Source organism: Xenopus laevis, chromosome 8L (assembly GCF_017654675.1).
Source record: "Xenopus laevis strain J_2021 chromosome 8L, Xenopus_laevis_v10.1, whole genome shotgun sequence".
NCBI lineage: Eukaryota > Metazoa > Chordata > Amphibia > Anura > Pipidae > Xenopus > Xenopus laevis.
In genome coordinates, this window is record NC_054385.1 from 56,960,677 (window position 1) to 57,032,765 (window position 72,089).

Below are 72,089 nucleotides of genomic sequence, written 5' to 3' on the forward strand. Positions count from 1 at the left end.
AAATGAATAGGGCAGAAAATGGCCTATTATCCAGCAGTGAACACCCCATAAAGCACATGTGCACAAAGCAAAAGCCAACAGAATTGGTTTGCTTAGATTTGGGTGGAAGAACCTGCCTGGCCTGCACAAAACCCTGACATTCAATTGAAAACCTGTGGAATTAACTGAAAAGGTTGCATGTGACCCAGGCCTGATGTTCAAACCACTGTACCCAACTAATGCCCCCAAGAATGTTTCAACATCTAGAAAAGCCTTCCTAGAAGAGCACAAGCTGTTACTATAAAAGGGAGGAATTACTTCATTTCAATACCAGTGTTTTTTGGCAGATATTGCACAAGCAGGTACCATATAGTGTATAACATCTTGAACAAGATTTCCAAGTAAAATCTATTACAAAATACTACTTTAAGCAATTTTATAAGCAAAATTGAGCCACATTCAATTTAGTGAGAAAAAGTTATCTAATGGTTTATCATGTGAAAAGTAGTAGTAGCTCACGCACACCTGTTCTGTGTAGATAATTCCAATTTCCTTGGTGCACAGTGATAGAGGTAACCGGCAACCTCAAATCTGATACTAAGAAAAGGCACACTGGCACACAAGCTGTGAATGCAGGTGAACACCTTGCAAAGATTTATTACCGGAAGTGCAACGTTTCGGGGCAAGCCCCTTTGTCAAGCAAAGGGGCTTGCCCCGAAACGTTGCACTTCCGGTAATAAATCTTTGCAAGGTGTTCACCTGCATTCACAGCTTGTGTGCCAGTGTGCCTTTTCTTATCATGTGAAAAGTCATGGACAAGATTTTCTCCAAATTTAGTTCCAGTTTTTTCCATAGACTTTAATAGAGTTTTCTTGGGATAAACTGTAAGATCATTTTCTCTAAATTGAATCTCGCCCCTGACTTTTCATGTGATAAACCCTTTACTCATTGAATTGAACCTGGCCCATTATATGATGGTTCATTGAACCCTTGGGTAATAGGAAAAATACTTTATTTTATGTAAGAGAGAAAAGGTTCTTGATGAAACAATGAGTAAATTATTCTAAATATAAACAGAAACCCATTTAGGCATGTCATGTGACATAGTATATCTCAAGCTTTTAGTTATATCTTGTTATTTTCACTATTTTGAGTCTTCAGTTTCTCATGATTAGATAAGTTATGTCCTAGTTAGTTATGCAGAGTCATCTTTCATATCTAATTCTGTTCACATCAAATTAATTCCTACCCATAGTTTGTTGTTTTGCTTCAGACTGTAAAGCTAGTGGCACACAAGACTGTTTCTCCATCTGCATAGAAAATGCAGACAGAGAAAAAGCCTATGCAAGCTGATTCTATGAATTTACAGGCAAGGCATCAGCCTATGGGGCAGTTTCACTAAGCGCCGAATTTGCGCTGGCATCTGCTTTGCTCACATCACAACACTTCCCCAGGCATAAATTCCAGAAACAACGCTAATTCACAAAAATCCAAAGTTGTGTCCAGGGTGCTGAACGCTGCCGAAGTAGCACTAACGTTACTGCGGCAAGCAAAGCGAAGTTGCGCTAGCGTTGCCTTGTTTGCATACACATGAGCCTAGTGTATTGTTTATGTGCCATATGTTAGGGGGGAAGCCAGGTACCCCAGAAAAAATGTATGATCTTTTGCAGCCTATCACCCTGAAAAATGAAAAGTCGCCAGCGTTTTTCAACTATTTTTTGAGGAAGTCCTATCTACTCTATTGCACTTCGTCTGGTCTGAGGTGGCGAAGGCAAGTCTGGAGCAAGAGGTAAAGTTCAGTAAAATCGGCATCTTAGTGAATTTGCGGAGTTACATCCATTCGCCAGAGCGCAACTTCGCCCAGCGTAAGGGAGCGAATTACCGCTAGAGTCTATCATCATAAGTAAAGTAAGTTACTTCCTACCCCAGTTATTACACCATTGCATATAAAAGCATGTGGAGTGCATAGATAATATAATAAATGCATTAGTCAATACTTGCTCCATCCTGGCCACTGTTATATATGGCATATATACAGTATGCCATCAGTGAAAAGCCAATGTGTCTGCTTTCTGCTTTCTGAATGGGATCAGCTGCACACATAGTGGATTTGGGAGCAAAACTGCTAAAGTATGCATTTTGCACCAACATCCTCTTTGTGTGTGCATTGATGGGCTGATTCATGCCTCTCAGAATACACATGTTCAGGGCAGAAGGCAGCAGATTGGCTTTTCTTTGCTGCTGTTTATTTGCCAGCAGAGATAATGACCCATATGACCTGAAGGTTATGATTATAGTTTGGGCATGGTGTCCATTGGAAATCTGCAGTGCACAGATCTTGCAGGCACAAGGCAGCCCTGCCTGACCACCTGCCATAAATCTGAATGTTGCACAAGTTAGCGGAGGGGGTACTGATGAGCCTTCCCTCGTCCCTCATGAATACATTGCTGCGGATCGCAGGCAACACTGTATTCATTGGTTCTCTGAGCTTCATTTTGCAGCAATTCAAATAGGGCCAGAAAGGGTGCAAGTAGGGTTGCCACTTGGCCGGTGTTTTATCGGCTTGGCCGGTAAAAATGATGTTTGATCCCAATGTTATTAATAGGGAAAAAAGATAAATTTATAGGAGGCCGGTATTTTTTTCCAGAAAAGGTGGCAACCCTAGGTGCAAGTATGAAAAAAACAGTGATTTGCACCCATTTCTGGACTTTGCAACCAGCCCAGCACTTTGTAAATGACCCTAAGCTATGGTATATAACCCTTTTCCATTTATTTATGGTTACTACTGAAATTGGTTGGTCTGTTCCCTATGTTCTGAAACTGCTGAAGTGGCTAAGGATGTCTAAAAACAGACATCAGCAACAGGATTTAATTTCATCATCCTCTTAACCTGCTCCTGCACTCTAATAGAAAAATGTAATATATTAATTATTCTTGTTGATACAGCTGCACATTTCAGTCCTCAGTGCCAAGAAAAGATTTGTAAGTTAAGGTTTTTTTATGACTGAGTAACATAGCTAACTGCACCCAAGATACTTCATTGTTATTAACACCGTGTGACAAGTAAAATGCATCTGTAGGTCCAGGACCATAATTGTATGCTGAACACACACAAAAAAGTGCTGGTATTTTTAGATTTCTCACGGTTTTGATTTAGGATCTTTCTCCATAATTCAGCATGGATTCTTTTAGAAGGAAGGAAGCCTAACTGGGATGTTTATATGTTCTGTTCTGTCTGATATGTCTTGGTTTTTCTCCCAGTGGCTAAATATCTGGCAGCAGAGTTCCAAAGAGATCATGAGAAAATCTCTTCTTTTCTGCATTTCCTTCTGTGTTTCACATAACTAAGAGTTCTCAGTGATAAGATCAGAGAGGGGACATGGTCTCCCATACACAAACTTTAGCTGTGATTCATTTTTGACATTTTGGAAATGATGTGATGAATACAAAGGTTATGTGTAGGCCATCAACTTTGCTGTGTCTGGGGACCTACCAATGTGGAGGCTTGAAGATTTTATGTTTTTGCTATGGGGACAGCTTTTAAATTCCTGGAGCCTAATTTGTTTTAACTTTTCAGCATATTGCTTGGCTTATGTTATTCAGCTGCAGTATTACTTTCTGTGACTGTTACTGAATTTAAAACGGAATCCATGACAAGCAATGAATAAAGAGGAATTATATTGATTTTGGTGTGTTCTAGTGTAGCATATGTACTCTATATGATATATGGTTAACATAGAGTAACACTATCACTAGTTGAAAGTTGCTGCTATTTCCTACACAATTTATAGAAAGAGACAGACAGATACTTAATAATTACTAAATTACTGATAAACCATTACGTGTTTTCAGCCTAAAGGACATGAATCATTAATTGAAATATAGAGGTATGGGACCAGTTGTATTGTGATATAAAAGGACCTATTATCTATACCTTAGGCCTACTAAAAATAATTTAAACATTATTAAACCCTGTAAAGTTGTTTTGCCTCAAATAAGGAATACTTATATCTTAGTTGGGAGCAAGTACAAGGTACCGTTTTATTATTACAGAGAAAAGGAAATCATTTTTGAAAATCTTATTAAAATGGAGTCCATGTGACTCCACATAAACCTATATTAAAATAAAGGAAAACAATCCCAATAACTAATATATACTTGAAATGAGTGTTCACATGATCAACATGTTGCTTTTTTCATCCAAAGTTTTTCTGGTTGGTTTATCTGCTTTTTCAAACACAATTGGCATTGTTCTTGATGACAAATAGAAAACTACTTTAGAAGAAACTAAAAGCTCTAGTCTTTTTTTTTCGATTTAGTAAATGAAAAATGTATACCCACTGAGCTAACAGCTGCAATTGCCACTAGATGTCACTGTACAGTTCTATAGTGTGGCCATGACTTGCAGAAAGAATGAGCTGTAGCTGTACAGTTCAGTAAAATCTCAGGGGGAAGGTGTGAGTGAGCAGTATTCTGGAAAGAAAGCAGAATTGATTGAAGGATGGGGGTTTCCTGAACTGCCAGTTAGCTAATATTCCCTCTGCATCTATCCTTTTAAATGCTGCTGTGTTGTGACAAACCATTCTCTGTGTCCTAATGCAGCGATCTTCAGGCCAGCTAACATGGGCTGATAAAACTGACAAAACAGGCCCTCCAGGATGAGTTTTTCAGCTTATTGGTTCAGGTTGAAAAAGGCCAGAAGCTACCCTGTCCTTTACTCTTTGACGGATTTTATGGGAAATGCCTAAAAGTGTCAGTAGTATTTCTTTTCAGCCAGGGAATATAAACATTCATTCACAGGGACTGAACCCCAGGGAACATAGCAAGCATTGCACCATTGTGCACATGACTACATTGTGGTCTCTGTTAGAGCCTGTTCATGTATCTGGGGGGCTTAGTTTTAATACGTTTATTCATTTTAAAAGAAACGTGATATTTAAATCAACAATAAAACTTTGCTCAGATCGCTGCTGAAAACGGTATTCACTCCACCAGGTGACTGAAGTGATAGTTGTATGTTACTATGGCATTGCTTCATTTAAAGGCCATAAGTATTCATAAACAACTGTAAATCTGTACAACACTTACTATTGAATTTCAACTGTGTCTGCCATGTTCACATGGAGTTTTCATTTTGGAAGAAGCAAGGTGTACTTGATGTGGCAAAAACTCGAATTTCGTCATACCCCAAAGCTGCTAAAAAATCCAAATCTGAGAATACGCCATCTCAAACCTGTCAAGGTCATGTAGAAGTCAATGGTAGATGTCCCTGAAGTTGTTTCTTGACATCATGATTTGCGCTGGATAATCTGAAAAAGTTAAGGTTTTCTTCCGATAATCCAAAAAAATATAATCGATATAATCAAGTCTTTGGAGCGCCAATCAAATGAATGCTTACGTTTTTCAATAAAAATGATTGATAGATTAATTCAATTCACGGAAGGGAGTTAGGTTGACTTTGTTTTTAGGAAAAAAATTGGTAAATTCGAGTTTTAGTAAATCAGTGTCTATCATGTGGATTTTCATCTTTAACTGTTATGCAACGGTTTTATAGCATGCACTTTAACACAAGATCGGCGTTTAATTACTATTTCCTTTGATAAATTGTCAGTTTATTGAATATTTTGATCAAAAGCTGAATACAGTGTGACTGCACTGCTGGGGTCTTGGCAAATGCAGCATAATATTGCAATGGTGGGCTTTTAGTGGTTTGTCACATCTTTTTTTTGATTGGTTAGCATTTTGATCTTGTAATACTCACTATATATACATAAAACTACAACCTACATTGGTCCTCCAGTGCAAAGATAAGAGGCACACATGGGTGTTCAAGTAGCAGCTCACTGGTATTTATGACTGTGACATAACACACTCTCTAGTGCAGTGCTTAGGATGCAGGAATCCAGTACTTAAATCAATATTCCACTAACATTGGATACAGCCTTTTCTGCGCCTCCATGATAACAAAACTGTTTTGGTGAACTAATAATTACTTCAATACTTTTCTGCACTACCATGACAAATCAGCTGAAATATATCCAATTCTATCGTTTTTTTTCAGTTACACTAATGTATGTGCCTTAATGTAATATCATAGTTTTATATCTACTCAGTCTACATTATATTCTTCCTTAGTAGACCATCTGCACTGTGTTACATAATTTCAAGAAGTCTTTCATTACATATGGAGATTCAAATGCAAGATTTTGGGAAATAAACATTTGACATTAGCTAACTGGTTAAAAACAAGTGTTTTTATTGGCAGACTCAAACTATAGCATGCTTCCGCATAAACTCATTTTAGGTTATATATAAATGAGGACTACTTTACAAGGGCTCTTGATCACCATTAGAATGCTGGGGCAATGATTACCAGACCACAGGAGATATTCAGTTCAATTAGTAAACATAAGAGTTCACCATTTGATAAAAATATTTCTAAAAAAAATCCCATAAGAATGAATAGAAAGCGTGTGAGTTTTTTTGCAATATGCTCTAATCTCTTTTTGATAAATCTGCCCCTTAGTGCCCCTCTTTAAAGGGGATTTTTAAATATTGGCTACTAAAATGTAAGTATTCTTTTTTTGTAAATGCACATGATCTGTGCTGTAAAATGTTCTAAATAAAAGTTGTCAATACCGCATTTAATGGGTCTTTAAAGGAACTGTATCAAAGTAATTAAAATATAATGCAGTGTTGCTCTGCACAGGTAAAACCAGTGTGTTTGCTTCAAATATATTATTATAGATTATATATATAAACAAGCTACTGTGTAGCCATGAGGGCAGCAATTCAAGCTGGAAAAAAAGGATAAAAGGCACAGGTTTTATAGCAGATAACAGATAAAACACCATTGTATTGGACTTATCTACTGTATTATCTGACATGTAACCTGTGCCTTTTCTCCTTTTTTCCAGTTTGAATGGCTGCCTCCATGGCTACACAGCAGCTTATATACATAAACTATAGTAGTCTTTATGAAGCAAACACATAGGTTGTACAGGTGCATTCTAGCAGTATGTTTTATTTGAATTTCTTTAAAACACTTTAATTTTTTGGTGTTACTGCTCCTTTAAAAGCAAAACTGATTTACTTCTTACATTACCTATATATATATATATATATATAAAATTTGCAAATGTTTGGCCTCTGCCCTAATCTATGCTATAGTTGCTGTATCCTTCTCATCATGCCCCTTATCTGCAATTGCTTCTTGCTGTTGCTCTTTGGTAGTTGGGCTTCCATTTTTATTATTTAGAAAACAAAATGGATAGCAGGGAGGCAAAAGTGTTCAACTAAGTTGTTCTGTAACAAAGACATTTGCTTTTTCATTAATCTGCTTTTAAAAAAAAGTTTATTTCCTGATATTATTATAACCATATCTTCATACATCCTGCTAAAAACAGCTGTCTTGTGTTTAATGACAAAGGCTTAGGATATGATTTAAAACAGAGCACACATACAGGCAGCCGTTAAAACAATATTAATAATATTAGACTGCTACATTCAGTTCTTCATATTTCTCTGTAACAAAGGCATCATTCTCAGATAGATTTCACTGAAAAGAATTTGCTAGAGGGATTAATTTGTTCCATCTGTACATAATCTTAGGATATATTTGAAAATAAAGACACAGCTCTGCTTAGGAGCAACAATTCTAAAGCAATTTGTACAGGTAAAAACATTGCCTGTTGGAGCTTATTTTAACTTGTGCTAATCTCCCTGTAGGCTACCAATCTTTGGATCTGCTACCATCTGCCACAGAACCACCTAGAAATTTCCTGAATTTCCTGTGATTGCCAGTTCTTCCTGCACTGTAGGCCCATGTATTAAGCCATGTGCTTGAGTACATGCCCTCAAGTTTTTAAGCGGAAGGTCTTAAATCAGCCCCAAAGTCTTTGTGATCAAGTAAAAAATAAAGCAGCATATTGCAAGTGGTGTGTATTTCAAATCAAACTGAACAGGTGTGCAAGAAATACCACAACTGAAAATATTTATTTCTCTTTCTCAAAGACGAGTACAAATTAAACCCTTGCAGAGGAAGATTGCAAAAAAACCCACACATTAGTTTTGAAAAAGAGGAAACAATAGTCCACAGACTGTGAAACGTGGTAGTCGGCCTATGAATGATTTTTCTTCAACTGATTCTTAAGGCGATAGCAAAGTTTAGAGATCTTGCCATTCATGCTAATATAAGACATAGCTACACCAAAACCAAGATATACCACAAACACAGGTGTATCACAGACGAGCCCAGCTAAGTTTATCAGTGGAACTACCTGTTATTTTATCATTACCTCTATAATAATGTATGTTTTAGATAAGATGTTGATAGCTAGTAATCCATTTGGCAATGCTGTTTTGGGTAAATGTCATTTGGTAACCTGCATTAAAAATCTAGTCATGACAGCAGAAATATGATGCTAGTCTGGAATGCAAGACTGTTTTTAGATGGGCACTACTGGGAATTATGATACAGAAGGATATTGCAAAGACTGAAGTTCAAGTAGAAGACATGTTTTCCTTTAAGTTTCCTACACAAAACTTTTTTTATATGTAACAGCTACTTCACCCTTTCAGTGTATGTTAGCAATGTATTTGGTAGACTAATGAAGACATGGCTGGTTAAACAAAAGATAAATTATGTGTAATATGACACGATTGGCATCAGTGATTGTTTTAATGAAGTAAGCGTGATATTGTTTGCTAAACTTTATAGAAAAAAAACAATGAAACCACAGTCTGAAAACTAGAATTCTTCAATCCATATAACTTAGTAAATCCATACCTACAGTATGTTTGTCTTCCCTGTGAATATGTATCATGTATCTCGTGCAACATGTTTGCTCTCTTTTGACTTCGCTATTGGGGGAGGTGGTAATACACTGTCTAACTCATACAATCGATAGTGTCTGCTGCCACAGGAATCCTAGTAAACCTACGTAACAAGGGTTGCACCCTTAGAACACTGCAGGTGTTGAATCTTTGTCTTGTCAATATGCGTTGGTGTTTTGATGTTTCATTTAACCAATTAGCACATACTTTAGCTGTTTCGCTCCTTTTATGGGCACATTTTTAAATGATGATAAGCAGGAAATTGGGGGAGGTGAGTTGTTCGGCCCAATAAAGGACCATTTACAGCCCTTCACATAACCATAGCCATAATGAAATTCCTGGTGGTTATCTCTCAGCTTCTTTTCTGCTGTACAGGTCAGTGATCTACCAAAATGAAAATTGATAATAATTAGGGAAAAGCTGGAAATGAAAGAATCTTAGAATTGCCAGATACTACTAGGATTTATAATATTATTAAATTATTATTAAATTAGGTGACCAGTTTTATTGGTACAGTATTATTTCCTGATATAAGTTTACTGTCTGGTTATAGTTCTTCTCAAACCCCTAATCAGTTGACCAGTGTCCATTAGCTACTATATATAACATGTTTAAAATGTCACATAAATTGTGCATCTTATTATCAAATATCTCCATTTTCCTTTGGTGCTTAGGTTATGGAACTGTTCAATGGAAGAATCGATCAGAAGATGGGCCATACTTGGAACAGGCATTACCCTCCATAACAACAGGAGGAAAGAACCCCACTTTGGTGTGCATATTGAGAGGTGGAGTTGTTACCCACCATGTCCTGTCTTGGTACCTTCAAATAAAAGCGAAAGAAATCCAGTTCCTTGTGAGTCACAGAGAGAATAGCAGCCCAACATATGGAGCTGGAGTGACAGAGAGGTTCATTCCTGAAGTTGAGCCATTGTCTAATGCCTTTACACTGACTATTGGCAATGTAGAGAATTCAGATGAAGGAACTTATTACTGTGCCATATGGTTCTCCTATAAGTACATCTTTGGAGAAGGCACTGTTGTTAGAGTACAAGGTATGGACTTACTATTGAATTGTCGCTGTGTATATGTTGCTTTTAGTTTTAATAGCAGTTAGAGTACAAGGTATGGACTTAAAATTGAATTGTCACTGTGCATATGTTGCTTTTAATTTTAATAGCAGGGAGAATGTGGACAGTAGGCGGTCTTCCAAATTATGCTGAACTGTTAGACAGTTTTTTTTTATTAATAAATCTACATGTGTTTTTTAATATATACAGATGTAATATATTATCTGGATACCTGTTACACATAATTCTCAGAAAACCAGAAATACCATTCCCATAGTTACAATTATTCATCATTTCTCTATAAAACTTTAAAAAAAAAACAGGACTTTACTTTAGCTAACACTAAATAAAACAAATTTTCATGTCAAATCAATTGTACACATCAATGTTTAAATGCATTTAGGTTTAGGCTCCATTTTAAATCATGCATATATTTTGTATAATAGATCTCATAACTGTGCTTACTTTTTTTTATGTAACCCTGCAGTCAGAATTAGCTGACAAAATTATCTAAGTCCCAGAAATGCCTCTGCCCTACGCTTAAATTTAGGCCAGTTGACAAACAACTCATTTTTGTTTTAAAATACCACATTCGGTTTGAGTTTCTTCTTAAATAAGTTAGTGCTTGGGGAAAAAAACTTCAATCGTGTAGAAGTTGCACAGGTCGGTGATTTTTTTTTAATGCGATCATGGTTTTTTCCCCTTTGAAAATTAGTAAAGTGCCTTCCCCGAGTTTACATAATGGCAATGTCCTTGATTGTATCTTTAATTTCCCAAAATGTGTCCTCACTCTTACTCCTACCAGTAGCATGCACCTAGATGAATACCCACAAAAAATATATATATAATCTGCAAATTGCTAGTACCGACTTCTAACCTCTTCTAACATCTAACCCATTTCTAATATATATTATCATAATGCAAAGAGAAAACACTTTTGGTTCTTGCTCTCCTTTTAATGATACATTTGAGTCTCTTTCAGTAAAGAAATAAAACAATAAATAGTGTAGTATGTCTACAGGTACTTAAATGTAAAAAATTGCACTGCTAAAAAACAAGAAAGAATGCTCTATGTCAGTGATCCGCAACCAGTAGCTTGTAAGCAACATGTTGCTCACCAACCCCTTGGATTTTGCTCTCAGTGACCTCAAAGCAGGTGCTTATTTTTGAATTCCAGGCTTGGAGTCAAGTTTTGGTTGCATAATAACCATGTGTACTGCCTTACAGACCCACCTGTAAGCTGCCAGTCCACATAGGGGCTACCAATAGCCAATCACAACAGTTATTTTGCACCACCCAGGAAAATTTTTCGTGCTTGTGTTGCTCCCCAACTCTTTTTATAAGTAATAAAAAAATAGCAATAACTACACAATTGTAGCCTTGCAAAGCATTTGTTTTTTAGCTGGGGCCAATGACCCCAATTTGAGAGCTGAGTCAGAAGAGGGCAGCAAATAATTCAAAAACTATATGATAAAGAAACAACGAAGAACAATTGAAAAGTTACTTAGAATAACATACTAACAATTAACAATTAATAATATTTATATTAAACAACAATCATAGACAGAAACAGTAACACTCAAATGTTTTTCACCACTGTTGCTTCCTTGCTCTCCTGTACTGTTCCCTTCTGACTTGTTCCATTTGGTCCAAGGGATGTTTACCCTTTATTCCATCTAACCTATACATCTAACCTATGTGATAATTCCAGCAGTGACTTTCTTATGTTATCTTTGCTATGTATCTTTTAAAATTTCTAATGACTATAATAGTTATAATGAATTCATGCCTTATATACTTACAGTCTTTAAGGATACACAGAGACCACAAATGACCATTCTTGGACCATCTCTGATGGAAATTCAGCTTCACCGCAGTGCAGCTTTCCTCTGCCATGCTGCAAAGTTCTCACCTAATGCTTTACGTATAAAGTGGCAACTAAATAATCAGTCCTCACAATACAGACCATACACCTACCCAGCTCTTCAGACTTCAATCGGTACTTTTGATCAAACGTCAGAAATGACAATACCAGCTGCATTATGGGACCAAGGAGCTGAGGTGACATGCATATTAGAACATGAGACAGGTGTGCAGCGTTTAAGCACAAGAGCTATTAAAAAACAAAGAGGTAAGTCTTTTCTTTATTTACAGAAAGTTAATCTGAAAAGGCAAGAAAATTTGAAGTTTGAAAAACTTCGAAATTCGAATTAAAATTGTTAGATCGATTGTAGAAATCATTTGAATTTTCAAAAAAATTCTTTGACTTTTAAAAACTTAGCCAAATTTTTGGCTCTAGGCTCTAGGAGGTCCCCATAGGCTAACATAGTGATTAGGCAGGTTTAAGGTAGTGAAGAGTCGATTTTTTTTAAAGAGACAGTACATTGATTTTCAAATAGTCGAATATTCAAAGTGTTTTCAATTCGAATTTGGGCTATTTGATGGTCGAAGTACCCAAAAAATACTTCGAAATTTGTAGTTTTTTAATTCGAAAATTCACTTCGACCCTTAGTAAATGTGCCCCTTAGTGATTCAAATATGCCCATTTGTGTAAAAATTAAGAATTCTTAAAATATAAAATTGCAAGGTAAGAGCTAAACTATGCAGACAATATGCTTGTTAAAAAAAGCAGCAACAAAAGAATAGAAGCCTATCAATTCTAATGACATTATAATGTTTTCCTCATTAGCATTTGTTATCACTTAGCTTGCCTGAATCCTTCTATTTCATAACTGAACCTTTTAAGGGATAAACTGACACATGAGAATTTGTAGGCTGGTGCTTGATTGACAGAACGCACCCTACGGGGCAGATTTATCAAGGGTCGAATTTCAAGGGTTAAAAAAAATTCCCAAACATTTTTTAGTGATTTTTGCATTCAGAGTTTAGTAAATAATCCCCTTTGTTGTAAAGTATATTCTTCATTCTAAAACTGGGGACCAAATTCTATTCTGTATCTGCATCACATAAAGTTTGAGTGCTGCAAATACAGAGATTCTATTCTTTTGGTTACTTACCAGCCTTTCTCATTCTGGTAATAGAACTGCTGATTAATGTTGGGCCTTTAAGCCTCATTTTTGACTGCAAGTGCAAGTATAGGCACACTAAAAAATGTGCAAGGTTGTGTACTAGTTATTAAAGGAACATGTGTCCAAATAGGCTCCTTCCATACATTGCCAAAATTTCCACTCTGCCTCTGAATTGTGCACGAGTGTACATATTGACACTGTGGAACTCTGGTGCTACTGCCAGCCTGGATGCTCCCAATTTCTCACAACAGGTTTCATCAGTAGGCACCACAGACTTGTGACTAGTGAATTGAACAATAATGCCATTAAAAGTGACCCTTACAATGTGGCACAAATTCAATCCAATTTGAATCATATTTACATATATATAAATGTGAGCTGTATTTAGAATTGTGCAGGATAGTTAAAGGGCAAGGAAAGGCAAAAAAATAAAATCCCATTTTTACTTTCTTTAATGGAAAAGGAACCTATCTTCAATATACTTTAATTAAAAAATGTGTACCCTTTTTATAAGAAACCTGACTGTATGCAGTGAAATTTTCCCTTCATTTACTGCTGTGGATAGGAATTGTCAGACGGTCCCTAACTGCTGAGCAGGGAAACAATCATACTTATGAACAGCAGGGGGAGCCCCCACCTTACTTACCAGCCATGCAGAATTCAAGCAGCTTTGTTTATGACGATCCCTAAGCAGCCCAGACCACACTGAGCATGTGCAGGGTCAGGGTCAGGCAAAGATGTTTAACAAAGTTACAAGATGACGGCCCCCTGTGGCCAACTTTGAAAGCATAAATCATTTGTTTGATTAGGCTTTGTGGTGCAGTAAGTTCATGTTTATGTTTAGTATACAAAATTCAGCATTTCTAGCCTTATTCTATTTTAGACTTTCCTTGTCCTTTAAGAAGGGGTTGGATGGCTTAGCAAGTGAGGGAATACAGGGTTATGGGAGATAGCTCATAGTACAAGTTGATCCAGGGACTAGTCCGATTGCCATTTTGGAGTCAGGATGGATTTTTTTCCCCCTTTGAGGCAAATTGGAGAGGCTTCAAATGGGTTTTTTTTTGCCTTCCTCTGGATCATCTAGCAGTTAGGCAGATTAAAAAAAAAAAACTAAAAGGTCTAACTTGATGGACGTGTGTCTTTTTCCAACCTTACTTACTATGTAAACTAGGGTCTGTCACCGGCTCAGACCCACTCCTGTACCCACCTCCCCGCATGGTGGGATCGAAAATTTGTCCAGAGAATATGTGTGCTCTCCCTTTCATACTTTTAAACACTGTCACCTACTGGGGAACAATAACCTACAGTAGATGAAATTACCAGGAAAGGAGACAATAGCTGCCTGGGTAGATCAAAGGACTACTTAGGTGTCCAACTATGCAGGGAGAAACTGCCTGAGCAAAACACCTAACCCTCAGAGTCTCTGCACCAAGAGCTCATGTTGAAAAGAGGTGTAAACTGTTCCTTTACGATTAGATAGTTACATAGTTACATAGTTAAATTGGGTTGAAAAAAGAGAAAGTCCATCAAGTTCAACCCCTCCAAATGAAAACCCAGCATCCATACACACACCCCTCCCTACTTCTAATTAAATTCTATATACCCATACCTATACTAACTATAGAGCTTAGTATCACAATAGCCTTTGATAAAATGTGAATGTGGGAAAAAGAGCTAAAATGACCTTATATTCTTTTCCTGCATTTCAGCATGTAAACCAGAGAGATTCTCAAATGATGGCATGAAGAATGCTACAACTGAAACAGAAGGAAATCTAGCAAGTTTTGGGGGTATGCCACCACTTTCCTAAATCTTCTTGTATAGATATAAGGTGCGTTTCTACTGGAAAGAAATTACTATATGAAAATACATTAAATAAATATTTGTTGGGGTGTATGATTTCCAATTAAAAAATATTTTTTTTGCTCTGGATATTTACATATGTGTATATTTATTTTTCCCCAGGTAATGCTGAGATGCTCTTTACTGCTTTCTATACATACAGTTTTCTTATTGGTGCCAGTGCTGTGTATGGATTGGTGATTTCCCTCTGCATTTTTAGAAGGAAACTTGACGGCTGTAAAAATCAGGGAGAAAACAGTGCTGTAAAGCCCGCCTCCAGCATGCAAATCATTTACCCTTAACTGAAAAAGGTCAATGCAAGCTGTGATTAAGAGGAAGAGGAAGACTGCTCAGCGGGCCTCAAGGGTTTAAATCCTCATATTTACCTTTTTAATCATACACAGTTATATATATAATTGATAAATTCTCATTATATCAGTATAAAGTTACTCTTTCTATTCACGTGAATATATACAGTATATATATAATATTGTATGTATTAAAAACTTTATTTCATATTTGCATTTTAAACTCTTTAAACTCTTTACCTATTATTTATCAATGTATGCCTATTATTTTTCATACCACAGATATAGTCTGTTTACAAATCAGTCATAGCTCAGAAAGATACCACAACCATGCTCAGAAGGTTTTTAGTTTGTATATCAAGTGTATCAGGTACGTACTCCATCATCCTCCAATGCAGCAACATAAACACTTTTAGCCCATGTAGATTACAGTAATTACAGGAGGAATTGATGCCTTTTTGTTATCATGTGCTACATGCCATGTTTTACTCAGGACTTTCTGGTTTACTTTACTTTCATTAAGGGCTTAGTCTCTTCTACATATCTTCTTTCTCTCGGACCCACATTTTTATATTTCATTAAAACTGCACATTTAGATGTATCTCCACATCTAACTAAACCAACATAGATGCTTGCGATGATTTGAATTTTGGACTGAATTCTAGTTTGCTATTACTTATGCTATAGCCATCTGGGTAATAATTACCTGGGTAATCAGGGTAATGCTTGGTATGAGTGGAAAGCTAAGGATAGCAAGCAGTGGGTTTTTAGGTTTATGCCATAGCGATTACACATTTGCAGAATGTACAATATAGAGCAATAAAATTGGATAATTAAATTATTTTGTTTAACTTTATTGTATGAAAATGTTGTAAGAAAATATATTTGCCTAGGGGGAGGTTCATCTTAAAATTAAATTTTGTTGGCCATATATGGGAAGCATTTTTGCCTCTTTTAAGTTGGCAGCCTACTGATCCTTTATAGGTTCTGCTCCTCCAGGTCTGGACTGGGATTTAAAATAGACGCTGGCATTTCAAGTACACAGAGGCCCAAACAGCCTCCCACCAGCCCACTAAATAGTGGCTGTCTATGGCATATTAAAGCAGCCTATCTGGCATTTGCCAGAAATCACCGAATTCACAGATTGCAAGTTCAGGTCTGCCCTTTCTGTCAAGGACTATCTCTTAAATTATGCATATTAAATGGCATTACTGAATTGAAATAGAGAGCAACCAGGCATTATTTATGAATAACTAAAGACATGATAAAAGGAGAGAATTTGGAAAGAATGTCATGAAATAGAAAAGTCAAAAATTTGCATCACGATCAATCTGTTAGTTCTTGGATGGGTGTTGGGGGGTCGGGTCACTGACCACAGAAACTGGAAAACATCGTTTTAAAGGACTAATAACACAAAAAAACGAAAGTGTTTTATACATATATACTTAAGTACTATTACCCTGCACTGATATATACTGTTTAACATGGGGGCAGTCATATAAGCCAAATAGGGCAAAAAGGCATACCTCTACATTTAATAGATAACAGATAAAATAAAATGGGTTTAGTTCTTTGACAGGAAGATAAAAAGGGAAGAAATGTTATTCATGGCCCTCTACAGAACTATAGAATGACAGCCTTTCCCAAGGATTGTTTTATTTGTAGGTGTTGGATGAACATAAAAAAATATTACAGGTCCTTTAAAGGTTTTTTAATCCTGCCACAATGATGACTAGATTTCCTGTCATGGGCACTACAGGAACTTTACTATGGAAGGGAAAGATAGTAAATTCCAATAATGCCTTAGAGTATAGTGGTACAGTATAAATCGGTAATCCAGAATGCTCAGGACCTGGGGTTTTCCATAAAAGGGATCTTATCCTTAATTTAGATTATAATATATAAATTCTACTGAAAATTAATTTAAACATTAAATAAACCCAAGTAGGATTGTTTTGTCACCAATATGGGTATATACACCTTAGTTGGGATTAAGTAAATGTATGGGGCTTGTTATCCAGAATGCTCAGTATCTGGGGTTTTCTGGATAACGGCCTTACTGTAATTTGGATCTTCATACCTTACGTCTACTAGAAAATCATTTAAACATTAAATAAACCTAATAGCTTGGTTTTGCTTCCAGTAAGCATTTTTAAAAATTTTAATTAATTGGATAAATGGAGTCTATGGGAGATGGCCCTCCCGTAAATTCATTAAGTTTCCAGATAATGGATCCCATACCTGTACAAGATACTCTTTTACTATTACAGAGAAAAAGGAAATCAATTTTAAAAATCTGAATTATTTAATTAAAATGGAGTCTAAGGGAGATGGCCTTCCTGTAATTTGGAGCTTTTTGGATAATGGTTTCCAGATAATTGATCCTATACCTGTACAATCAAAGTCCATCCATTGCAGGACATAAATAAAAAATTAAACATGTATACAAATCTACCTAATATTTATGTAGGTGGCTGTTTAAAAAAGTTTCTTCTACCAATGTCATCCATATTTTCATAATTGTTAAGCTTTTAAGGGCTGGAAGGGCTGGAAGTACTAAATCAGTCACCATGTTATTTACCAACAATGCAGCATTTTCCCCTACAATTCTACCATAATTGCATGCAACTGAAACAATTGTGGCTTATGCTTTAAAACAATTGCGTCTGTACTTCAATGTGCGGGAAAAACTTCATAAAACCAAGCGAAAATCCAAATCATATGATTTTTTGGGATTTTTTTTCTAATCACTCAAATCTTTTGGATTTGTGCCTGACTTTTTGCAGCCTCGGGGTATAATAAATCTCGAAAAATTTGTGTTTTTTTCCCCACTAAAAATTTGGATGTAATAGTAAAAACAACCACAAATTATTTGAGTTTTTGGCATTCGGACTTTAAGAAATAAACCCCTTATAGTACAAATCCCAATATGCACAAAAAGTTACTTACATTTTTGATAATATCTGTAGCAACTAGAATAGACAGAAATATCTGTTATACTATACATGTTTCTGCAATCATATCCCTCTAATTCTGCCCATAGTTGAAGTCTTATATCAAGGGCATGTGCAAAAAGACAACAAAGCTGTAATTCAGTATCAGAGGGGGCAAGGAGAAAGTTTTGCACAAAGTGGGCACAAAAATAAATAGGGCCATCGCTATACTTGATGACAGAAGGTAATTTATAAAATTGTAAAATCATAAATAAGCCAATATATATGGAATGATTGTACATTATTTAGAGAAATATATTTTGGGGTATTTAACAAAATACCTACACTGTGTTTACTTTTTATACTTACTAGGGCTACAGTATATTTATTTTTTGGAAGGGAATCAATTCTGTGGCATTTGGGGGCATATTTATCAAGGATCGAATTTCAAAGTAAAAAAACTTTGAAATTCGACCATCAAATTGAGTACCTCGAAAGTCTAAGTATTTTTTCCAGCGAAAACGGCCATATTCAATTGAAGTACGATCAAAGTAAAATTGTACGATCTAACAATTTAACCCTTCGAATGAAACGATTCGAAGGATTTTTTTTTTTTTAAAAAAACTTTGACTTTCCAAAACTTGCCCAAAAGCCTCAGGTTCTAGGAGGTCCCCCAGAGGCTAAACAGAAATTCGGCAGGTTTAAGGTGGCGAAGTGTCGAAGTCGAAGTTTTTAAAGTGGACCCGTCACCCAGACATAAAAAGCTGTATAATGAAAGTCCTTTTCAAATTAAACATGAAATCCAAATTCTTTTTTTTATTAAAGCATTCATAGCTGTTGTAAACTCATTTAAAAATCACAGCTGTCAATCAAATATTTTCTGCCCCTCCTCTATGCCTAGGCATAGAGGCGGGGCAAGCAATTACTTTCACTTTCCATTCAGCACTTCCTACATGTCACTGCTCTCCCCACATTCCACCAGCTCTCTTAACCATTTAATTGTGTAAGCAGGGCATGGGGATGGACATCAGGTCCCCCATTCTGGTGCAAAACAAGATTCTGAGATGATGCAAGGCTTGTCTTAATAACAGTGTCCACAAAATGGCTCCTGCCTGCTGGATATAATTATGAGTTCCCTGACTGATGTAAAGAAGATTCAAATAATTAATACAATGTAATTAAAGTTTATTTTGCTTAACTGATAAAAAAGGACTTGGAATAATTTTTTGGGTGACGGGTCCCCTTTAAAGAGACAGCACTTAGATTTTCGAGTGGTCGAATTTTCGAAGGTTTTTAAATTCGAATCAAAGTCGAATTTGGCCTATTCGATGGTCGAAGTACCCAAAAATGACTTGGAAATTCAAAGTTTTTTAATTTGAAAATTCACTTCGACCTTTGATAAACCTGCCCCTTGGTTTCAAATTAGTGATTTAAACAATTACCATTTGTTTTAAACTATAATTGCTAGGGGTAGGGGTACCCTCAGTGTTTCTAATTTATGTTAGAAGTGGATAGTTTGAACACTGCTGCTTGTGTGCTGCAGACTCTAACTTGCAGTTTTCTTAAAATGAATGGACTTTGTTGAAACAGTTGAATCTTCACTACTCACACACATTCTTTTCAGAAACATTTGCTTCGCTTTATCTGTCTCTGTTCTTCTTTATTTTAGCTGAATATAATCTATAAAGCAACAACAACTTTTTGAAGAAAGTTAATATTTTTGCAAAATGAATGGCAAATACCTTCTTGATCTCCTTCTGCCTGATTCTGTCATCAACGGCCTGGAGAAGTAATGAACCTACACACATATATATATATATATATATATATATATATATATATATATATATATCTTCATGTTTTTTGTTGTTGCCTTTTTATTTTTCACAAACCTCATGCACTCTAGAGAATGCACAGTAAATGTGAGCATTGTTCTAGAACTAAAGAATGTAGAATAGACCAAACTTTGAGAACGCTAGTTAAAGAGCTAATGTTTTTAATTTCAAAATATTTCCTCCATGATGCTCCCAGGAAACCAATAAAATATTCTGAGATGCATACCAGAGCCAGCCCTGGAAAAAATATAACATTCCCAATATCATTAGCAGCTGGATGCTCCATTGATAGCTCTGTACCATATACTGAGCGCTGCTAAGAATCAGGGTGGGAATCCTACTACTCTGCAGCTGTTATTGAAGGAAAACTCCCTTAGGATGATAGGGGTTGTAGTTCAGTAACAGCTGGAGAACCTTTTCCATGTCTAGATAATGGGTACTTAAATAAATATGCTCAACGAAAAACCCAACTATGGAATGTAAAATGTAAATGTAAATGTAGAAAGTTTTCATCATAAGTTTCAACCATGCCCCAATGTCAATTTTACCATGCTATAATGGACATTTAGTACTAATTGATGTGGTGATTGGCATTTTGGGTCAAATGTGATGCACATATTGAAGTGTGCCAAAGATATGAAGTTTATCTTAAAAAACGCCTTATTGTTGATATAAAGAACTGTTAACAACACCCCAGCAGGTCTGTTGCTGATTTAAGCTCACAAAAGGGAAATTCATCATACCTGAATCCACAATAACAATTCTCTATCTATATTTTAACATGTGACTGCATGCAGTTTTCAGGCTGGCTTCCGCTTCACTCTGTCTGTGTGGCTGCACTCAGGCAGACGGCAGTAATGTAACTATAGAGAAAGCAGATATCGTAGTCACAGGGGGCCCAGACCGCAGGTCTGCTACCTCTATATCCAAACTACTGAAAATCTGTCTGCATCTATCTGCAGCAAGCATTCCGCACATGTGCTCACGTGCAAGTGGAGGGGGCTGGAGAAATGGGTAGGGGTGTGACAAAGATTCTGTGCTCACTGGACCCTTCCAAATGGTTTTCTGCATGGTGGGCCTGGTGCTCTGTAGTTATGCCCCTAGCAGATGGTGTGCCTGTTAGTACAGCTAAACATGGAAGAGAACTGGGAATTCACTAGTGTGTAAGTTTTAGTGAGTAATTTCTTAGTTCTAAACTTTGGTTCCTCTCTAAACTCTCTTATAGTGATACTTGAGTCAGCCTGACACTTGCAGGACCTGCAGACCAGGCAGATTCGGGCCACGAATTACCCCCCAGAAATTGGTAGTAGGCAAGTTGTGGGCCTTATTTACTGCCAGTCCATCCCTCTATGCCAGCCTTACTAGTGACAGAACAGTGTTTACTTACATATTTGTGCTCACCCCACCGACCTTAGGTGATATTATAGATGGGGTGGGTCAGAAGCAGGTATATTGCTGAAAATGATGCAGTCCCCACTGTGACAGTATTGATCACAATTGTGTTTCATTTGTAAAAGCACACATGCCATTGCACTTGTTTTAACACAACAGAAGCATTTGTGACGGGTGCTAATTTCCAAGCAATTACGCTGGAATAGCTGGAAAAACACTGCCGTATGGGAAAAAATGCATGGCAAACTGCATACAAATCTGTATTTTGCACACTATGTGGCAAATTCACTAGCCTTCGTAAATTCGCCTGCGACGGCTTCGCTCACATCGCAACACTTTGCCAGGCGTAGATTTGGCAGGCCAACGCTAATTCACAAAAATCCGAAGTTGCTTCCAGGGTGCCGAACTCTGGCAAAATTGCGCTAGCATTACTGCGCCAATCAAATCGAGGTTGCGCTAGCGTTGGCTAATTTGCATGTGGCGGGAAGTTAAAGTTGAATGGCCGTATATGTTGCAGCAAATACATTACACTACATAAGCCCAGGGAAACCTTAATAAAATGAAATAGAGTTGTTATAATGCCCTACACATGATCCCACTGTATAGTTTATGCGCCATATGGTAGGAAATGTATGGCCCTGGTACCCAAAACATTTTTTAAAGACTTTTGTAGCCTATCACCCAGAAAAAACTAAAAGACGCCAGCATTTTTTGGGACATAGAACATTTTTCAACTAAAAATTGAAGAAGCCCTATACATTCCATTGCACTTCGCCTGGACTGAGCTGGTGAAGTCAAGTCTGGCGGAACAGGTAACGTAAAATGTGCATCTTAGTGAATTTGCGAAGTAACGCTTTTTCGCCAGAGTGAAACTTCGCCTGTGTGCAAGTGCGAAGTAGCGCTAGCGATGTTATGCCAGCTCCTGTTAGTAAATTGGCGAAGTACCGAAATGACGTCACGCTGGTAAATTTTCTCTAATGTTAGTCACTTCGCCCTTTAGTAAATTTGAACCTATATAGGGGCAGATTCACTAATCAGTGAAAAGTCGCCACCGACCAATTCGTGCCCACCGGTACACTTCGCCAAACGAAAATTCGCTCAGACAACTATAATTTACTAAAATGCAGAGTTTTGTCATGAACGCCAAATGCTGGCGACTTTCTGCTAGCATTACTTCGGCAATGCAAGCAATTCAAAGCGAAAATGCCCTAGCGTTCATTTCTGCCTAGCGCAAATTTGCTAGAGGTCTTGCGATCAGGTTAATTTGCTTACAGCGGGAAATTTAAAATTGAATGGATCGTTTTTTGGACTTTGATGCTTTTTCCACTCACAGAATATGATGTAAGTAACAGAAGATTGAGGATTGAGGTTCGCCTGGTCTGAGCTGGTGAAGGCAAGTCTGGCGAAAAATGTAACGTTCAGTAAAATCCGCATTTTAGTGAATTTAATGAAAAATTAGAGTGAATTGTCGCCTGGCGATAGAGTGCGATATCGCCTATTTCTGTATTGCACCTGTTCCCATTAGTAAATTACTGATGTCCCTGCAGGCGGTAATGTTGGCGAATCATCGCCAGTGCCCTTTAGTAAATCTGCCCCAAAGGCTACATTTTTAAATGAGCACTTTTTTTTCTGGAAAAGTTTCACCAACCATTTTTGTACATTGGTTTGCATTAAAATCACTGGGAATTGCCTTGGAGCCACTATTCAGTGCTCCCAAAAATGGTTTAGTACATAAATCCGAATTATCAAAATTGTAGAGCCAGACAGGCTCATTTACAATGGGTGGAAACATGGACAGAAAAATTGTGCATGCATTCACCTAATTCATAAAAGGTATGTATATACTCCCAAATATGCTCCTTGCACTTCTACATAGTTGTGCTGAGTTCAAATTTGCCCTCCGAGTCTCCTCGGATGACTCTTGCTCTAATTGACTCCAGGCAACCCTGGACATGGAAGTAATGTGTAATATGGACCAACAGTCCAATTTATTTTAATTCTTAAGTTGCATGGAAGGAAAAAAACTAATAAATTACATTGGAGTCAGGCAGCTAGTGTGAAACTATAACTCCCATAACCATTTGCTAGCCTTAAGCAGCCTGGTGTCCATTGGTTGGCTAACTCTGCTTTAACAGATGTTGACCTCTGCTGCACTTGGCACTCTCCTCTTTGTTTATGCTTACAGTTTGCAGTGCTCCCTGTAGGGTGTTGTCTCTCCTTGGTTCTCGCTTTCTTGTTCGTCTTGCTCTCCCATTAGTAGATAGCTGTATTGATTTTCTTGCTTCAGCAAAATAAATCAGTGAGATGAGGTAATTTATATGGGGCTGTGACTGTTTCCATTTCTTAGTTACAGAAATACTTGCATTCCATTGGGGGTCTGAGCTAGCCTTTGCTCCGTGCCTGTGTAAAGGAACAACATTGCTGTTCCTTTGCATCATCAATATAAATTATGTGTTAATATTAAGATATTTTATTAAGATGTTGTTCATTTAATTCCATGCTTGATTTAATGCTCTGGCCCTTAATGCTTGGGTCAGAGCAGGGGCCATATTTATTACCGGTAATAGAAACCCAAGGGCCTGTGCCTAGAGTGGCAGCTTTTGGGGGGCAGCCCTCGGGTTCCTATTTAATTGAATAAAATTGTTCAAGGAAAAATTAAAAAATCTTCCCTGCCACCGTGGGACACTTTCCACATAAATTCGCGTTGGGCTGGTGGGGTGAGGGATATAGGGCCTGCTATGTTGAATGACATATGCCAGAAGTGATGTCACTTCCGTAAGTTGAGGGGGAGCTATTAGATGCGGTGGCACCAGACCTAAATATGTTGCTGGGTCAGAGATGGGAATTTTTATAAAAAATGCCAGACAAGACAATACACCAATAACAGTCAACATGTGACATACCAACTGACCTAAATGCAAGCATAGATGGTAATCAAATGTTTAGTTAGCCCAACTAAAGAGCACAATGATTTTTTTGCAATTATATCCACAATAAGCAAATTTATATACAGAATAATACATGAACAGGTATACATTGCTAATAGAAACAAAAATTCCACAGTCACTTAAAGGAGAAGGAAAGTCTGTTTGCCCGGGGTTTCTTTCTTCAAATTTCCCCGGGCAAACACATGCACAGTAGAATGAAATTTTTAGTTAAAGTTCAGCTTTTCGTTCTACTGCACATTCGCAACCGCGTCAATAAAGAGGAAGCAGGAAGAAGATCTCTCCATGGTGCTCACTGGTATAACCCCAGGCCGGTGCAGTTTTCTGCCAATAGGAGCACAGGCCCAGGGTTGCAGGTAAGTCAATACAATCACTTGGGGGTGCCTAATGTTTGGCACCCCCAAGTACAAACAGACTTTCCTTCAACTGCAATAATAGGGATGCACCAAATCCACTATTTTGGATCCGATTCCTTTGCGAAAGATACGGCTGACTAATACAAATACAAATTTGCATATGCAAATTAGGGGTGGGAACGGGAAATAATTTTTTACTTCTTTATTTTGTGACAAAAACTCACGCGATTTCCCTCCCCGGCCCTGGATTCGGTGTATCCCTGCTTAATAAGTAGATAGTAAGATGCATAATGCACTTATATATTGTGGAGACGAATTTCCACCTGTTGCGGTCAACCTATAGCATAATATACATTGTTCATAGCCTTACAATTTGCTAATACCTAAATATGGTGCATGTTAAATTTCTTATTTTTTTTTTTTACATGATTCCTATTTCAGCTAGAATGACTTTTTGGTGTTAAGTATATCCATGAGGCTATGAGCCCATCCAGTCAGTAGAAGTTAATAAAAAAACCTATACATTTTTCTGACCCATATAGGGATACCATTAACCAAAACAATTTTAATTTTCGGGTAAATTCATTAGGAGACAAGTTTAGGTTTCAGGTTCTGGTTCTGGTCAGTCTAATACAGTGGTATTTTGAGAGGCAAACCCCTTTAACTCCCAAATCGACTATATAGCTAGGCAACGATTTACCCTTTTTTATATAGTGGCTATTATTGTTAGCATCTAAACTTTTAATTGTTTCTGCCAGAGTTTGGACATTTAGGTCTTTTTTATTTGGCTGCAGTTGCTAGATGAAAAGCAATAAGAATTGGATTTACCAGAGCTTGACCATATTTATGTATTTTTCTGCAAGGGTTTACCGAACAGCAGGATAGGAATGTCCTTGGGATATGGCAGTAATTAACTACCTCAGTCCAGAGTGGGCAACTGGGCATTCCCAAGATATGTACTTTGTTTAACCAGCATGTAGGGGGATGATCTGGGGAAAGCTTATGAAGTTTGTATACTAACAGAACATTAACATTTTATATATGTGTACTTTTTGGCTGGAGATAATAGCATTATCTCAGATACAAGCACAATCTGTAAGAGACAGTGGTTGCCCTGTTCTGTTTGTCTACATAGGAGAGCCATTGCTGGGGAGTATCCGTGAGCTCAGTAATTCCTTGTAGACTCTGGAAATACAGATTTATGTTCATCTTTAAGTCACATTAATAATGGTTTCCCAAACAGAGGCAGAGCAACTTTTCTACTCAGTAATAAAATGGAAGTAACTAACGACAGAAGTGGGGGCTGGTATATGTTCTGCCTTAACTTTTACTACACCTACAATTACCACATATTATTCCATTTAATGGTGTGTCTAATGGTGTTGCTTTATGTAATTACTGAGTAGCTGCCTGTGTTCCATTTTTGTCCATGTTACATATGTGTTTGAATAAACTGGTCTTTTAATTTATTGTTTTCTTTTTGTTTTGATATTGGAAAAATCAATAGCTCCCATGGGGCCAGAAAAACTGAAAAATGTCAAGAATCACATAAATACCCAGGTATACTTTACTGTTTCTGGAAAAATGCTTAGACTGCCCTCCTAGTTATGGTCAAGGGAAATATATCCAAAAATAGAAATGCAACTCACAGAATCCACATATGTATTTTGGACTTAATGCAATTAGTCATAGGTTCACTCCTACATCAGAGGAAGTGGGTACTTTCTCATGTTGAAGCACATTTATAACTTTGTTTACGTTAAGACATTTGCTGCAACTGCATCAGGTGATTCACCCCTCAATGCCACAATGACACTGGAATTATGGAAAAGACATTGTGGGCGGAAAAACACCATGCATTCTGTGTTTTGTGAATTAAAAAAAGTCACTCCAAAAATATCAACCTTTGTATAAGCATGAAGAATTGTGCATCTGGGAATGCTCCTCTATTCTATTAGCTCTGTGTTTTTTGGTGGGGATAATTGCGGCACGCTCTTAGGCCCATGAGTCACTGATATTGCAGAGATAGCTGAGTTTCTGCAATCTAATGAACTTTCTCTTTTGTCTGATTATCCTCCAGCCAAGTGCTTCCAATCACAGGGTGAGACAGAGGACCAGCCAGCCCTAACCTAATTACCTTTGATTATATCTAATGGGATGAGGAGTTTAATAACACTTAAGCTTCCTTCCTGTTTTATGGAGCATATCTATTGCCAGTGAGTATTCCTATTTAACAATCAACACAAGGCTGTATTTTTTTCTTTGTATATATCTAATAGATGTAGTGTGGTAAACCATATTTCTAACTTTCTTTTGTTTTTGAAAGCTGAATTTTTTTTCTGCATACGTAGGCCTTGGGACTGGCTCTGTATTTCATGCAGAGTTCATTCTCAGATAACCTATTAATGCAAAAATACAGGGTTTTTGTCATTACATACACATGTACTGAATCTAAAGGGAGAACCCATATGAATGATTCTAGAAGATTACATAAAAGAACTGTTGATGAATTACCTAAATCTAAATTATTTAATTTCGCCAGACCATCAACATCAGGAACTTGCAAATGATTATTTGATTTAGTAGACGATTTTTTTGCAATTTTTTTTAATACTTTAATAGCCAGGTTGGAAAATGTCTTCTTCTTGTCTCTGGTAACTGATATTCAAGGGGACTACTGCCAGATATCTTGTAGAAACCTTCAGTGAGAAATTTAGAAGCCATGACTATGCATTTTAAATAAAAGCAGAATTTAGAAGTTTTCGGTCAGTTGTATAATGAAATATGTGTTTTTTTCTATACATATACTGTAGCATTATAAACAGATAGAAAAGAATATATATCCCGAGGCCAACACATTTATACATAAATACATATCCGGAAACCCGTTATCCAGAAAGCCCTGAATTTTGCAACGTTGTCTCCCATATAATAGACTTCATTTTATCCAAAGAATCCAAAAGACCTATTACACACTATGGGATTTGTATTGCATTACTCCCTAAATTTAGTTTGGTCAAGATATTACTTTCTAAAAAAATAAATACCAACTGGGTGTTTGTCTCATGATAACCTATAAAAGCCAATCACCAGCTTGCTTTCATTGTTGTAGGTTGTAAAATGGTATCCAATATTCAAAAGGTTGTTATGGACTATTAAACCAGGAAATACTTTGCTGATGTTACAACATAATTTCCTGTTTATGTCTGCTTGCTGCAGTTGTAATTAATTTGCTGTATCTAAGACTTATGTCTTAGCTTCTGAGATAAGTTGCACTGACAAAAAGAGACCTTTTTATGTGATATGGTTATGTTAAATCCCAAAACCACTACACCACTGCACTGAGGTCCCAACCACCCTTATCCTCCTGAAAATATCTGCTTTGCAGTTCTTAGAAGTCTACCTACACAGTTGCTGGATACCCACAAATGAATATAGCAACTTTCCTGGGATACACTAGGACCACAATAGGTATAGGGAAAGCATACATTTTTAATCAGCCAATATGACACAGGGATTTCATGTGCACACAAACAGCAAACATTTGTCTCAAGTGGCTTTAGTTTATTCAGTTCTCCTGGAGTCCACCATATACTTTGGCTTCTTTACCATCCAGGACTGATAGTGTTACTGGCATCTGTTAAGGCATAATAAACACATGAAAAGACTTGTGATTAAAATTTTATAACTTATTTTAACCCTGGAACCTTGCCAAGTATTTAGGAGCATATTATTTTATGTTATCCTTAACCCGGGGACCTTGGCAACAAGTTATCCGTAACCCTGACCTATGTTTTTCTATTTTAGAAGGTACAAGCGCAGCCACAGATTTATACTAGTAGAGAGAAATCACTTTAAAGTATAGCGCAATAAGTAACCCAAATAGACGCATTTATACAATAAGTAAACCATTAAACTTTCTAAGTTTGATATTTAAGGCTTTACACAGCAGCTGTAGTAGAGAACCTTTACCTTATGTCACAGAACCATGTTGTTATCACAGCAGGCCTGTAAAACTTTTTTATTTTTAAATAAGTGATGAAATTAAAAAGGTAACTTGCAAAAATGACAATTAGATTTAAAATAACTCCAAAAAATAATTACAATTTTAAAAAACTGTTCAGCAATTTGTCCCAAATGCTTGTTTAGGCTTCCAATAGCCAAGTTCATGAACTTGGAAATTATACTTTGAACAAAGGATGACATAGAATTGTGATCTAGCACTTGATTGCCCACACTCTGTTTCCATTTACAGTTTCTCAATTTCAGCTGATGTAGGTAGGGAGCAAAGAAAATACGTGAATAATGAAATCAGATTTTATTAAGAATGAGGGTAAAAGCTGATCACTGAATTTATAGTGATCAAGCAGGGCTGATTTAATCAAAGTGCATATTTAATGAAAGGAGCAGAGTGCAAGGTTTATGCTCTAAATTTACCTTGCCATTGCCAAGTTGTACTTTCTTACATATGCAACTCTCTTCGCTTCCTGAAAGGAATTGAATAACTTGCATCTATCTAATAAAACCGTAACATCTATCATGAGGCTAAGCAAAGGAAAAATGCACACAGTTTGCACTTACAAAGTATAGGCTACACTGGCCATGAATGTTGGGGTGATAGGTAGTCCAAGTTACAATCTTAATTATTAAAGTACTTCAAGTTGCTGATTGACTTAACCTTAAATGTCTGAATGTCATAACATCTCATAAAAGTCTCCTAAACATCCCATTACAAGGGGGGGGCACTGCCTTACTGTATATGTAGTGTGGCACAACAGTATAGGTTTAGTGGTCAGCATAAGTAGGTCCTAAATAATACTCTTCATAGCAGAAATAGCTCCCTAGGCTTATCCAGAGCCTGTACAGAGGCATTCCATAAACCTATGAGATATCCCCCTATAGTAAACAAAACAATACAGAAAATACAGAGCTTTTAATATAAGATCTACTCAGAGAAATGCTCGCCCAATTGTTTAAAGATTGGGTTTTACTTTTCTTCTCATATCTATGCTCTGGCCTTCACAAGTAAACTTCCTGGTCTGCATTAAATATTATTAATAGCCATTGTTGCACTGATGTAGCTTGTTTAGTATCATCAGTATGTGTATCTACATTGTGTTATATCTGCCAGGCAGAATTTCCTAGCCACATGTAACTTAATCTGCCTTATCTGATGCATTCTCTCTCCATCCTGTCTCCCTTAGAGTGATGACTCAGGTTCTTGTAAACTGACACACAGGAGGAGGGTAGACTGCTATGCAATAAACAAGATGTATTTGAAATCTCTTTGTGCCTTCATTTACATTTAAAGACAAAATGCAAGCATGGAATTTCTGTCATGCATGCACTCCCATTATTCTGCAGCTATGTCAATTCCTATACCTGAACCATCAATGCAGAGACAGCAAAATGCAAAAATACAGAGCAGTTAATGTGCCGACTACTGAAGAGACACTGTGAGAGGCAGAGGAGCAGAAGGGACACAGCACAACTTTAAAGGAGTTTCTCTGTTTAAAGAATTGCCAAGTAAGGGAACCTTCTTTAAGCAGAGATGCAGATACATTGAAGATCATTTTAATTCACACAACATACAGGGCCTCTAAAATCCTCTTTGCTGCCAGCACCTCTAAAAATAGAAAGTATTCTTATTAAATTCACTTGTATTACATTGTTGACAATAAAACATTGTGTTTATTTTAATAATTTCTTGTGCCTGTGTGTATGTTTTCTGGAATAATACTTTTTGGCTTTAGCAGAGATCCACCAATTGTTCTTGTTTCCTAAACACCATTACAACAAGAACAACTTTGTATTGCATTTCCCTGTCTTGGTGTGTTCCTCATAAAAGCTTTAAAACAAACCACTAAACATTTCCTATTTTTAGCAATGTTTGAAGATATGTCTACGCCAAACTGCACACAGTGCCTATCCCCATCTGAGAATAATAAATGTAGGCAGCTAAAGGGCAGGGTTTAATGAAAAGTAGCCAACACACATACACAGAGCAAGAAGACCACAGGACACCAAACTACTTTCTGAAGATGTGGAAGGCTATAACTTAATTCATTGACAAGAGAGGTCATTCACTGCAGGTGCTAATCCCAGTAAATATAGTTGCTGATACTCATCTTTGCAGTATATGCTTAGAAATGCCACACTGCCATCTTCTCTTTCTTCACAGGGGTGCCTTCAGGTGTCCTGCACATGCAGACTAGATTTTACTCAGTTAGCAATTCTATTCACTGAAGCTGCCATATCCAGTATGGAACCCTTTTAAAGAGAAGTGTACTAATATTTACCTTTCATCTTGGGCTGCTCCAGTAATAACCATGTGACTTCTGGGACTTGTGAGTCAACACATCACTCCCGTCATTTTGTTTCAAATAGCTTGAGATGTGTACAAGGTGACGGTTGATATGAGATGAAGGTTGGTAGAAACTGTCATTGTGGTTAAAAAAAGGTTTTATGTGTGCATGAGCATGCAATGTGTTCTGGCAAATTTTGTGTTGCATGACAACTCCATGTAGATGTGGCTAAAGTATGCTCTATTCTTTGTATAGGAAAATGGAAGTGTGTTCTTTGTAAATGTGATGGAAATATTTGTTTTTGTTCTTGAGCTTTAAATTATACAAATGAAAATGATGTGAGCATGAGCTTTGATTTAATTAACATTGGGATAAAAATACGTTTTTTATGAAGAGTGTGCCCTTTTAAGAAAGCCACATGTTTATGTCAAAAGGAATTTATGTAATATTTATTTACTAAAGTTGTGGTCATTAAAGCAAACAAAACAGAGGGGATTGATCAATGCATGTTTCTTGGTTTCATAAGTCATTTAGTATCTATGCAAGTGGGGGGGGGGTTGTTACAGATAATATAATCATAGAATTGGTAAGCCATCATACCATCTGAAGGTAAACCCCATATGGTAGCCCCTAACTATTTACCTCCGGTGATTGTACTCAAAGGCTGGCACCTCCCTGCATGGAAGCATTTCTTGGGATAACTGTCTCCTGACCTAGGCATTGGTTTCAGTCAGAGGGCTTACACCACTAATTCTTGCTGCCATTAGCTTTTAAATGAATGTGGTGATTAAAAAATATAATTAAAGTCCAAATAAGATAGATATTACGTTGGATTTTTCAAGATAGAATAGCAGAGAAATAGGTTTTGAGGACTGGTTTTAAGACCATTCACCGAAAATGATTGGAAAACCATATGAACGGAGACATTTATCCAGCAAGGAATTGAAGTAGAGAGTGGAATATCCTAACCTCCTCAATAGCTAAAGGTGAACGTAGGACTAAGATGCAGAAGAATAACAGATGTGCACTGGGCATTGCATTAGTCTAATTCATCTGTTTACACTATCTGTTCTGGAACATCTTTTATCTGAGTTCCGTTTCTGTCTGTCTTAATTCTACTTGCATCTATCAAGGGACTCAGGTACAGGAAGGAACTGTTAGCACATATTTATTTCTATTTTTACAAGACACTGCTCAAACATTTTGTTTGCAGAAATTCCTTTACTTTTGTTAACACATACATATATTTTTACAGTTCTCCACCAGGGGAGCAGGGGGTGCGAGCGGGCCAGGGCCCGCACCCCTTCAGGGCCCCCCGGCAGCGCTGCACGCCACTGAAATCATCCCGACAGCGTGCAGCCCCCCTCTAGGAACGCTGCTGTCTTCATATACTAATTAATGCAATTATGCTAATAGGAAAGAAGGAAAGAACCATCTTCTGTTTCATCTCACTTAAGAGTTTGTTGACCATATGAAGTCCTGACTTTGAATTTATTGCTGTATAAATCGAGATGAAATGACACAAAATTGTACTTTGCTTAAAATATTATACAGACTTCATAGCTTTGCTATGTTGCGTTAACAAGTTTTGATGTCATCATATTTAAATTGATTTGAAACTAGAGATAATCCACTTGATTGTGCTGGTGAGAAAGCATCTTAAATTCTGCTGAGCTAGTGCCAAACACAGCACACTCTGGTACACTGCACTGTATCTCATACAGATCTGCAGAGCAAAAAAGATATGCATTTTGATAACAGTAGAGAACTACACGGAGAAAGAGAAAGTGGAAGCAATCAATTTCAACCAGATTCATGAAAGGAAATGTGAAATTTAGACATTGATAGACTCCAAAATGTAACTTCACGTGCCCTTATTCAGTATGGCTTTGTCCCCCAATGGCAACACCACTATAGCTGGCCATAGACTCAAAGATCCGCTCGTTTGGCGACATCGCCAAACGAGCGGATCTTTCCCCGATATGCCACTAATGACATGGCTATATCGGGGGTAACTAGAACGTTCGGCCATATGGTCGATCGTATTACGATACGCCCAGGGATCTCCGACGGGTCGTTGGGTAAAAATCAAACCTTCCCGATCGATATCGTGGCCAGACTTCATAGCAAATCATAATACTATGAGTTTGTGCCAGCATGGTTTTATGCGTAATAGATCTTGCCAGACTAACTTAATTTCTTTTTACGAGAATGTAAGTAGAAACCTCGATTCTGGGATGGCAGTGGATGTGATTTACTTAGACTTTGCTAAAGCATTTGATACAGTGCCACACAAAAAGTTACTGGTTAAATTAAGGAATGTTGGCCTGGAACATAGTATTTGTACCTGGATAGAGAACTGGCTAAAAGATAGACTACAAAGAGTGGTGGTAAATGGAACATTTTCTAATTGGACCAGTGTTGTTAGTGGAGTACCGCAGGGCTCTGTACTAGGTCCCTTGCTTTTCAACTTGTTTATTAATGACCTGGAGGTGGGCATTGAAAGTACTGTTTCTATTTTTGCAGATGATACTAAATTGTGCAGAACTATAGGTTCCATGCAGGATGCTGCCACTTTGCAAAGTGATCTGTCTAAACTGGAAAACTGGGCAGCAAACTGGAAAATGAGGTTCAACGTTGATAAATGCAAGGTTATGCACTTTGGCAAAAATAATATAAATGCAAGTTATACACTAAATGGCAATGTGTTGGGAGTTTCCTTAAATGAAAAGGATCTAGGGGTCTTTGTAGATAACACGTTGTCTAATTCTGGGCAGTGTCATTCTGTGACTACTAAAGCAAATAAAGTTCTGTCTTGCATAAAAAAGGGCATTAACTCAAGGGATGAAAACATAATTATGCCTCTTTATAGGTCCCTGGTAAGGCCTCATCTGGAGTATGTAGTTCAGTTTTGGACTCCAGTCCTTAAGAGGAATATAAATGAGCTGGAGAGAGTGCAGAGACGTGCAACTAAATTGGTTAGAGGGACGGAAGACTTAAATTATGAGGGTAGACTGTCAAGGTTGGGGTTGTTTTCTCTGGAAAAAAGGCGCTTGCGAGGGGACATGATTACACTTTACAAGTACATTAGAGGACATTATAGACAAATGGCAGGGGACCTTTTTAACCATAAAGTGGATCACCGTACCAGAGGCCACCCCTTTAGACTAGAAGAAAAGAACTTTCATTTGAAGCAACGTAGAGGGTTCTTCACAGTCAGGACAGTGAGGTTGTGGAATGCACTGCCGGGTGATGTTGTAATGGCTGATTTAGTTAATGCCTTTAAGAATGGCTTGGATGATTTTTTGGACAAACATAATATCAAAGGCTATTGTGATACTAAACTCTATAGTTAGTATAGGTATGGGTATATAGAAGTTTAATTAAAAGTAGGGAGGGGTGTGTGTATGGATGCTGGGTTTTCATTTGGAGGGGTTGAACTTGATGGACTTTGTCTTTTTTCAACCCAATTTAACTATGTAACTATGTAACTATGGAAAGACCCGTCAGAAGCCCCCATACACGGGCAGATAAGCTGTCAAATTGGTCTAAACGACCTATATCAGCAGCTTTATCTGCCGTGTATGGCCACCTTAATTCTTGTTTGAATTGTCACCCTCTAGTTGTTACTGGTCAAAAGTATGTAGGCATTTAAGCAGGATGTTATAGTAAACGCTACTTCATCTTGATTTTCCAGATCAGTCCTGCACAGTAGACTATGATTAGGCAGAAGCTCAAGTGGGTCCTAATGACCAATCATTGTGAACATACCTTGGGCACCAGAAGTTACTCCAGTTGAATGTTAAATTTCAGACAAAGTACTACTACAAGGTCAGTTGGGGGAATGCAGATTTTGCAATTTTAAATTTGAGATGAAAAAAAAGCCAAAACTGCACCCGTTTTTTTTTTATAATTCTCAAGCACTAGATTATTTATGAAATAACTCAGACAGAATAGTCACAGTTGTGTTTAATGATGCACACAAGCAAGAATCCCATTGTTCCAATAACTTTTAATGAATGCTTTTAGATCTTGAATGTTTTAATAATCTGAGAAATAAATAAAGTTGTTACAGACAATTTCTATTGACTTTTATAGAAACTTGCCAACTTTTACTTGCTGAGTGTTTTCATGCAACTTTTCACAGACAAAAGACACAAGGTCATCTGCACTCACCTATTATCAATAACCTTAAAAAAATCCATCATGCGGCTCTCGATTTCTGCTCCCTGCCTTCCTTATAGGAGATAGCCAGGGAGGAGAAAATCGAGCACCGCATGATGGATTGTCGATTTGTTGCCTTTTCTGAAGAGGAGAGCAAGTGGCGTTTCTGTAAGTTATTTCTTAATAAAGACTTAGCGATTTAAAAGTTTAATATGTCTTTGTGGTTTTTTTTGTTCTATACTAATGAATTTTTTTTTTAAAAAAAAAAAATTTATGTTACCGATCCTTTAAGGACACTGAAACATTTTGTGAGCTAAGCTATTAAAAATTCCCTCCCCTTTAAATGAAGCAGGGATATTTGTCCAAATATTACAATATATTCAAGCTGGCCAACTACATCAAATTCTACTGCTTTAGTATATAGATTACACGGGGATTGTTTTACTTGCAACTTTATTGCTGCTTTCAAGGTTAAAACTCCCAAATCGTTGCCCTTTAAATAGCCCGTCACTGTGATCACCTGATTTTAGCTGGGAATGGTGGGATCTACAACATGGAGCTGGCCACTGCTCCTGTATAAACTGTAAAAAAAAAGGGAAAGTTGTGCTCACCACAAAATTTTGAAACAATGAGAAGGGGAGCTGTCATCACTAAATTCATACAGACAAAGACAAGAGGTCCCCTGCACTCACCAATTATCAATATATCAATGACATTAAGATATTTTCTGCCCCTATTTATTTAAATTCAGATTTGTAAATTTTCGAGTACTCGAATGTGCACTTGTTAACAGACACAAATCTTGAAAACTTGATCACTTGAGAACATGAAAAAACTCAAATGCAGTGCAATAACATTCTACTCACACATTTCAACAAGTTGAATTGAAAAAAAAATTTGAATTTTGCAAGGACAACTCCCATTGACTACATGAATTGTTACATTCTAGTTTTCTGTTTAATATATCTCGAACATTGTCTTGAACTTTTTTATTTTCAGAAACCCTTATTTGAATTTGTGATTTTTAGGGTAAAAAAAAACATGAATTGCAGTGAAAAAATTAAATTTGAATGTCAATAAATTAGTCCCTTAGGGGCAGATTTATCAAGGGTCGAATTTCGAAGTAAAAAATACTTTGAAATTCGACTATCGAATTAAAATACTTCGACTTCGAATATCGGAGTCGAAGGATTTTTCACCGGATTTGGCCATCGAACGATCAAAGTAAAATCGAACGATCAAACGATTAAACCCTTCGAATCGAACGATTCGAACGATTTTATCGTACAATCTAACAAATTTTACTTTGACGTCAAAACGTAGAAAAATGCATTAGAAGGTCCCCATAGGCTAACATAACACTTCGGCAGGTTTACTATGGTGAACTATTGAAGTCGAAGTTATATTTAAAGAGACAGTACTTCGAATATCGAATATTCAAACTATTTTACTTCGAATCGAATTCAAAGTAAATTCGAAGTCGTAGTATACTATTTGATGTTCGAAGTATCCAAAAAATTACTTAGAATTTCGAATTTTTTTACTTTGAAAATTCCCTTGAATTTACTTCTACCCTTGATAAATCTGCCCCTTAGTGTAGTGCAAACAGACTTGTCTCCATGTATGCAGGCAGCTCAGTCCTTATATGAGCAAGCAACATGATTACTTCAGGTGACAAATAAAGTTTGACCAAGATTATGTCTTTATCAGTATGTTTATTTCAATAATATACACATTTTGTAATATAAGAAAGCCAGTGCATTGTTTTTGTAGACTTAGGGAGATAATTATTCTCTACTAAACTGCTCTAATATACATTCTATGTAACTTTTACTTCTGGACTTTGACCTCCAGTTGCACAGGCAGGGCAGGTGTTGTTTCTTTCTGATGCACAGCAATGCATAAATATGCTGCTCTGAGAAATCTATGAGCCCCAAGAGTCATTCCTGACCTTTCACTGTTTGAGGAAAAACTGTACATACTTTTCTCATTTCACTGGGACTTCTTCTAAACATCTGCCAGATATGTTATAACCAGAAATGCAATGGTTCACCTAATCTTTATGTGCATTAAGTGGAGGATTTTTTTTTACATTTAAGCTACATACAATTTTCATAAATACATTTTCACTTTTTCAGGAAAAAATGGGGTGGGATGATCACAACTAAGACCAGCAATAAGTAGAGGGTCATTACAACCACACTTAGGCACAGATGCCCCAAGCAGAGTTACACAAAGTTGGTCAGACTCAGCACCCACTCCCAACACATAGGGGTTGATTTATCAAAATCCAAATTTATTTAAATTGCTAAATGCTAAATAATTGTAAAACAGCCCACAGTAACTTAGGATAGGGACTTCTCCCATTGACTTATATATACAACCTTGGCAGGTTTGAGATGCCACATTTTTGGATTTTGACTTTTAGCAGCATTGGGCTTTAATAAATTCTGAAAAATTTGAGTTTATTTCCCACCAAAAATTCCGATTTTATAGTAAAAAAAACTAGCATTTTTTGAATTTTCAATATTCAGACTTTAATGAATAACCCCTATACAGTACTTAGATTTGTACAGGAAGCAATTGATAAGTAGACTGTATTTATTACTAAGCATGTAAAATGTCAATAATTGTTTTCGTGATTCTACTAACATCCAGGATTTATTGCAAACTTTTTATTTAGCAAATTTTATCAATCAGCCAAATAAAAACAAGTTTTCTGTGCTTTTTAATAATTTTTATGCAAATATTAAGGTACACTACTGGTTGGTTTCCTCTGTTATTTCTATTAATTTTGTGCACTTACAAGTTTATGAAATTAGCATAACAGGCACTCAAAAAGTGCAAAAACTGGGGTGCAAAAATGTTTTTTTTTCACCAAAAGGTATAGCTTTTGGTACTCCTAGAATGGAGCACAAGTAGCTGTGCCTTGATATAAATATAGTGTGGCTTGTATGCAGCCGAGCTGAAATCACAAACAGCATGTTATGGGTTACATATGGGCATCCCCTTGGGCACCCCCACTGGGCACATAGCACTGAGGAGCACTGTACTTGCCACTCCCTGTAAAAGAGTTATCTAAAAAACCACATCATGTTTAAGCCATATCATATGTGTAACAGGGACAGCCAGTGTTATTGTATGTATGAAGGCCTGTTATTATTTTATCATTTTCTCTATGGCTGTTAAGTGCTGTTTATATGAAACATTTTTTACACATACAAAGCAAACAGACAGTTTTTTTGTATAGTCTTCACTGTTCCATGTGAAGCTTGTTAGCATAAAAAAAAGGCTTCCGGAAGGCAAGAACACAGTGACAGTATGAAAGAGAATTGTGCCACAGAGCTGTGTATCAGAAATCAATGGTTGGAGAATGCACAGGCCTGGCAGTAATACAATCTCATGCTTACCGTGCAAGTCTCTCCCCTCCAGTGATTCTATCAATACTATTATCAGAAAAAGCCTTGTTTCAGTGTGTTTTTCATATGCACAAATAAGGAACTCTGCTTTAATAAAGCTGGTTATCAAAAGCATTGTTTATTTTCATCTTAGTGGGGCTAGGATCCATCTGCTTATTGTGTATGTCTTGCAAAGCTTGATGTTTTAGTAAGCAGACTCGCCACATGAGGCACTACCTCTCCTGCTTTACGGCTTCCATTCACTTTTCTGGTTTTCACTTACTGTATGTACTTCATCCACCATTTTAAACAAATCAACAAGACCTACATAATATGTGTGAGAAGATCACTTGAGGAGAAAATGGGAGCTTGGGAAGTCTCAGGAAAGGTGTACAAACTGCAGTCACAGCAGTGCTCCTCAATCTTTAAAACAAACTACACTGGATGCAGCAAGGGTTTAGACCAGGAGACATTTACGGACACGTGGCTTCAGAAGCTTTTAGACCTGAAAATATTTTATTTGCAATTTGTTGTTGATCGCAACTCCTGGAGAGTCCAAGCTATCCTGCACCTCACCCTTTTCTTAACCCTCAATTATAGGGACAGAGATGTCACTTAATACTGTCCAAAAGAAGGCTGATTTACAGTATTGAAGAGGATCGTTGATGAGCCACAAGTTGTAAGAACCTTGACAATGGATTCTGGAACAAAGATATGTCATCTATATGACATATATTTCTTGCAGTGTCCATGAGGCCTTTCCTATGTTGGCAAGACCACTAGAAAAAAAACCATTTTTGATTAGTGGGTTTACACTAATAATATATATATATATATATATATATATATATATATATATATATATATATATATATATATATATATATATATATATATATATGCAGGGTATTTTCCCTTGCTTACAGTTCCCAGCACATACTGGGGAGTAAGTTGCATAAAAAGTTTGGTTGAAAAAAGACACTTGTCCATAAAGTTCAACCTTTCAAGTCTATATATAACCTGCCTAACTGCTAGTTGATTCAGAGGAAGACAAAGAAACAATTTGAAGCCCCTCCAATTTGTCTCAGAGAAGAAAAAAATCTTTCCTGACTCCAAGAAGCACATGTCCATCAAGTTCAACCTTTTTACTCTAATTTAACTTGCCTAACTGCTATTTGATCCAGAGGAAGGCAAGACCCCCATTTGGAACCTCTCCAATTTGCCTCTGAGGGGGAAAAAATTCCTTCCTGACTCCAAAATCGGACTAGTCCCTGGATCAACTTGTACTATGAGCTATCTTTAACGACCCTGTATTCCCTCCCTTGCTAAAAAGTCATCCAACTCCTTCTTAAAGCTATATATTGTATCAGCCAGTATGACTGATTCAGGGAGAGAATTCCACATCTTCACAGCTCTCTCTGTAAATAATTCCTTCAAAATATTTATACGGAACCTCCTTTCTTCTAATCAGAATTGGGTCCTCTTGTCATCTGAATATAGGTGAATAAAGCATTAGAGAGGTTATTGCATGATCCCCTTATATATTTATACATAGTTATCCTATCCCCCCTTAAGCGCTTCTTCTCCAGCATGAACAACCCCAAATTGGCCAGTCTTTCCGCATAGCTCAAATTTTCCATACCTTGGAAGTAATGTGACACCACTTCCATTTGGCATATGATGTGTGCTATTATGTCATTATATATTGATCTAAGTAAACTGTATTGTAGCACAATGAAGATTCCTTTGTGGATTGAAACACTGGTGTTTGCTATATACATTATGCCACTTCAAGGATAAGAGAGTGCATCTGTTTGCTAAAATTCAGAAACAGTTAGCTGCAGTTCATTTGTAATCTGATTTTTTGGTATGTTTCAGTATGTATGTGACTAGCTTTAGACTTGCAGGGTATATTTTGCACTTTTTAATTCCTAATATCTTTGCCTAAAGAAGTAAAATAGTGAGTAATATCTGTTTTTAATATGTCAGTTGTTCTTATTTGCCCTGAATCAGATATCTAGTAATAAGACAGGTCAAAAACTCCCTTAGGCCACACATACTGTATATCTGTGGCTTATATTTGACATTATATATGACAGTTGTTCCACCTGCACCTGTATAAAGCTAGATGTGAGTGTTCACAGTGATACATGGATTGGCAGTGGCGGAACTACCGGGGGAGCAGGGGGCGGGGCCCGGCTGTGCATCACGCACCAGGGCCCGCCCCCCTCTAGTGACGCTTCTGTGGACTGGATTGGATCAATGCAATCACATACTGTATAAGACACAGGTACATCACAGCTTTTGATACTGTTGACCTGCTCTAATACAAATTCCCCATTCAATTGGTATCTTGGATCAAGTTGCATCCTGGTTCTCTACCTACCTTTCTGACTGTTACTTCTCTGCTATTTATGATAATAAATTCTCTACCCCGGTTCAGCTTAATGTGGGGGTGCCTCAGGGTTCTGTACTTGGTCCTCTGTTGTTCTCTTTGTACACTCTCTCTTTAGGAGATCTTCATTTGGTCCTCACTACATTTCTTCACTTGTCTCCCTGTATGCTCCTGGCCGTCTTCTCAGCTCCTCTGAGAGCCAGCTTCTTTCCACACCATCCACATCCACTGCCACCTATCTTGCTGCTCCTTACCTCTGGAATTCCATCCCTGAATTCCTCCGTAAGGAGTACTCTCTCAATCTATTCAATTAAAAAACGAAAGAGTCTACCTTTTGGAGCACTAGAACATTAGTCTAGTCCTGGTACCTATTGGACAATGCCTTTACCTTGTTCACTTTTCCCCCTCCAATTTGTGCCTGTATGTTAGCCACCCACCCACTGTAGACTGTAAGCTCTATGGGGCACGGATGCCTTCCTGCTGTGGCTACTCCCACAAATACAGTTATACATACATACATACATATATGAGGCCTTAAAGAGCAAGACAACCCCAAAATAAAACATGGCATAATGAAAGAAAATATAATTCTAGGCAACTTTGCAATATACAATCATTACAGTGTTTCTATGGTTTTCAAGTTAATTATATTAAACTATTAAAAGTGGTGTTTGTCTGTCCCTTTCTATTATCTTTCCTTATGGCTCAGACTGTTGATACAATGTAAGACAATTCAGCTGATTAATATACCTGTCCTTGCTTGGGAACCAAGATATTTGCAACATTTTTTAAAAAGTAATAACCAGGAGTTAAGCAAATGTTGCTTTTAATAGCAATTATTTTTACAAAGATCTTTAAAAGCGATTACAATTTTAAATAAATGTATATTGGAAAGTTGCATAGAATTATGTTCTCTTTTTTTGGTAAATTTTTATTTTGGGGTTTACTTGCCCTTTAAAGTGAATCAGATATCTTGGGAATATACACCATGTGTGGGGTCTGTTTTTAATATATTGTTTTTCTACAGTGGCATGCTACTAAGAAAGGAGTTTACCAATATGTTTACAGTACAGGTATATGATCCGTTATAAGGAAAACTGTTATACAAAAAGCCCTGAATTATGGAAAGGCCATCTCCCATAGAGCCAATTTTAAGCAAATAATTTAAATTTTTAAACATGATTTCCTTTTTCTCTGTAATAATAAAACAATGCCTTGCACTTGATGCCAACATGATTATTGGAGGCAAAACAATCACATTGGGTTAAATTAATGATTTTTAGCAGATATAAGGTCTGGTGATCCAAATTACGGAAAGACCCCTTATATGGAATACCCCAGGTCCAGAGCATTCTGGATAATAGGTCTCATACCTGTACCAGTTAATTGGTGAAGGCAGCATATGTACTGTACATAGTACACACGCATAATATTCAGCAACTACTTTGTATGCTCTCTATTAAAATTCTGAAGGCCCCTCCTGAACCTTCTGTGTAATGATAAATGGGTGCTTAAACTAGCAACTGGAACTGAATGTTGCTCAGCAGCAAATGTAGGATAGGAAGCAGACAAATGAAGAGATATATAAAAAGATCAAAATCTAATTGAGCTTCCAACAGGAAATGCTATTCCCAGCTAAAAGAGCTATTTTTAGTAAGGTAGGTGGAGTCTTTTTCCCTTACTGATAAAAGATAAATGTGCAGCGATGACATCATGGTAAGAGCTGTTTTAACCACTTAGCATGTAAAGTCTACAGCAGACAATAATCAGCTTCTTATTCTCTGGAATTATTTATATCAAAGAATGCAGTTGTTTAAATCAGCAAAAAGAAAACTTCAGTTTTATACTAGCATACCTGCAACTTTATGCACACACATAGGGTGTTATTTACTAAACTCGAATGCAAAAATCGTGAAAAATTAGTGATTTTTTTTTTATAAAATCTGAAAAAAAAAATCACAAATTTTTCGGAATTCATTAAACCCCGAGGATGGAAAAGTCAGAATCTGAATACCGGCATCTCAGACCTGTCGAGGTTGCATGTAAGTCAATGGGAGAAGTCCCAATGATTTTTTGATGTGGGCTGGGTTTCGTGCAGTACCCCGAAGTTTCTCCGAAAAAATCGCGAAAATCTGATTTTTTTTTCCCGCAAAGCAAATTTTTGGGAAAATGTGTATAATAAATAAGCATAAAAACCTGAGCAGATTTGATCAGAGTTTGTAGCAGAAAATATTGCGATAAATATGGACTTTCATAAATAACCCTCTTAGTATGTACACATATATAACTACAATTTTATATACTGTAGCTACCAACAAATGGCAGCATGGGCATATATTCATTTTTACTTATATAGAATAGATATTCTGAAAACGCAGCCAAGAACTAGAATAAGACGTGGTTCTGACTCTGAGTTAGAGAAGATAGGGAATCTGCAACAGATCCTGATGACCTTAAGGTCTGTAGAGCAATGATAAATAATCTCAAGAAGTATTATTCAACACATGAGTTCCTTGAATATTAATATACAGAAAATGGATAATTTGCTTTGGCCTGATTACTTATTAAAAGTCCTGATGAGTGGTGAATGCACACTCAGCCATTAAACTGCATTCCAAATGTCAACTTCCAGATAACCAAAGCTCTGTCATTTATTTATTTTTCTAATAAAAAAAGGAAGTTAATAAATAATGTAAAGCAAAAGCATGCATTAATGAAAGAGGGAGAGAGAGGAAAAAGAGAAAGGGCAAGGAGAAAGCCAGCGATATTCCTGCATTTATTGATTGTATATGATTACATTAGGCGCATCAAATATTCATAATGACATCCCACAAAGAGGTCATTGAGTGTATTATTTCCAACATTTTCTTTGCTGTGGGAGATTGCTCAACAGACCATACTAAGGCCAATCTCATTGGCATTATAGGTTTGCAGCACATCATTGTGTTAAAATGACTACCGTAGGTCAGATATATTAGATATTTTAAGTTCTATATGCTTCTATATGATAATATCTATATTTCTAGATTGTAGGCTCTGTGGACAAGGTGCTCTGCTCATAAGTATTTTTACAAGTTTAAGTAAAACATTTTCCCTTTACTTTAGCATAATTTTTGCTTTTTCAAATTGGTAGATTAAGGGGCACTTTTAACAAATTAATTACATTTTTTTATGAAAACAAATACAACCAAACTCCCTTCCAAGATTTCAACTCGTTTATCAAAAATTTTCCAAAAAAATCATAGCATCAAAACATCACAATGAATGGAGCATCAATTTGTAAGATTGACACTCTGAAAACTAGATTTTATAAATTTTTAGCTGTGAAAACTTGACTTTTATGGATTATTGGCTGAAGACCCTGAATGTTTCAAATTATCCAGCTCAGATCACGATGTCAAGAAACAACTTTAGGGGCATCTGCCATTGATTTCTACATGACCTGGACAGGTCCGTATTTTCGGATCTGGATTTAGCAGCTTTGGGGTATGATAAATCTCTAAAATCTCTAAAAAGAGTTTTTTTCCATGGAAAATTTGAGCTTTCCCCCTAAAAACCTTGACCAGAAAAAATCGAGGTTTGATAAATGGACCCCCAATAGTAAACACAAATCTCATGTTGGATCAAGTTACCTATAACTTCTATAATCCAATAAAGAAATGGTCAGACATTCTAAGCACTGTGTTTGTCTTATATAACACCATAACCTCCTTAAATTATTACCTATTGAAGAAAAGAATAATTAGGGGGCCATTAAAACCCTGTTAAATAATTTCTTCAAACTGTTGCATATAGATCATTAGGTGTCTATAATTTATTTTATTTTTGTTAAGGCAGTTCATTTTTATTAATTTATTCTGGTAGGAATAATTTTTAAAGAATCTTGGAGTTTTGAGAGCTCATCCATCTGTGTGGAGGTGGTGAAATATCCATGTGGCTTTCACTTTCAGATAAGCGGTTTTCTCTGCTGTTGCTCTACTGTGTGATCCATAACTTACCATTTAACCAATGGAAAGCACAGGGGACGCTAGATGGCCTGAAAAGGCTTTGAGAAGTAAACCATGCTGAAAAAAACCCATTTTGCCAGGAATTAACAAAGTGAACATTAGGGGGCCGATTCATCAAGGGTCGAATATCGAGGGTTAATTAACCCTCGATATTCGACTAGGAACTAAAATCCTTCGACTTCGAATGTCGAAGTCGAAGGATTTAGCGCAGATAGTACGATCGTACGATCGAAGGATTATTCCTTCGATCGAACGATTAAATCCTTCTAATCGAACGATTCGAAGGATTTAAATCCAACGATCGAAGGAATATCCTTCGATCAAAAAAACTTAGGAAAGCCTATGGGGACCTTCCCGATAGGCTAACATTGACTTCGGTAGCTTTTAGCTGCTGAACTAGGGGGTCGAATTTTTTTTTAAAGAGACAGTACTTCGACTATCGAATGGTCGAATAGTCGAACGATTTTTACTTCGAATTCTTCGATAGTCGTAGTCGAAGGTCGAAGTAGCCCATTCGATGGTCGAAGTAGCCCAAAAAAACTTCGAAATTCGAAGCTTTTTACCTTCGAATCCTTCACTCGAAGTTAATGAATCGGCCCCTTAGGGGCCGATTCATCAAGGGTCGAATATCGAGGGTTAATTAACCCTCGATATTCGACTAGGAACTAAAATCCTTCGACTTCGAATATCGAAGTCGAAGGATTTAGCGCAGATAGTACGATCGTACGATCGAAGGATTATTCCTTCGATCGAACGATTAAATCCTTCTAATCGAACGATTCGAAGGATTTAAATCCAACGATCGAAGGAATATCCTTCGATCAAAAAAACTTAGGAAAGCCTATGGGGACCTTCCCCATAGGCTAACATTGACTTCGGTAGCTTTTAGCTGCCGAAATAGGGGGTCGAATTTTTTTTTAAAGAGACAGTACTTCGACTATCGAATGGTCGAATAGTCGAACGATTTTTACTTCGAATCCTTCGATAGTCGTAGTCGAAGGTCGAAGTAGCCCATTCGATGGTCGAAGTAGCCCAAAAAAACTTCGAAATTCGAAGCTTTTTACCTTCGAATCCTTCACTCGAAGTTAATGAATCGGCCCCTTAGTGTTCAGTTCACAGCTCTTATGAGCTGTTGAAACAGCTTTCATCATTTTGAAAGATCTATTCTTTCTCTGTGGGGGTTCAAACCTTGCCTTATGGCTCTGGTTGATTCAGTTCTTTTATGAACTATGAGAAAGTGTTATAAACAATATATGTTTCCAACTCTCTTATGCATTTATCTACTGTCAAGGACAAATGTGACCTTAATAAGCTATTGCACCAAGTTACCCTCCTTCCCCTGTCTATTGTGCCTTTATATGACTCCACATTTGACTCCAGGATTCTGAAACCACAAAAATACAACTTTTCTCTAAAACCTTGAATGCCATGTTATTTATTAAAATCTCTGAATATAAAAAGCACAACTGGAAAAAATGCAAATAAAAACATGAAGTCCTTGAACACCATTACTATAGAAAAAAAATGGAAAACCTCTAAAAGTTCACATTTATTAAAAATGGACAAATAAGCACAGACTTGTATAGGATCTCAACAGCTTTTACATGGCATTCAATTTTTTTGTGGTTTTATACATTTTTTGTTTTTTTTAAGAGAGAGAAAAGAAAACAGATTTTGTTTTGTGAAAAAATAGAAATTTGAATGTTAGTAAATAGGCCCTTTTAGAATGATGCACCCTTGATATCCAGGGGGTGGCATGATGTGACAAGACTGTAGGTGGCCAAATTGGGCAAAGAACCACTTTTCTGGCAACATTGAGTGGATCTTTATATGTATGGCCAGCTTAATTTTTATTGCATTTAGTCAGATAGTATAACTACAGTGCATACTGAAATGAATGCCTATGTAATTTTAAAATATTGGGCACCACATATATACCAGTTTACATCGTATTATTTTAATTATGTAGGTACCTTAACAATCCACCAAACAGGTTTCATGGCTTGGAGAGCAGCATAAGATGCCTATTTGTCAATTCAACAATAAACCATGGTAACTAGAAGGACATGGTTGATGGTGTCCTGATGTTGGAAAAATGCTTTTAAATCTGTGGACTCAACTGTGGACAACAATGCAACATTTCTAAGAAATGTCCAAATACATTGTGGACATATTTAGTCCTATATTATAATGCCAAAACACAAAACCAAAACATATTGTAATCGTTTTTGTTGTTCAACAGAATGAAAGGGGGTTTCCACCCTACTGTGTGTTATTGCTATTGAATCACTTGCATGTTCAGAAAATATTGTTGGTCTTTTACTGGGACCAATTATGGAGAAAATGTTAATGTTTAAACATACCCTGCCAAATAGACATGCAACTCATAATCATTCAAACACAGCATGAGGTTTCCCAGACCTTACAAATACAGCTCAGGCTATGCTCTACTATGGTGCATACCATGAATCTGGTGATACCTGAAATGGGTTCACGTGAAAACTCATGGGCTAGATTCAATTTGAGGAGAAAAGCTTTTCTCCTAATTCAGTTCCAGCCTTTTCCCATAGATCATTTTTACTTATGCGAATAAATGAACATTTAGAATAAAGAATCTTTATGCAGATGAAAACTGCTTTACTTATCATGCTTACTTATTTGAAGTTTATTCCCTGAAAAGTTTTGGAAAAATAGGTTTGCCCTGGCTGAATGATGACAATGCCAGAAAACAGTTTGGGAATTTTGACATAAATAAAACATGGCAGATTTGCTCAACACAATCAAAAAACTTGAAAGCAAAGAGAAATGATTTATTGGTAGCCCAAAAGTGTTAAAAAGGTGCCACAAAAAACGCCCACAAATTTTACTGTGATTTGCAAGTTTGTACCTTTTTTTTGCCAGACAGATTCGCTCATCAATAGTCAATTGTAATCCATTCCTAAAACCAAGGATTATTTTCTTCCACTAAAACAGATCATACATGTTTTCAAATCAGTTGGAGTGGACTAAATAATTATCACATGAAATATTACATTCCTTTCTTAAAATTTCTGTTGTATTTCCTTTAAACACTAATTCCCTTCAACAAAATTTCACTACAAAGATGCTCCGTTGGATCTGTTCATCTTCAAAGCCTCATCATCCTGTTTTGTTTGTTAAACAGACGTATCCAGATTTCCTTATTCTTTTATTCTCTGTTTTTCATTATAATCACTAGAAATGAACATGACCTGATATACTTTGAAAATGTTGAGTGCATACGGGGTTTGTTGCCAATGTTTTCTGACAAATTTTACACTAGATGAATACAAAACTCTTTTGTTTATGTTTTTTTCTCTCTGATATCCTTCTACTCATTAATTTCTGTGTCAGAGGGAGAGAGAGAGCAAGAGAAAGGATTCCAAGTTTAGTCTTGGCCCTCTGCCATCATCCCACACTCTCCCTCTTCCTCCTCCCAGTTTCATAGGAAACTAATTAAGAGGTCCCAAGTAAATCCACTCTGAACAGCTGGACTTTCCTCTCTGTAAGCACGAACCACCAAATGATCATACCTAGAGTAGAGTTTCACAGGCTGTGGAATGTATAAAGGTGATACATTAAGGTACAGGTATGGGACCTGTTATCCAGAATGCTCGGGGCTTGCGGTTTTCTGGATAATGGATCTTTCTGTAATTTGGATCTTCATACATTACATTTATCAAAGTCCAATTTTATCTCAAGATTTTCTGCTACAAACCCTGATCAAATCCACTCGGGGTTGTTCGCTTATTTATTATAAAATTTTCCCTGAAAATTTGCGGGAAAATCGATTTTCACGATTTTTGGGATTTTTCACCTAAAAAGTCAGATTTCTTATGCTTTTATGCCCGAAAACTTTGGGGTATTTTGCACGAAACCCAGTGCACATCAAAAAATCATTGGGACTTCTCCCATTGACTTATATGCAACCTCGACAGGTCTGAGATGCTGGATTTTCTGATTCATACTTTTCCATCCTCTGGGTTTAATTAATTTCCTAAATATTCGTGATTTTTTTAAAAGTCTGATTTCATAAAAACCCCTAAGTTAAATTACTTAATGTAAACATTAAATAAACCCAATAGGCTGGTTTTGCTACGTTTGGTACAAGGTACAAGGTACTGTTTTATTATCACTGAGAAAAGTAAATTATTTTTAAAAATGTGGATTATTTGGATAAAATGAAGTCTATGGGAGACGGCCTTTCCATAATTCGGAGCTTTATGGATAATGGGTTTCCAGATAACAGATCCCATACCTGTACTATATAAAAATTGCTAACATATGTCATTCCTACTATAGGTATGGCATCTGTTATCCAGAAAGCTCAGAATTACAGGAAGGCTGACTCTATTTTATCTATATAACACATTTTTTTAAAAAAAAAAAAAATGATCTCCCTTTTTCCCTCTAATAATAGAATAGTACCTTGTACTTGATCCAAGCTAATATATAATTAATGCTTATTAGTAGCAAAACCAGCCTATTGGGTTTATTGAAGATTTAAATGATTGTCTAGTAGACTTAAAGTACGAAAATCCAAATTACGTAAATATCCCTTATCCGGAAAACCCTAGGTCCCGAGCATTCTGGATAACAGGACCCATACCTGTACTACACCTTGAGTATTTTTATTAAAATATGAAGATTAGCAACTGAAGCATTTCCAGTGATTGGGTCAATGCTAGGAATATAGAATAATATAGATTTTTATATTCCAATGCTTATTATGACTTGGTAAGGTTAATGGGAGTTTCAAAGCAAAAGTGTTAATCATGATATAACTTGAGGTCTCTTCCTTCATTTTGAATTTGTGGCTTTGCTTCTAAATCTCTGAGACAGACTACACTCAGATAGAAAAGGGAATTAGACTGTGCTCTGAGCAGACGGTATTAAATTATTCATAGCTGAGAGGGAAAGGATTTTGTGCCATTTATCTGCGCTGAGCAAAATGCTTACAATTAGCAAAACTACCAGAGTAATAACATTTAAATAGGGAAAATGACCAGCTCCCTTACCTACTTCCCTGTGAATTTTTTCAGATGGCTTGCAAAGTACATTAACCATTTCCCTTTTAATTGCACCAAGAAGAATAGCAGCTGAGTACAGTACAATAACTTCTTCCCCATGTTTGTGTAAAATGCTTAAAATGGTAAAAGTACATAAAAAAGAAGTAAGCATTATTGTTTGGTAAAAATATGGGTTACCTATCCAGAACTACTATACATAAGCAAACGGAGAACCATTCCAACACTACTTATTATGTCTGGGCCATTCTTCCATCTTTACTTTAAAAAAGTAAAAACCCCAAAACTCAAATTAATCGAGTTTTGAAGGGAAACCCACCGAAAACCCCCTGGACATCATGAATTCTATTAACATCTTCAATTGGTTCAAGGGACCTCTGCCACTGACTTCTACATGACCTCGAAAGGTTTTAGCTGGAGTATTTGGGGATTCAAGCTATTTCCAGCTTTGGGGTATAAAATTTGAGTTTGTTAAAAAAATAAAAATCGGATGAGTGATTTATTGATGAGTGATAAGTGAAATATTTTGCCTCGTTTCACAGAGAAAAAAACTACCATAGACTATAATAGTTTGAAAAAAAATGTTGCACAGTTTAAGAAAAAATGTTGGGAGGTTTGAAACATTGCCTCGTTAAAAACTGCCCATTGACTTCAATGCATGTGGCGATTTTTTTGCTGCTTTGTGAATTTTTGAAGAAGTAAAACGGGTCCAATTCGCGGACAGTGTTTTTCCAGTGAAACAGACTGAAGCTGCACTTTAAAGGAATTGTTCAGTATAAAAATAAAAACTGGGTAAATAGATACTGTAGGTTGTGCAAAATAAAAAATGTTTCTAATATAGTTAGTTAGACAAAAATTTAATGTATAAAGGCTGGAGTGACTGGGTGTCTAACATACCAGAACAGAACACTACTTCCTGCTTTCAGCTCTCTTGGTTTCCACTGATTGGTCACCAGGCAGTATCCAATCAGTGACTTGGGGGGGCACATGGGTCATAAATGTTGCTTTTGAATCTGAGCTGAATGCTAGGGATCAATTGTAAACTCAATGAACAGTTATGTCCCTTGTGGCCCCCTTATATTTGCTGACTAACTCAGGGTTATAGAGATGGAAAGCAGGAAGTTGTTTTCTGCTCTGTTATGTTAGACATCCGCTCACTCCAGCCTTTATAGAGTTTTGGCTAACTAACTATATTAGAAAAGTTTTAATTTTGCACAGCCTATTTACCCAGTTGTTATTTTAATACTGAACTGTTCTTTAAATGTACATTGGTAGCTAAAGAGTTACTGGTAATGCTACACTTTGCATTATATAGTGAGTAAAGTACCCCCTACTGTAAAATATTAGGATATTATAAGTAACAGAAGAGTTCCATAACCATATAAAAGCACTAGGCCAAAGGCCTTCTAATATCCTCATTTTGCAACAGGGGGTACCTTATTTATTATAATACATAAGTTAGTGAGTTATGTTCAGTGAGTTATGTGACAGAAATGACATAATTAAGCTCTGATTATAACCGATCACTAAGCACCATTTATAAGGATATAATTTACAGTATATTCATGGCTTGTGTATTATAGCGATATAATCACTTTGAACTTCCCACTGTTGGCTGCCCCCCAGTAATGGGTCTGAGTGCAAATGAAATTAGCTAACCTGAGTCATACATCATATCAAATTTTCTGTGATCCTAGCCAAAACCATACTGAACCAGGAAGCCACTGCCTATTACCTAATGTCAAATAGAAGGGAATGAAGGCATAGGGGCAAACTAAAATTCACAGAAAAAACTGTGTAAAAAAATGGGGAACCAGGAACCGTGAACAAGGTTAGCAAGCACAGGTTATACTTTTAATACACTCTCTAGGAGAGTAAGATAGATAGATTATATAGAAAGAGCAGTTGTGTGCTCCATCAAGGATAGTAGCAGGGAGTAGCTTCCCACAAGGCTTCCTTGTGTGCCTTCTCCCTGACCACTCCACTGGATGGGATCCGGACCACTTAAAGGTGTATTGCCTGAGGGAATTGATGTACGCTTGACTATTTGACTTATGGGAGTGAAATCTGTGATTGCTGTATCATCCTCCTCTATCTACCCTCCTCTGTGACTTGTTACACCTGCATTGCCTCATACGTGAGTAAACCTGTGGTCACTATTGTTGCTCTTGTAAATAAATCCATCTGTTATTTCATCAAAGAACCTCCTGGCGTCCAATTTATCTATCTTTTGCATATAATAGCCTGTGTGGTGTAGTTTTACTACCTATTAATGGAAGCTTCCACTTGGCGAAGGCCCTGACCCTGTTGTGTAAGTCGCAGTGTAACCCATGCTCATACCAATAGCTTAACATGTGTCTTTTTTCAACCAAACTTACTATGTTACTATGTAACTATGTAACAACAGATTTGCCGCTGTTATTTTACATTGCTTCCTGCGGAAGTCACTATAAGAAAAAATGTGTTAACATCTTACTTTGTTTTTTACACTGCAAAGCCTGGCTATGAGGTGTATGATCCTGCTGTTATTTTACACAGCATAATAAGTATGCCCCTTAGACAGACTTTGTGATGAATCCCTGGTTTCTGTCATTTTTTTGGTGCTCTAGACCAACCTTCATAAATATATATATGTCTTGCAAAGTGCAAAAACCTATGCTGCTATATAAACACATGATCCTGCACAACCTGAATTTTGTTCTTATACGTGGCTGGTGTGTGTTCGTGGAATAGGTATTCATTATGGTTTCAGGAAGTAATGTGGCAAGGCTATTGAAAGGTGTCACATAAGGCTAATCCAAACCTCATGGTAGTAAGTCTTTAACAGCCACCTTTGGCTTTTGGCCTGCCCCTCAGCTACTTTGGTGCTGCCAAGTCTTACCACATGAGAATCCAGAGACTCCCAATGGGGCAAACGAGGGAGCCAAATGTATAGGGTCAGGTAAGGAGCTAGTATGGAGCAGGTATTGCAGAATGAATAATAAGCTGCAGGTCCATGGTTCAAATGTAGGCAGGATGTTTTATTGGAATTTCACTGTAATTTACAGTTGCTGGTTCTGTTCCAAGTCTGAAATGTTTTTCCATTTCTTTGTGTCTATCCAGATGAAATATAATAGAAGTTTCGTGACTCTTCTTGCATATTGCATGACCAACTTGTGGCTTGACATGTTAAGAAGAAACATCAGCTAACCCCACAGGTAGCCCTTATACAGAAATACAATAAAAATATGTCAGCCTTTGTATTCACCTAAACTGAGCACAACATAGCAATAACTTTTTAGTAAATGTTATTCCTTAAGTGCTCAATATTTTTTTTTAAATTAATGCTACACACATAGTTTCACTGCCAATGATACCTTTTAATATTGAATTTTTATTCAATATTAAGAAAGTGATCGAAAATCACCTGGATCATAAATGTTTAACCATTCTGCCCTAGTAAATCAGAAAACACCAAATATAAATACACTTTACTGGGCTTTTAAAGTGAACATGAAAGTGTTACTCATTGTGAGCAAAATTTAAATGTTGCCCAGGCATAGTAACCCATAGCAATGAGCGATCTTTTTTTTATACTGGTGACCAGTAAATTTTACATGCTGAATGGCTCCAATTGATAATTATACTTACAGCTACATTTTCACCTATATTATATTATTACATTACTCCCATATGAGCCTGTGTATTGTATAAGTGGAAAGCATCTAAATGGGTGAAGAACATTTACAACTGGAGGGATCTAAGGTCATAACATTAGTAATCATAATAAAAGGAGAAATGCTTCATCTGAAGAGGTCATAGTGCATGAACAATACATAATCTGTCCTAATTTATTACTATTTAAAATCCATTTTACATTCTTCATGTTTAGCTAATAAAGTAGCTCATAATGTCTTCAACATATAATTTTCTATTAGGTAGGACTATATAGCATTGCAGTGCTTTCCATTCTCTACTACTCATCACTACATCAGCGCAACCAAAGCCAGCAATGCATTCTCCCTTTACATTAATAAAATTTTTACAGTGCGGTGGCAGGAAATGCATTTTCAGTTCATCTGCTGCAGCTATTAGATTACCAGGAAATTGCTGTCTGGCCGGCAGCCAGGGTTGTTACTTAAAGGCCAATACATCCAGAAGAAGAAAGAATGAACAAGAGAAAAGATGCAAGAACGAGAGCTGTGCTGTCTAATGGAAATCCTGCTCAGCACACTGTTACGTTTTTGAATGGAGGGATATACTGTAATTCTCTGAACTTACACCAATAACATGCTTCTGCATTCTCATCTCAGTGCCACAGATGATTAAAATGTTATGATTAGATATAAGAATTGTCCAGTTTTATAAACATAATTCACCTCAGGGCTCTGTTTTTTTCATCTCCATATTGAATGAAATACCATTCCCTTGCATTACCCCATTATTTTTGACGTCATATTACAAAGGTAGAGGGAACCCACTCTTTACTTCAGCTTTAAAATTCAATACATGCCACCTTTCTTAAAAAACTATAATTCTGATGTTATGAACTAAATTAAGGGGAAAAGTAATATGTATCTCTGCACAAAGATGATTGCAAATTTTAGCAGCCATGTTTGTGTCCATTACGTCTGATTAAAGGCATCAACGACTTCATTGCAAAGTTTAATGTAATGAAATTAAATTTCACATGCGCAAAGTGTTTTTTGCGACAAAATATTTAACGAAACTCCAGAGCAGGTGTTGTAATGTAATATTCACCAGCAACTGATTTTACATTGCGAGCAGTGCTAAACATTCAAAAAAATGCAATTTTAAATAGCGCTTGTGAATTTGAATTACATTTCCCCTTAAAAGCAGTATGTAAAACAGGGAGTATTTGGTGTAAATTCACTAAAGGGCGAATTTTCGTCAGTGACCACTTCGCCACACTCCGCGACACTTTGCCAGGTGTAAATTCGTTACCACTAAACTAATTCACTAAAATGCTAATTTGCATCTCAGCAGCCAAACGCTGGTGAATTTTTTCTAGAGTTACTTTTCTGCTGAGCAAGCATTTTATAGTGAATTTTTGCTAGCGTTCATTTCTGCCTAGCAAAACTTCGCTAGCACTCTTACGCTTAGGTTGATTTGAATAGGGCAGGTTCCTAAAAGTCGTATGGACATCATTATTAGTAATGTTGGTGCAAATTCTTGAAGTTGCTACTTTTTCAAACACATGTCCAATGAGCCATAATAAAGACAGAAGAGATCCTCTAATGCCCTAGACATGTGCCATGCCCCTCAAATTAGTTTAAAAAAATTGTTCACACATAAATCTTAAAAAAAAGAAAAGTCACAGCGTTTCTTACAGCTTTAATTCATTTTCAGGCATACAGTATATGATGTCACTGACATAAGATTAAGGAAGAGGTAGCTTCGTTTTATCAGTTCGGCCTGGTCTGAGGTGGTGAAGTCGCGTGGCGATAGGGTGCAAATGAACGCTATCAGCGGTCTTGTTCTCTAGCGAATTGTCCTCTATGCCTGTTAGTAAATTGGTGATATCCCTGTGGATGGGATATCTGGCGAATTTTCGCTAGCAGCGTCGGCCACTTCGCCCTTTAGTGAATCTGCCTCTTTGTCTGAAAGTTTGTGCATATGTCCATATGTCTCCTCCTCAATAGATATAATGGAACTCAATATATAGATATGTTGTATGTAAAATTGAATGGCTGGTTGTCAATGCAGTTTCATGACATATATAGTCAACTTGACCCGAACAGACAATTTTTGGAAAAGATATTCAGGTCAAAATTGCCTTTCTAGTTTTCCAAGTTAGGAAAACAGGGCAGGATTCCACTATATTGATGCTGTGATCCTCCAATTGTCGATTGCCACATCATAGTCCAGCCCTCTGATGTCACATGTCCTGCCCCTGACATCACCCAGCCAATGATGTCACATCACCTGCCAGCTTTTCTGAAGCTGAAAGGCCTCAACCCTAAGTCACCCTTACTACTAAATAAAATGTTAGATCCAACTTCTTAATATGCTTCAAATTCCTTCTCAAATTGTACTACTGTTCCATCAAAAATATGTAATTGCCACTTAACAAATGTTTTTCCTCTAATGCCATCTATATTGGAACCAGAGGGGCTGGTTCCCCTGTTTTACCATTAACCAGCATTTGCCATTTTAGTAAAGTATTTGGCACATTAAATAACTTCTAAGGTGAATTAAAGCCTGTCTGTGATTTATTGTGACCAATGCTTCAGTAAACTATATTTAATCCCTACACCAGTATATATTGTAAAAACTCCTGTATAAATTAACAAATACGGCATCACTTTAAACCAAACAATTCACCCTATTTCATCTTCAGATGAATACATTGAATGTATAAGCAGCAAGTTAAAAGCTCCTGGAGAAATACAACTTGTTATCTGGTTGGCTAAATCTTCTTCTGCCAGATCTTTTTCCTCTTACTGGATCATTTATTCTACCCATGAAGCTTAATGGTAGCTAAGCTGTAGTTCTTTTCTTTAAATAATCTTATCACTTGACACATGGCACCCTATTTTCCTTTTAAAGTTCAGCAGGCAGAACGTTGGATAAAGTTGCACAACTATCAGGAAAACAAGAGAGGACACACCCACGATTTAAAAAAAACATAGTATTACACCCCACCAGGGAACTGAATTAAGACTGGTTATGTATGGACATAAGGGTGTAAGGAGTCAAAGATAAGTTATGTTAAACAGAAATTGCTTGTTCAGAGGTTTAAGAAAGCCAAGCATCTCTACTTTGGAGAGCTCTTCTAACAGACACCTGTCCCCAATGCAGGTAATCTTCATTCTATTAGATTACACAGATGGGAGCCATTAGGGGCATTAATGGGGAAACCTCTGGTTGGTCAAGGCAAATGAATGTCTACTAAGGCCTTCTTTTAGTTGGCAGAATGCTGTTACACATTGTAGTATCAGTAGAAGATATACTTTAAATATCAGGTATATGCTGAATACTAGTTTCCACAATTTTTTCTTATCTGCATGAGGATAATATAATACAAAGCTCAAAGTATGCTCAGGTCTTGTAAACCATAGCAACCAATTAGATTTCAATCATCTGACCAGCAATACTTCCTGCTGATTGGTTGTTGTGGGTGGTTTATCAGAGCAGTAGCAAACTGTTCCCTTTCCATTACAATACCCTTTATAAATGTGTTTATAGTTGGAATAAGAAAAAGCAATTATCTATACCTTTATATAAGTGTTAAGCATGGTCCAAAATAGTGTGAAAAAAGTTCCAGGCTGAGCAACGGGGGCAAGATAGTAACATGATGACTTCTCTAGCTAAAATGCAAATTTATCATTATGAACTTTTTATTATATGTACTTATATAGGCTCCAGTGAGTATTTGTCTTTTGATTCAATAAACAGGCTTTAACAACTACAGAATGGAAGTGGACATGCTAGTATAAAGTATAAAAGGAGTAAAAGCAGAGGCTAAATTTATTGAGCAATGTAGAAAAACAAATGGAGAGAAGCATAATATGTTTTACATAATGACCTTCTCTGAACGGTAAGGCATTTTGGATATGTTCTGTAAAAAACAACGTCACTTTCAAACATCTGAAATGTAATATTTTCAGCACAAGACAGCCTGGTAGATAATGTTCAGCTCATTTAATCATAATTTTCCTGGGGAAAGCTTTATATTTAACAAAGAGCACACACAATGGGAAAGACAAGATTAGTGTACTGCCCAGGGGTTTATTAAAGTTTAACAGGAAGCCCTTGATCTGAAGGGAGGGTCTGCTATTTTTGGAAATGACCAGGATGACAGTACTGAAAATAGTTTGCTAGGACATCCAAATTTAATTATCTTGCCTGTCAGATGCTTCGGCTCAGATCCTGATATAATGATGCCAAATCTATATATATATATATATATATATATATATATATATATATATATATATATATATATATATATATATATATATATATATATATATATATATAGATATATATATATATATATATATATATATATATATATAGATATATATATATATATATCAGATAGGGGCCACAAAGTCATCTTAATCATGCATTGTTTTGCAATTTATGCTATATAGAAACAGAGTCCAGGTTCAGTTTTTGTCTGGCCTAAACCTTGTGGCCCCAGAGTTGTACCTTGGATTCTGAGACCATATACTCTTAAATTTATGTCTAGCTCTTGAAAAATAAGGGTAAGTGTGATAGTTACTGTATGTTAAGGTTAATGTGATTATGTTAAGTATGATGGTCTAGGACCCGTACATGCACAGTAGAGTAGAGTCACACATTTTACTATACTGTGCATGCAGTGGTACCAGGCCACCAAAAGAGATACCAAGTGTAGTGACTATGTGCAAATTTATCAAAGATGGCAGCACAATCCTCCCATAGAAAGTAACAAGGTTGGTCCAAAGTTAGTAATTATATTCATGGGGGTGCCTAACAATTTGGAACCCCTAGTTTTTATGACTTTCTTTGTCCTTAGACATCACATGTTTTACCCATAATAACATGGTTAATCATATATAACCTGCAATAAAGCCTGCTATAATATGTGTAACGCATTAGGCAGTTCTATTCAGGAGCTGTGTATCTGGGCAAACCATTAGTAAGCCTTCCTTCATCCTTAACATGCCTTACACACTAGGATTACTATGTTTTCACGTGTAAATTAATATCGTTGCAGGTATCAAGTGCCTAAAAAAATGAAATTAATTATTTGACTCATTCCCCACCAGTAATTAAAGAGAAGGGATTGAAAGTGCAGATGCTCCTCGAGTTTGTTTTCCACACTGTTGTACTGGCTAGCACCTTTTTTCTTACATTGGGGCAGACTTTGTCTGACAAAATCATCTCCAAAATTATTGCTTTCCAGAAGTTTTCATGACAGTTTACCACTAACCCTTAATATTGACATCTGCTAAGGGCAGATGACAATGACATTTACTACTATAGCTGTAATATCTAAAACATTTAACCAGTTTTAAATATGTGAAAATATATGAACAGTATATGGGATATTAAAGCACAGTATTTTCCCAGGCAACTGCTTAGCAGGAAGGTCAATGACACAGAGATGGTTCAATTCCTTTGAGATAATAACCATTTCTTGTTTGTTCCATAGGCATTTGATGACGGAATAATAAAGCAATGTGTGAGCTAATCAAAATACATATATGCTTTAGGGAGGCATTACATGAAAAATGAATAAATTTTTTTTCATTATTTTATTAATCATTTTTATATGTATTTAGCTAAAACTGACTATTTAAGTAGTGAAATAAACATACCACATGTCCCTCAAATGACATAATATAATCAAGACTATTTTAATAGATGCTTATTCAGCTGTGCCAAATTGGCAATTAGTATGCAGTATACAGTGCTGTTCTGTGGGCATTGCTTGAATTTGCAGAGTTTACTGTACAACACTATCCCCAGAGACACTAGGTTTCCTTTCAGATGTATGCCAGAGCACAATTCTGACATGGGCAGTGAGGCACTTGTGCTAAGGTCAGACCTTTAACTGTGCCACTAGATGTAACCAGCACACATGGAGAAATAACAGACAATTCACAGCAGTTGCATAGGGAATATTGCTTTGGTGTCCTAGGCTACAGAAAGACATATTTTTTCATGCCGTTACCTTAATATGCCTCAAGAAGCAAGATAATCTATCACTGAAATTCTCATACATATTAGATTCTTCATACAGGCTTAGGCTGGAAAACTTTAGGCATCTAACTTTTTGCAAACTTTTGTGCCCTATTGTAGTTTGCAAATCATATTTAGTTACTATGAAGTATATAAAAGCACCAACATATAACAGAGCTTTATACAGTGAAGAGGGGTAGCAGCAAATATACAGATAACAAATAAGCACTCAGGAATACAAGAGGTGTTAAGGGCCCTTCTCATAAAATTACATACTGCTAATATAGGCTTAACACAAAGTGCAAATAAAGCATTGCTGTTTACTCCATTTTTTATGTAGTATTGTATAATTTAAGTGACTTTGTGCCAGCAAGAAGTTGCTGCAAAGTTAGTAGAGGATTAGAGGATTACAGTACAGGATGCAGCACTATGTGCAAAAATGCATGCAAACGTGCACATGTTAAAGGGACAGTTATATAAAAAAATGAAAGTATTTTAAAGTAATGAAAATATAAGGTACTGTGCCCTGTATTGGTAAAACTACTGTGGTTGCTTCAGAAAGACTACTATAGATTATATAAACAAGCTCCTGTTTAACCATGGGGGCAGCCAGTCAAACTAAAAAAAGAGAAAAGGCACACTTTCATTATTTGGTGTTACTGTTCCTTTAATATGCCATACAGAAAATGCTGTGCACTAGTGGTGTTTTTGGTCGACCCGCACATCACTAGAGTGCTCCTAATCTTTCTTGAAACATGCATTAATACTTCTGTTGCACCTATTCCATGCAATTCTTCACCTGCTTATGACCAGGAGTTAAGTTCCCTTTACAACCAGCCTCTTTGGAACATGTAGTGATGCAGATGCAGCTTCCATGCCATCTACACATGGACACAAGCTTTGCTTCTATATTCTAGCAGAGCTTATACTGTAACTGGTCAGTGACAGAATTATAGAATAGGTATAGTAGCAACATTAGTATCTGCATAGTTCACACACAATCTGGTAATCCAAAACATTACATGTTTGTGTGTTTTGTTGTATTTATATAAATAAACTTATATAAATATTTATTTAAACTTGTATTCCATTACCTCATCACCTATCTACCTTTCTATCTATTCAACAATACCTATTGTTAGCTTTTTTTTTTAATAGCATGCACTTACACTTATTACACTTACCCAAGATATTCTATTCGCAAGCTCTTAATATATTGTTGCCTGAGTAGAGCTTACTCTAGTTTTATACATATATGGGGAAGTTCCACATTCCAGCAGGTAGCAGAGATTTACTAGAATCTAAGACGAAAAAATAAATAAATAAAAATCAAACAAATAATTAAAGAGGTCTTGAAACACCCCATAAATATAAATACAGTGAATTTATTTTGAGCCCATACTAGATGAAATGTTGCTTTAAAACCATTTTTTCATTATTTTTCTTTGTTTAATTCAGTTACTGTGAGAGCCATGGGACCGGATACAGAGAAGCCTATTGGGAGATCTAATTGACCGATTCAGTTTCCAAAGGATGACGCCACTTAGGCATTAAGACTGAAGGAAAAGCGAGAGAAGAGCAGGGCAGAATGAAGATTCAAGGATGAGAGTAGGGAAATAGGAATAATCATACTGGCAACATTACTGAATTGATTCAATCAACATTTTATGATACGGCATGAGACTTTTTGTTTATTGATTTGCTTTTATGAAAACATATTTAAACAATGAAAACAGCTTGCATTTTACTAATTTGTAGAAAGGTTCCCCTCTTCTTAAAACGGAGAATATATACAGAAAATAAATAATAAGGATGATTCAGGAAAAAACCCAATGAAACTGAGTGTAGAGTTATCAGGGGAAAATGCAATAAATATGCAGTGAGAGAGAGAAAGACAGAGAGGAAGAGACTGACAAAATCCCACCAAACTCCACCCCACCCCGCCCCCTTAACTCATTCACAAGATCAGCTGAAAACATTCACATTCACAAAACAGACAGTCACAGCCCAGCACCTCCTCTATTTGCATTCAAGCAGTATCAGCCTTTGGTCTCTCAAGCCAGACACACAGAGAACGAGCACTAGATATGCTACACGTCCCCTTTCAAATTGATTCCTAAGCATTAACCTGGAATGGACTGCAAACTGTGTGTGTGATATAGCAGCTTCAGTCGTGGGAGTCTTCTCAGCTCCTCTTACATCTTTGTGCAGCATCTTTGGAGTCTCCATCCTGTCCACACACATTGCTTGAGATTTCTGTCTGAGGATAGATGCAAACCATATATTCTGCAACCTACAACAGTTAAAAAAGGGAATCCATTCAGAATACTTGCTGAAGCAGCATGCATGCAAAAGCAGAGCCACTCTGTCAGTAAATCTACCTAGATCAATTTGGGTGGGGATTATACTCATTTAAAGCACCATGGATCTACAGTCTTACAGAGGTGAGTCTTTCCTTCCCTACTAATTCTTACTCTTCTACTATCTGGGCTTGCTCTCTATGATAGTATATTTATGCTGTGGCTTGTTACCATCATCCATTTTTAAGGACAGATATCTATAATAACACTGAATTTATCACGTTCTATGTGCACGTGTACAGTGCTACTTGCAATGATAAAACCTGCAAATGCATTTCAAAGATGCAGTTTTTATGTTATAGACAGTTATCTGCTTTCTATTGCACATTAAAGACAAGACTCCTTGTAGGAGGAGGAAGCCTGTTTTTTTTTGGGAAGGTGGCACAGAGTGCACACATTCAATATTGTTTGAAAGGTCATAGGTGACACAACAGAAGGTGCATTTGTTTAGATACTGAACAAAATGATGATGATCAGACCTAAAAATTCTGAAAAATATTCATATTTATATATTGTTCATTTTGTTAAAACCTTAACTGTATGTAGCAAAGCAACTGGGACTTTAATCACAAAAAAACCATTGCTTTGCTGCAAGATGACAAAGTAGTGGAGCCTTTGGGATAACAAAATTGAGAAAAGCAAAATGATTTATATTGAAGTAAAGCATCCTATGTTTTTACTCAAAGTATGCCATTATCAATGCATCACTCTATAGCCACTCCTTAGCATATTTAGCATCTTGTTGTTTTAAAAGACCATTGTGTTACTTTGTTTCACACTTATTTTATATAGATATAAACACACATTAGAATTAAACTGAATTTATTTTACCTTACGCTGTATGACACTAATATGGCTAGATTTCTAGTTTTGTAACCATATCCTTCAGTGCTGTCACTGCGGAATAGCCTAGGTGGAAACACCCTATTCGGCAGTGATAGAAGCCCTAGAATTAAAGCAAAGTTCCTACTTTTGCATAGAATTTACGAAGTTCAGTGGCATAATTGGAATATACTTGCATACATTTCAATGTTGTTATTGGTTTGGTCCAACATTATAAGCGTAAATGTCATTTTCAGCGTTAAAGACATGTTCTGTTCCCAGAAATTTGATAATATCACTAATGTTATATGGTTAATCCCAGTGAAACAGTCCAGATTTTAAGGAAGGATTGAAGGATACAGTGGTCCTCATAACCTTGAACAAGTCACCATGCTTCCCTCAGCCAAAACTAGGAGAGTTGTCAATAGTAGGAATGCATATTAGATTTACTACAGTATGCAGAGAAAAATTGACTGCACACATGACTTAAACATATGTACTATGCATAAGGTATTGCAGCCTAAATACAAGAAATGTGCAATAATTAAGACGGAGGGTAGACATAGGTCTACTTTCTAATCATCAGCATCCCAACCCAATAGATGGGTTTGTACCACCAAATTGTCAAATCATGGAATCATGCTTGCAGTTTAGAAGGGCGTCTCTTCAGCCTATCATTAATACACAGTAAGGGAACCTTTGTATTAAAGGAGTTGCTATCATCCACTGTTGTGTAGTGAGAATACACATTTTATATTGTATCTAAATCAATGTATGATGGGATATGAGCCCCACTGCACATACAGTTACAGTGTTTTTCATTTGTATTCCGAAATATAAGTAAAACCATCCACATCATCTAATCCATTTTGATCTCCATTGTGATACATAAACTATGAGGCAAGCATGTGATCTTTTATCAAGGATATTGTATTTCCATGCTGACATTGCACTGGAAGTCAACTGATCATCTCTGTAATTCAAATATATATATATATATATATATATATATATATATATATATATATATATATATATATATATATATATATATATATAGTTTTGTTAACCTTGTAAGTGTTATTTGTGTAAACTACATTTAAAAAATAACTATAGATTGAAAACTCAAGGCAAGCTTAATTTAAATATGTAAGGTTTTATATTGATTTCATTTATTGTTTCTGTATAACATGATAGGTCGATGGAGCTTAATCTTTCTAATGCTGTATCTGGTGCACAAAGCATAATGTAATGCTGTGGGGCTCATCCTTTCCCATACTCCCGCTGGACAGTACAGCATGATACCATTAATGAGATTAAGTCCATTTACAGGAAAAAGAAAATGTAATAATAGATTGCCTCTCATTGCAATATATCTCCAGGAATCATACAGCATTCTTGGGCTCTGACTGCTGTTAATTTAATGCATATTGCTTGTGGGAGGCAAATTAAATACTTAGGCCAGCATTAATGAGGTATAATTTTCACTAAAAAATGTAGAACTGCCAACTTAAAAAAAATCATGCAGAAAAAATTCTAGTGTAACATGATGGAGAATGCTCCAACAGATAAAAGTGTATACTGTAAAATATTTGTTATTATAAAATTATTTTATATATAATATCTGTTCTAGAAGGTAGCCATATTGCAATAGTGTCTCCACACACTAGTTTTGAGGATATGTCCTATTGTATAAGAAACAATGCGAAATCAGAGTACTAATTTATCTTCTGGCCAGTTAAAATCATTAAATTATAATTTGCATAACTGATAATGTTGCTCTAAGTCATAAATACTTTTATGGAACTTCTTAGACAGACAAGTAAATGGAAATATGAAGATGACATGATATATTCTTTTTCTGCTCTGTTTTCACCTTTATAAAGCTTGCACCTTGTGGAACTGAAAAAGTTAGGCAAGTACTTTTATATATTCAATTCCACCAAATAGATTTTTAACATTTTGATGTGCTTCTTCAATTAGGCATGTCTGTCTCAGACTGCCTGCATGAGTCATTTGTTGCAACAGTTGAAAAATGTTAGGGTCCTGTGCAGAGTAGTTTATTATGGGAGGCTATACTCAATAACAATGTTTATGGATTAATCTATTTCAGTTAATCCATATTGATTTGGGGGAATACCATTTAAAATAAGGAATTTGTTTGAATGATATCAATTTAAAATGAATTGTTCCAAATAAATCTAATTCAGATGATAAGCTTGAAAAGTACTTCCCCAATTTAAAGAGATCGGTATCATATTTATTGATGGAAAAAAAGTATTCTTTTGGTGGTCTGTGAAATTGAATCTCTGGAAAGCCTGGACAACAGTAAATATTCAGGATTCTCAAATGCTTGAAAAAAGACCTCTAAATCTAGAAGAACAAATACATAGATGATAAAATGTAGAGTGTCAGGGAATCTGTTATGTTAAGTTATGCCATTGCCTCTAAGCATTAAAATGCAAAACAGTCCCACAAATCAAATTATTCAATCACAATGTCATTGATCCTTTTGGACTGGATATGAACCATACATGCTTTTAATGCTCTATGCCTCATCTCTTGGTTAAGCAAAGGTCAACTTTTGTCCCTAAAGGTGCTGAGGAAATCCAACACCTATTTTGCTTAACCAACTTCTTTTTTTTTTTCTTGTTTCAAGATGTGTATTTGATACATGTAATCATGTACTTTCACCTTTACCAGTGTTCTTGGACCAGATCATTTCAAGTAATCAAGTATGACTAAAAACTTAGTCCCCTTAGTTGCAGAAATATGCATGATGTTACAAATTGTAGTTCATTAGTGAAATCTACTGAAAATGCCTTTCTCACTTTGTCAGTCTTATCCACCTGCCTAATTATTTGCATTGATGTAGGTTTGGTGCAGCCATATATTGTTCCTTTTCAGACCAGCGAGATAAATCCCATCTAATGACTCCAGTGTAACAGCAGATTCTGAAGGCCATCTCTTATGAAATGCTGGCATAGTTGACCAAGTATTACCAGTGAAACCAGCACCATGCACAGTTAGGCATTCCTTTACTCAATTCTAACTAATGCTATATAAGCATACATTATAAAAAGCATTAGCATACTCCAACTTACTCCAGCATTTGAATAAAACACAAAATTATATTTCTCTCTAAGACATGAAAATGCATGAAATTGCCTCAGCTGATTTAGTCTTTGTTAACTATCTTTGGACAATATTGCTAATGTATTTAGTGCCCCTGATTTATGGTCACTGCAATGATTGCATTTGACAAATGGTGTGTGTGTGTGAGTTTCTTGCAGACCATTTTTATTACATTGAAAGGAAAATATGTCCTAGTTTAAGAAGGATTTATCTTCTGTGTTTGTTCCCTTAACCGAACTGTAAGCTATAAGGTCACAGCATACTACAAATGTTGCTTCTCTGAATATTTACATATATATATGTATGAGCAGCAGTCCTATCTAGATACATGTAAAGCAGCTGTTTTGTCAGCTGTATGTATAATAGAAATAGAGTTTATACACTAAAGTTTTCAGATTCTTTATATATATATTAAGTATCAATATATAATGTTGAGTTTAGAAAAGGCATTAGGGTTAAGAATGGATTCTGTCTTAGGGGTTCCAGAGCATGGCTGCCTTTATTGCTCACTTGTAGAGTGCTTGCATCCCTGGGATCAGATTAAAAACTCAGCACTTGATGCAAAGAACAGCATCAGGCGGCGCAGCCAAGGCCTTATTTGTCTCCTGCCACTAGCTACCTTGTGCCTTTGACTAATGCAATTAGTGATGTGTTATGAAGGCAGCCAAAGGTTTTTGTGCTCTGAGACATAGCACAGAGTACTGCAGCTATTTACACACATGTACTGATTGTGGACTTTTTTGCACTTCACATGCTGCATTCAATTTACAAATGAGGCCTACTAACTTTGGCCAAGTGCAGTAACCCAAAGCAAAAAATCAACAGCTAGCATCAGTAACACTGACATGTGCAAACAGGACATTCGTGCTGTAAAGTTTATGCAATGCAGAATGCAGGTTTACACAGACACAACATACTCTGTGGTTAAGCACTGTAATGGTTAAGCTGAGCTCAGGAGAGGTGGTTAGGAGAACAAAGCAGACAGCAAGAATTTCTATGGGAACCAGCAATGCTATCTCTTCACTGGCTGTTAGACTGGACGGTGTGTTTAGTAATCTGAGTTGAGAAGAACTGAGCATGCTCATAAGTCAACAGCCAAAGTAAATTCCTGAGGGAGGGGGCAGAGTGGGCCAGAGGAGGAGAAGGATTTCTAAGTGATTAAGGGGATGCTGCAGCCTTACTGTTAACCTTTTAACAACCAGTTATCTAAAGACTTCAAAAAGGCTTTTCACTGATTCCTTTTTTGTGGAGGGGGGGTTTACATGTCCTTTAATTATTTTTGGACTTAAAGGGATATTTCACCCTTAAGTTAGCTTTTAGTAAGTTATTGAATGGCCAATTCTAAGCAACTTTTCAATTGATCTTCCTTATTTTTTATTTTTTTTTATTATTTGCCTTCTTCTTCTGACTCTTTCCAGCTTTCAAATGGGGGTCACTGACCCCATAGCAAAACAAATGCTCTGTTTGGCTACAAATGTATTGCTATTTCTACTTATTATTACTCATCTTTCTATTCTGGCCCTCTCAATCCTATACCAGTATTTTATTTAAATCAATGCATGGTTGCTGTTACTGCAAACAGGAAAGCTGCTGAATAAAAAGCTAAAAAATTCAAAACCCACAAATAATAAAAAATAAAAAACAATTGCAAATTGTCCCAGATTATCACTTTCTACATCATACTAGAACAACCCCTTTATAGACATATAAGTAATGATGATTACCTTTTATAAATTAATATAGGGAATAAGCTAAAAGGAGGAATACTGTGCCAATGCACAACCTATGAGCGGTAATTAAATGTACCTTGAAAAATACCAAGTTACATTTACATGTCACCTATAAATGGTTGTAAGGGTTGTCTCGTAATGCTGAATGAGAGACTATAAGATATGGAAGGGCTTCAATAGGAACACAAGCAACTAAAAACAATGATAAACTGCTGTGTAATGTGTTAGCCCTATATTTTACACAGCATTTTACACAGCTACTTAAACCACTTTTCACTCAAAAATGTCTATGCAGCCTAAATTTGAATTCAGGCAACAACGTTGAATTCACTGGTTCACCTAAGCTCTAGAGTTGTGAATAGCAAAAAGGTCAAAGTTAGATGTCAGTCTGGCATAAAAAGGACACTCCATTATAGCTACACCAGTTAGCCATCATTAATGAATTTATGATGCATGGGATTAATTCACATGTAAAGGAATTTCTTGTGGAGACATTATTGGTCATAAAATATTGTATACTCCTTAGCAATATGACCCATAGCATCCTGTGAATTATATTTTATCAGATTTATATTGTTATATCTAATATTAGATTGTATCATATTTGTATGTTTTCAGATGTCAGTATACTGTACATCCCCCATACAGTGTAAAAGATATGAAGAAAGCATTGTTGCACAAATATACTTTTAATATTAAGATTTTTGGAGGTAGAATCATAAGTAACAAAATCAATATGTCAAACCCACACTGCTACTTTACACTGTCACCAGTTGTCTGTTGCATCCTTTAGTATCATCTGTGCTCCTTACTATTTCATGCTTTTGCCATCTGTCTCACCATCAACCTCCTTCCCTTGATATAATATCTTCCCCGCCATCCTGTACCATTTTCTGCCTAGTCGTGATTCTCTCAGCATTTTAGTAGATCTTTGTACCTGTTTGGTTTACCAACTTCAGCCTCTTTTTCTTGCCTGACAGTTTGTCTTCATTAATGTCACTTCACCATCCTCTGTACTGTTGCAATCTATTTTATTTTACCCACCTTACACTATTGCCCCCTTTACTGTTGTCACCATATCTCAAATTGTTCACTCTTCCTTTCTACTCCTGTTTCTTTATCTCTTGGCTCATAGCCCTCTACCCCTTTTATATTTCACCGCTATTATTTTTCTCTATATGCTTAAAGGAAAACTACACCCAGAACACTGCATATCTCTATAAAAAGATATATATGCTTTATCTAAATAAACTGTTTTTATAAAAATACAGTATATGTTTCTAGTAATATGTGCCATGTGTAAATTTAAAAATACTCTTTTAAGTACTAGTCTGCCCCCTGGATTATAGGTTTCACTGTGCTTGCATAAAACAAAGGCACACATATACAGTATGCTAGGTTACAGCAGCCAATGAATGGAGAAAGCTCTGTCTCTGTTCCACGCTTGTTCATGCATTATTTCCTGTCATCTGTTATCTGAGGGCAAACAAATACCAGCACAAGATAGTGGCTCAAGATAAAAAAAATGATAAAAGCTAAATTTTTACTGATTTATGTCAATTTGGTGAAATTTGTTAATTGGTCACTAATTATTATATACTGCAAATTATCTGTTGATTAATTATTCATTTCAAAGGTATAGTTTCTGCTTTAAAAATACAACTCTGAATGAAAATCATATTCAGTGATTTAAAAGGGTTAGGCCATGGTATCCTATAGTTTACTTTGTATTTTGCTACAGTAACAAATGGATAATTAGCATACTTTAAAAAGTATCATTGCTTATTCTCTCTTATATTAGAAACTAACGATGTTGGAATAACTAATAAGCTTATGCAGCAGTGCAACATTTGTATTATTAGTGGAGAAATTTTGTGGTAAGAAAAATGCAACTTGGAACAATATTCGGTTGAGTACACCCAATAGCTCTTGCACTGACACGAATGCTTAATACATTAATGAATAGAATGCTGAGGCAAAGCCAAAAATCAGTGGTCCAGCTGTACTGAATAAATGTAGTTCATGGCACATTAAATACTAAGCAACTAATAAGGACACCCTGTTCTCCACTTTTAAATTTATATTCCTTCATCATTATCACCTATCTGTTGTATTGCTTTTCCTCACATGTAAAATATTAAGCTTGTTACATGATCAGATCATCCCTCCACCCAGAGGGTGCATTAATAACAAATTATGAAGGTCCATAAATACTGAAACCCGTATTACTCACCCAAGCAAACAGCTTATTTGACAATTTAATAGTAGCATGAATTGCATTATGCTTAGTAGAATTATCATACAACTATTTCAAAAAGAGTCAGGCGCATATACTTTCCTTACACAACTCACAGATGTAGTTCCATTACAACTTCCAGAACTACCCTGACAGCCTTAGCTTGCTGAAAGGATGCTGTAAAACAGTAACATTTATGGGGGAAGGCTAGGAAATAGTGTCATGCTGCTTCACAAAACTAATATTTATGGGGGCTGCAAAGTACCAGGAGAGAAGTTGGGGGTCCCTATTTCTAGAAAAATTGTAAAACTAGGAAAATCAAACCTGGATCCAACCCAAACAACAGTTTAAAAACCAGGTTGGAAAAACAAAAATAAACACAATTTTTTTGCTATCTCCACCTTCAAGGTGGCAGTAGCACCAGGGTTCACCTGCATCAATTGGTGCCCAATTCATCCAAATGGATCAGCAGGATGCCAAAACCTACAAATATAAGGAGTGTCTTGCACTTGCATCTAACAATAGTGAAATGAACAAAAATATATCCATTGATATTTGAATGAACATCAGTCAGACAGGACAAGAGGTTGTTAACTCATTGCAAATTTGGTCTGTGTATTTGGTCTATAGCAAACCATTCTGCCCAGGGTGCTATGAGAGCAGTTGATTAGTCAAGGGCTGAATGACTGAATCTGCCTAATTGTGCCAATCACATGTGTGGCTAAATCAGTGACAGATCAAGTTGCATGGTGATTAGACTGGATGAGCCAGTCTCCCTGTTTATAGCCACCTTCACTCCAATGAGTTGTTACTGTACTGGCTCTAGTTCTAACATAAATGTTGTAGCCCATAGATACAGTCAGTGAGAATTCATATATTTTATGCTTAAACCTTAGGGCTTTCTGATGGGTTAACATAAAGAAAATGCTATTTTTCTTTAAAAACACTAATAACTACAGTTTATATTACAAATTAATATTGAATATATTTTGCTATAATGCTATATGTGTAAATGTCTCGTTCTTTTTTCATTGTACAGGATCATCAGATGTACCTTGATGGACCATACCAAGTAATATAGCTCAAGATTAACAGTAATCTGAAGAAAAGTTGATTCAAGGAGATTTAATCCAAGAACATGGATATTTCAACTGGAGATATCCAACAGGTTCTTTCCATTGACCAAATACGTTCCATCAGAGCCAACAATGATTATGTGGAGAGACCTACAGTTTCATTTACACAAACCTGGTCCAACCCTTCTCTTTCACAGTACAGTGCAAAACAAGAGTGGCCTCATGATCATTTGGTTTCTTACAATCATCAGGATCTACACCGCAGCCAAAGTCATCAACATCAATCACATGTTTATCTAAGCCATTCCAGTACAATAAGTTCAGTTTCTCGGAGCACCACTGCTTCAGATCAACGACTTTTATCTGGAATTACCCCATCTAATTCTGGCCACTCATTTATGAGGACACAGCCAAAAGATGGTGTCATGAAGCAAGATGAATTTATAAAAGGAATAATGGATAAGACTGACATATATGGCCATAATATAATCTGTGAAGAATGCGGGCGTTGCAAATGTGATGAATGTAAACAGGTTCGAAATCTCCCTTTCTGCTGGGTTTGTAATAATAGGTGCATATGTTCTGCAGAAAATGTCATTGATTATGGGACTTGTCTTTGTTGCATTAAAGGCCTGTTTTACCATTGCTCTACTGATGATGAGGATAACTGTGCTGATGACCCCTGTTCCTGTAGTCAGGGATCCTGCTGTGCCCGGTGGGCAGCCATGAGCCTCCTTTCATTCTTCATGCCCTGTCTATGCTGCTATCTTCCTGCCAAGGGTTGCCTGAAGTTATGTCAGAAGGCTTATGATAGGGTAAAAAGACCTGGCTGTCGATGTGAGAATCATACTAACACTGTCTGCAGAAAAATATCCTCATCAAGTGGCACACCATTCCCAAGGCCCTTTGATAAGCCTGTATGACCAAAAAGGCCTTATTTCGTTATGATTCTGTTTCCTTTAAATCAATACTACTTTCTACTGTGCTCTTCTTGGAAACCTTCCGTGACAGTTAATGCCTTACTAAGACCCTATAATGATTAAGGAATATCTAATCATCATCTGGAAATCTCAGCAAAATTAATTTAAAAATGTGAAAGATAAGAATTGCCATGTGTCAAACCCCACAGCTTTTAATTAGAAAAGTTAAAACAACTAATGTTACATAAGGGGGTTTGCTGAGATACTGTCACAGTATAAGAGATCATATGCACATCA

The 72,089-nt window shown here is 36.5% G+C and overlaps 2 protein-coding genes across 3 annotated transcripts in view; both read left to right on the forward strand.

Annotated features, from left to right (window-relative positions):
- Positions 1-9,100: 9,100 nt before the first annotated feature.
- LOC121396832 (immunoglobulin kappa light chain-like) lies at positions 9,101-15,193 on the forward strand. Of its 2 annotated transcripts, none has more exons than XM_041572212.1 (5): positions 9,101-9,189; positions 9,489-9,869; positions 11,689-12,015; positions 14,623-14,703; positions 14,879-15,193. In XM_041572212.1, the coding sequence occupies exons 1-5, from the start codon at positions 9,144-9,146 to the stop codon at positions 15,055-15,057; spliced, it is 1,014 nt and encodes a 337-aa protein (XP_041428146.1). In that variant the 5' UTR covers positions 9,101-9,143; the 3' UTR covers positions 15,058-15,193. The 2 variants fall into 2 exon arrangements, with proteins under 2 accessions (XP_041428146.1, XP_041428148.1); XM_041572214.1 differs by having other exon boundaries at positions 14,623-14,744; positions 14,879-14,962.
- A 46,280-nt stretch (positions 15,194-61,473) lies between these two features.
- spry3.L (sprouty RTK signaling antagonist 3 L homeolog) overlaps positions 61,474-72,089 on the forward strand; it is a 12,706-nt gene continuing 2,090 nt past the window's right edge. The window contains exons 1-2 of the mRNA XM_018229967.2: positions 61,474-61,957; positions 70,836-72,089. The exon at positions 70,836-72,089 is cut by the window's right edge and continues 2,090 nt beyond it. Coding sequence (XP_018085456.1) covers positions 70,935-71,795 — 861 coding nt within the window. The 5' untranslated portion in view covers positions 61,474-61,957; positions 70,836-70,934 and the 3' untranslated portion in view covers positions 71,796-72,089. The remainder of the gene's footprint in view (positions 61,958-70,835) is intronic.

Coding starts and splice junctions, on each gene's coding strand:
- LOC121396832 (XM_041572212.1), top strand. CDS start 9,144: ATGAAATTCCTGGTGGTTATCTCTCAGCTTCTTTTCTGCTGTACAG. Junction 9,190..9,488: donor GCTTCTTTTCTGCTGTACAG/GTCAGTGATCTA, acceptor TTTGGTGCTTAG/GTTATGGAACTGTTCAATGG. Junction 12,016..14,622: donor AGCTATTAAAAAACAAAGAG/GTAAGTCTTTTC, acceptor CCTGCATTTCAG/CATGTAAACCAGAGAGATTC.